The sequence below is a fragment of the Drosophila miranda genome, assembly GCF_003369915.1.
Source record: "Drosophila miranda strain MSH22 chromosome Y unlocalized genomic scaffold, D.miranda_PacBio2.1 Contig_Y2_pilon, whole genome shotgun sequence".
Taxonomy (NCBI): Eukaryota; Metazoa; Arthropoda; class Insecta; order Diptera; family Drosophilidae; genus Drosophila; species Drosophila miranda.
The window spans coordinates 37,036,521-37,107,994 of NW_022881614.1; the positions used below are offsets into that span (position 1 = coordinate 37,036,521).

General features: G+C 48.9%; 2 protein-coding genes and 1 pseudogene across 2 annotated transcripts; all 3 read right to left on the reverse strand.

Moving 5' to 3' along the window:
* Positions 1–1,354: 1,354 nt before the first annotated feature.
* Positions 1,355–2,144, reverse strand: LOC117193112 (pre-mRNA-splicing factor syf1 homolog). The gene is made up of 2 exons (XM_033397835.1): positions 2,059–2,144; positions 1,355–1,994 (listed from the first exon to the last, which is right to left on the reverse strand). Exon 2 carries the CDS (start codon positions 1,914–1,916, stop codon positions 1,416–1,418), a length of 501 nt encoding a protein of 166 aa, XP_033253726.1. The 5' UTR covers positions 1,917–1,994; positions 2,059–2,144; the 3' UTR covers positions 1,355–1,415.
* Positions 2,145–18,249: 16,105 nt separating this feature from the next.
* LOC117193178 lies at positions 18,250–42,176 on the reverse strand (annotated as a pseudogene).
* Positions 42,177–42,275: 99 nt separating this feature from the next.
* Positions 42,276–43,559, reverse strand: LOC117193988 (pre-mRNA-splicing factor syf1 homolog). Its single transcript, XM_033398629.1, has 3 exons — positions 43,390–43,559; positions 43,070–43,333; positions 42,276–43,005 (listed from the first exon to the last, which is right to left on the reverse strand). The coding sequence occupies exons 1-3, from the start codon at positions 43,557–43,559 to the stop codon at positions 42,438–42,440; spliced, it is 1,002 nt and encodes a 333-aa protein (XP_033254520.1). The 3' UTR covers positions 42,276–42,437.
* Positions 43,560–71,474: the final 27,915 nt, after the last annotated feature.

Consider the following 71,474-nt stretch of genomic DNA (forward strand, 5'->3'; position numbering starts at 1 on the left):
AAGATAGAGAGGAAAAGAAACGGGAGGATGTGGGGAAAGACAAAAGTTTAGCCGGGGACAAACCGTCCCGGACGACCGCAAAAGGCAACAGAAGGCAGTCCTCCCCTCTCCTGCCGATAGCCAGGCAGAAAAAGATGTCGACTCATTAAGCGACTGCAGAGATGCTCTAGAAGAACTTTGATTGATACCCGAAATAATATCGAATATACAGAGGCATTCATTCAAACGATGGACAGAGAATGAATGAAAGACAGGGAGAGAGGAACTGTATACCGTTTTAGGGATCAACTTCAATCAAATTGGACCCCTTTTGATGGACCTTCATTGTACAGGGTATCGCGGTGAAGCCCAACCAGCGATTTATCGCATTTCGCTGTGGTCGGCATAAGTTACGCTGAATTTTATCACAATTGCAATTCTTTCTAGTCGAGAACCCCCACCACGGCCCCTGTGCCCCGTCCCCCCTGCCAGAAAGGATTTCATTTTCATTTATTCGTATCTTTTCGCCCCCGAAATGCCGTTATGGATGGGGTAGGCTATAATTTCCGACGCTGGCCAGCTGCCCTAGCAACTGTCCGAAACTCCGAAAAATTTGAGCCTCTAATTTCCACGTTTTGGCCTTAAATAATCACAATTTGGTCTTTTGTGGCCTCCCTTGCACCGAAGCTGTAGATGATTAACGCGTCCTCCTCCGGGGCCCCTCCCTCCCTGGAAGGGAAGGGGAAGCGGGCCGCCCTTTATAGAGCTCTCACCTAAAACTTGCATTCGTTTTCAAGCCCGATTGCTCATTATCAAATTCATTTGGCTGCACTCCAACAGCCGGGGATTTGTGGTGCTGGAGGGGGGGCCATTTCCCCTTAGCCCCTGACTTATCAGTAGGAAGAGCCATTCACATTGAAGGAGTCGAGTCGAGTCGAGTCGAAGAGGCAATGCTCTTTCTGGCGCAGTCGGAGAGAGCGAGGGGCCAAGGATGATTTCCCAATTAGGAGAGAGTCTCCTCCACTTGGTTTGTTGTTGATTGAGTTTTTCACACTTGAAGTCCCAGTGGAAGGCTCCAATGGCAGAGTACTTCCGAATTGGAAAATGCAAAAATGCTTCAAAAAATTATCATTTTTCAGGGCCTAATGACTTGTGCAAAATGTCGAAAGATACTTCGACTCCCAGAAAGGGGGTGGCGTTGGGGGGCTGTTCCCTCTCTTATCTGCTACGAAAATTGAGCCATTTTTGGTTGCAAAATGTTTGCTTAATTGTCAAAAATTCAAGAGAGAAACATTGCCAACGCCTGCTGAGATTCGAGGAATTATTGAATTTTCGAACAAAACGAAGAATAGGTCTCCGAAGAATAGGTCTCAAATCGAGGGAAGTATTCCACAGACATACATTTATATTTCGCGTAATCAAAAGAAACAAAAGATTTATCCCTCATCGGAATCGGATTGATTTGTCGGCTTGAGGCTGTCAAAGACCTTGGCCGGTATGGCCTTTTGTTCTAAGCGCAGTTTCTTCATGATGAGGCCCTCGTCATCGGTTGTGGTTGTGGCCTGGCCTGCCTCGGCCTGGTCTCCACTCGGCTGTTGCGGGTCCTCCTCCTCATCGTCGTCGTCGTCCTCGCTGTCGCCAATATCAATCTCATCCGGATTGACGACTGTATTTTCCTTGCCCTTGGCCCCGCCCTGGGTCTCGCCGCACACAAACATGATATTGGAGGCAGCCTTCTCGGCGGGCTTCTGCTTGGCCTCGGCCGCCGCCTGGCGGGCCTTCTCCTCGAGCAGCCGCATGGCATCCGGTCCGGAGCCAGCACCAGCATCGGCAGCCACACCATTCCTGTTCGTGTTGACAAACTGGGCAGCCATCATGTTGACCTGAGTGTTGTAGGTGGCCTGAATGGAACGCTTGATCCGCAGCATTTCACGCATCGTATCCTCGTTGCCATGACGCACCTCGAACTCCTTCCAGGTCGGCCAGAAGTCCGCCGTGATGCGGGGATCGCACACCTGTTGGGACAAAGCAGAAGAGAGCTTAGAATATTGACGATCCAACGGTTAAATGTCGACTCACCTGTGAGCGTAGATGGCCCTGGCTCGATCCACCTAGCCCAGCTTCGTCTCCAGCTCGGCGAATTTGACGCACATGTGGCGCATATGCTGCTCCTGCAGAGCCTCGATGGCCTTCTCGTAGATCTCCCTGGTGCGTGGCAGGCCGTAGATCTCGGCGGTCTTCTTCACGAATATGTTGTACATGTCGAACATCTCCTCTTCCTTGACGGCGGACGTGGCGCGATCGTAGACGGACATGGCATGCCGGGCCAGGCCGTGCTCCTCCTCCAGCTTCGCGTAGAGCTGGTAAAAGTACTTGGATTGCTCAGCGGGTCACTGATCCAGGCACTGTTCGAAGAGGTCGCGGGCCCGCTCCAGCTTTGTGCCCCCGTAGCGCGCGAGGAACTTGCTTAGATACGAGTTCCAGATGTCGTACACATTCGGCCACTTAAACTGGGTAATGCCCTTCTCGTAGGCCCTATAGGCCTCCTCGAAGTAGTTGTGCTCTTCGAGAAACATGCCATAGTTGATGATCACCTGCGGCGTGCAGATCTTCAGGTCGATGATGCTCTCGTAGACGGCCTTGCAGGTCTTGAAGGTGCCAAAGGACTCCTCCAGATCGGCGTACATGGACCACACCTTCAGGGATCTGTGGAGGCGCGACTGCACTGTATCCGAGTCGTCGTGATACGCCAACTTCCGCTTGGGCATGGCCGTGGCACGTTGCATCAGCTTGAGGGCTGCATCGAACTGCTGCTGGCGCAGCTCCATCTTCGCCCACTCGCACCACACGTACTCCACCTCGGTGCCCCGCTCGAAGACCACGCAGGCGTCCTCCACCTGGCCATTGGACTCGTAGAACTTGGAAAGCTAAACCCAGAGGGTGTGCAGCTTTCCCACCGCCAGCTTGGGCTGGACTGTCTGCACGGCCTCGGTGTAGGTGTTGATGATGAAAGGAAGTACATATGTACACATGTATGTACATGTGGGTCCGTAAAGGACAACAGCAGGAGATAATTATAAGTGCAGGAATTTTAATTCAACCTTCAACCTCAGCCTTTGCATGGCTCTGGAGCTCGAAAGTGATTTACAAAAGAAGCACTTTAGTCGGAAACATAAACATTCATTCCGCACCTCTTCACAGCACTTGACCAGAAACAACAGCAACAACAAAAATCACAATTATAAAGGGAGTCAGGGCGAGGCATACACTGTCAAAAAACAATATTCGAGAATAAATATTTAAACCCATTTTTATATACGTTTCTCCCGATATTATTCTCTAAATTGAAAGAAAACAACAGGTATATATTTTCATTAGCTTTGAACTGAAAACCTTTTAAGATAAGCCGAAGTTGACTTTTTCGGTATTTTTCGTTATTTTTATAGTCCTGTTTGCCTTTAGTATTTTCTCCTATAAGAAAGATGATTCTTGGTAAAAGTTTGTCCCCTTATTTGCCTCCATACTAGACATAAAGCTAACAAAATGCTATCGATCTATTTTGTTTTATATCTTTTTAGTTCATCGCCTATAATCGTACAGCAAAGAAAAACATAAACAACATTTTCTTACCTTCTTCCTGGTTCTTCCACTTTTGCTGCATTCTCTCTTTCTGTTCTTTCCTTGCCGTTTCCATTCTGTCGTTATATTCACACACAAACACACACAAAAGCACTATTAAAACGAGGGGGAACGTTGTGAGTTGCTGCGGAGACCGCAACTCTACGGTTATACCCGATACTAAGTCAGTATGGCTCTCCTCCGGCAGACGCCGCTTATATTGAACGACACGACAAAGAGTGCGTGCGAAAGAGACAGAAAATCAGTCTGAGCGTGACGTCGGGAGCTGCGTAGCCACTGCAAATTGATTTCTTGCTTTTGGCTACAAAAATGATCCGATCTGATCCAGATTCAGCAATCTGATGGATATGGTCATTATCTATGATTCTGCGTTTTTAGTTTTCTCGAATATGCAATATTGTGGATGCAACAGATTTTCGTCTTTTGTGGGGGCGAAAGGAGGTGGGGCGAAATTCTAAGATATACGTTTTATAGTGAGATCTACCAGAAGTGCGGATACCAAATTTGGTGACTCTAGCGTTAATAGTCTCTGAGATTTGAGGATGCCCCAGGTTTTCGTCTTTTGCGGGGGCGGAAGGGGGTGTGGCGAAATTTGGACACGAAACGGTCAAGGTCCGATATCACAGGAGGGTGGATACCAAATTTGGTTGCTCTGGCTCTTATAGGTTCTGAGATCCTTGAACTCATATTTTGCAATTGGCAAAACAGACCATGAAACCTGTGTGTTAGAGAGAGACAGAGCGAGAAAGAATGAAATTGTTTTCTTGATTCTGGCTATAATAATTATACGATCTGGCTGAGATCTTACACTCTAGATCATATAGTCATCCTCTACGATTCTGCGTTTTTGGTTTTATCGTATATTTAAAAATGTGGATTCCACAGATTTTCGTCCTTTGTGGGGGCGGAAGTAGGCGGGGCGAAGTTTTGAAAAATGTTTGTAGAAGTGACATATCACACAAGTCTGGATCCAAAACATCGTTGCTCTAGCTCTTATATTCTTTGAGCACTAGGCGCTGAAGGGGACGGACAGACGGACGGACGGACAGACGGACAGACGGACAGACAGACAGACAGACAGGGCTCAATCGACTCGGCTATTGATGCTGATCAAGAATATATATACTTTATGGGGTCGGAAACGATTCCTTCTGGACGTTACACACATCCACTTTTACCACAAATCTAATATACCCTGTAAGCAAGTTCTCAGGCCGAGGTACAGCTTCTCAGTCTGTCCAGGGCCCGGTCCTTCCTCACAGCAAAATTTGTTGTGGAGGACCTAAGGGGAGAGCCGTTCGCAGCGAAAGCGCACCCGTGGGGTGGATCGAGGCGCGGGTGAACCCGTGCTTGGGGAGCTGCCGAGACGTGTGTTGGGTGTCATGCGAGGCGGGAGGAGGGGGTTTGGGTCAGGGGTCGTAAGGGTAGGGGAGAGGGGAGCCCAGATTGGCAGATGCCGCATGATCCACGACTCACATCTGCGTCGCCGGGTCCCCAGGGCGAGGGTGTAGGAGAGGGAACCCAGCTTTGCGGATGCCGCGTGAATCCACGACTCACATCCAGCATCGCCGGGTCCCCCCGGCGAGGGTGTAGGAGAGGGAACCCAGCTTTGCGGATGCCGCGTGAATCCACGACTCACATCTAGCATCGCCGGGTCCCCAGGGGAGACAGGTATGGGGAAGGGAAGCCCAGCTTGGGGGATGCCGCATGATCCACGACTCACATCCCCTTCGCTGGGCCCCCAGGGAATAGGGAAGAGAGGGGGTGGGGCTGAGGGACTCCTACGGGCGAAAGTTCTGAAACCGGTGGGTTGAGGTGGGTGTCTTTATTGTGGGGGGAATAAAAGACAAATATATTTTTGATCAGCATCAATAGCCGAGTCGATTGAGCCATGTCTGTCTGTCCGTCCGTCCGTCTCTCCGTCTGTCCGTCCGTCCGTCTGTCCGTCTGTCCGTGTGTCCGTCCCCTTCAGCGACTAGTGCTCAAAGACTATAAGAGCTAGAGCAACGATGTTTTGGATCCAGACTTCTGTGATATGTCACTGCTACAAAAATATTTCAAAACTTCGCCCCGCCCACTTCCGCCCCACAAAGGACGAAAATCTGTGGCATCCACATTTTTAAAGATATGATAAAACCAAAAAGCAGAATCGTAGAGGATGACTATATGTTCTAGATTGTAAAATCTCAACCAGATCGTATAATTATTATAGCCAGAATCAAGAAAACAATTTTATTCTTTCTCGCTCTGTCTCTCTCTAACACACAGGTTTCATGGTCTGTTTTGCCAATTGCAAAATATGAGTTCAAGGATCTCAGAACCTATAAGAGCCATAGCAACCAAATTTGGTATCCACACTCCTGGGATATCGGACCTTGACCGTTTCGTGTCCAAATTTCGCCACACCCCCTTCCGCCCCCGCAAAGGACGAAAATCTGGGGCATCCACAAATCTCAGAGACTATTAAGGCTAGAGTAACCAAATTTGGTATCCGCACTTCTGTTAGATCTCACTATAAAACGTTTATCTCAAAATTTCGCCCCACCCCACTCCGCTCCCACAAAGAACGAAAATCTCTTGCATCCATAATACTGCAGATTCGAGAAAACTAAAAACGCAGAATCATAGATAATGACCATATCTATCAGATTGCTGAAAATGGATCAAATCAGATCATTTTTATAGCCAAAAGGAACAAATCAATTTGCAGTGGCTACGCAGCGCCCGACGTCACGCTCAGACTGATTTTCTGTCTCTCTCGCACGCACTCTTTGTCGTGTCCTTTAATATTAGCGGCGTCTGCCGGAGGAGAGCCATACTGACTTAGTATCGGGTATAACTGTAGAGTTGCGGTGTCCGCAGCAACTCACAACGTTCCCCTCGTTTTTAAATCTATTTTGGCTTCCGCCGCACAACCGGTCTGGCTCAGCCCTCCGAGATCACTCCCGAGCCTGGCCCGCGCTGGACCGTGCGAGGCCTCTGCTTTACCTTTTGCAGCTTCTCCGCCGCTTCGTGGCTGCGCAGCTTTCGGCTGTCGGCCTCGGCTGCGTGGGCGATCGGCGGCTTCTCTGCCGCTTCGCTCTCTTTCATGCTGTTCCTTTGCCTTCGGCCGTTCTCTCTCTTGCTTTGGCTGCGTGGGCGTAAGAGCGACCGGCGAGTCTCTTCGTTTCCTTCTCTTCCATGTCGGCTCTCTTTGCTGCGTGGCCGTAGTAGGCGTCTCTCTTTCGTGTTGTCTCTTCGCTGCTAATAAGTAAAACGCCTCACTATTTTAGGGTTTTCTTAGCCTATTTCTTATTTTAATTGGGGAAACTAAGGGATTCATTGTTCGTTGTCTAAGTAATACTAATTATAATAGAAGTAATAAGAATCGGATAAAAAGTGATAATGAAATAATGAAATTAGATAACCAGCCGTCGGGGCGGTCCCTCCAGGGGATGGTGTCGTGGTTAGTGCTGTGGAGGCTTATGCCTTCACACTCCCTTCCTACTTCGGGGTGGGGCGCGGTGAAATGCGCACCAAATTCCCGCTGATGCATACGCGGAAGCGTTGGCCGTCGTGGTGTTCTAAGCTGCGGATCCGGCTGCGCCCGTGACGCGCCGCGTTTGCCTGAGCGCTGGCGCCTTCCAACAGGCTTTGCGGGATGCGGCGGTCAGGCGTGCTTACCCGCCAGGCGACTGGGGCGATTGGTCATTCCTGCTCCTCCTGCAGCGTGTTTAGCTCGGGCATCTCCTCGAACGCTGTGAGCAGTCCGCCCGCCTCTGCCTCTTCCGAACCCAGTGACAGGTCGCTGTCCTCCTTTGGTTGGCTCGCGTTTCCTGGTTCGGCCTCTCGGGCCGTGCAGCTCGTCGGTTCCGGGTTCGGGGCGTTGTGGTCTGTAGGAACTGGCGATAGCCACTTCATTGGTGCGTGGTCCAGCGGCTGCCAATCGGGATTCTCCCTTCTTTCCGGGGCTGCCGCCTCCTCCTGCGCGTCCCACTCCTGCAGTCTGGCGTGCCACCCGTCGTCCCAGCTGGTGTCTGGGATCGGGCCGTTTGGGTTCTCCTGCCCTCCCAGGATCCAGACTACCTCCTCGTCTCCGTCATCTCTGGGTATCGGGCACACGGGTCCGTCCCCCAGGCCGAGTTCCTGGAGCAGTTGGGGCAGCTCATTGCCGGTTACGTGTCTGGGTGGCTCGTGTTCATCCTGAAGGCCGAGGTTCCGGAGCCGTCGGGGATCCGCATCGCCCAGACTGCCGTCGCGGATCCGTAGCGGAGTGGTGTCGTCCTCTCCTAGGAGCTGTACCTCGTCGTCGCTTGTTGGGATGATCGCGGGGATGATCTCCCTCTCGGGCCCGGGTGGGGTGATGGGCCGTTGATGGGCGAGCAGCAGTTGCAGGGTCCTGTCGGCGTCCTTCCAGGTGGTCCAAGGTGCCACGTCAACCGCGATGTTGGCTGGAGTGTTCTTCTGGCAGTTGGCCGGCCCATCTTCGTCCTCGCTCACGTCCGAGTATGGGCCCGTCGTGGCCCGCTCGGCCTCCAGTTGGCGGTTTAGCTCTTGGACGGAGTTCTTGACCCATGGGCGGCCACCCGCTTTTCCGAAGCGTCGGTCGTGCAAGAACTCTTCATCGGTGCTTGCCTGGCAGGTCGGCTCCCAGTGCTTGTCGGCCTCCATCGTGGGGCTGGTGAACCCTTCGTCGGAGCTGCTGTCGTAGCTCGGCCGTGGGGTCAGCGGTTCTCCCATGCGGTACAGGTAATAGGGCGGTGGTGGTGGGGACCGCAGCCGCAGTTTGGGCGCGACTGGGGAGCTGCTCTGCCCCTCGGAGTTGGGGTCCAGGTTGACGTGTCCTGGCTCGACGCGTCTTCGAGTCGCGCGTGGGGTGACGGCGGTGCCTGTTCCTTGGCCTGGATGCTTGCGGCGGCGTAGGCGTCTTGGTGGCTCCTGCTGGGCCCGGCCTGCTCGGACCTCCTCGTCTGAGTCCGATGGCCGCATCGCCTCCACTGTGATGATCCCAGCCGGGTTGTTTCGTGACGTGTTCGGATGGACGACGTCGTTGAGCCATGCCCAGGTCATGGTTGTCGCCCGGCGGGGCGACGGTGGGCCTTAGGGGCGGGCCCGACGTCGGGATGGCCTAGATGGCCTGGGTGGTCGGGGTACGGCTCCTGTTGATGGTCCAGGCTGCGTGGTGTTGCCCGGTTCTGCTTGCGGGGTCGGAGAGTGGTGGCTTGCTGGTGGTTGGCTGGTCGTGTACCGTGGTTGCCTTGAGCTGGGCGGCGACGCACCCCTAGGATGCCCCTCCGTGCCATCCTTTGCCTCTAGAGGCTGTGCGTCGCTCGTCCTTGGGTTGTCCATGTCGGATCTGGTGGGGGGAAGAAACCTTGTTTGGTTAGAACCTGCCCTGTGCTACTGATGTGTCCTGTGCCCTGGGTTTCCCTGATCGGTGCGTTTTCTAGTTTCTGGCTATGTCTTACTCTAATCCCTTAAGGGGAGTTAAGCTCCCCATCTCCCCAAGCTTTCCATCTTACTTAGTGTGGACGCGGTTTCCCCTTGCGGGGCGAGGATGTTACGGCAGCGCACTACCATAAGTGGCCCTCATGAACTCGCGGTTTTCCTGGTGCTGGGGTCGTCGTCATCGTTGTCTTCGTTGTCTTCGTTGTCTTCGCTGGTGAGTGTGTGCTCGTCGTGGTAGGCCTTGAGGTCGGCTAGTCCGGCCGTTCGTCGTTGTCCTCCCGGATGCTTCTGGAGTCGTGCTATGGTGGGAGAAATAAATTTAATTACTTTGTAAGGCCCCTCATATTTGGGAGCCAGTTTGGCAGCGAAGTTGTCCGCCGCTTTGGACAGGTGGTGTTGGCGTAGCATCACCAGCGTCCCGATCGTGGGTCTCCATTCGCGTCGACGTAGGTTGTAGGTCCTGCTCTGCGTCTGTGATGCCTGCTGGGTATTTTCTTGTACGATGGCGAAGATTTCCTTGAGTCGCTTGGTCTTGTTGGTTGGGGTCTCTGTCACTTCGCCTAGTCCTGGGGTCGTCTCTTCGTACAAGGCTCCAGGCAACCGAGGTTCCCGGCCGAGTACGATGAATGCTGGGCTGAAGCCTGTGGTGTCCGATGTGCTGCTGATGATGGCTAGGCTGAGTTCGGGCAGCAGCTCGTCCCATGTCCGCTGGTCTCCATCGATGTACTGGGCGATCATGGTTTTGATCGTCCTGTTGGCTCGTTCCGTGGGGTTTTGTTGTGGCGTATAGGGCGCCGTATACTCCAATTCCATGCCTGCTAGTTTGCAGAACTTTCGGAACGAGCGACTTGTGAATTGGGTCCCGTTGTCGCATACGAACTTCCGTGGGGTTCCGAATCGGCCCAGGATCCGTTCCCGGAAAGCGGTCTCCAGTAGTGCGGTGGTGGCCTTGCGTAGTGGGACCAACTCCACCCACTTGCTGAAGGCGTCGAAGAACACCAGCAACATAGTATTGCCGTGTTTGGATCGGGGCAATGGTCCAATGAAGTCGGCGCAGACGATGTCCAGTGGTTCTTGGGCTTGGCGGGTGTTGATCTTCCCTCCTGGTTTGGTTTGACTCACCTTGTACTGCTGGCACTTGGTGCACTGCTGGATATATCGGGCGATATCTCGGTGCAGTCCGGGCCAGTAGTACCTCTGGGCTATTCGTGTCGCCGTCTTCCTGATTCCGAGGTGTCCTGCTGTCGGATGATCGTGGCACTCTTCTAGCACGCGTCGGCGGTGGGCCTTGTTGACACATAGTTTCCATTTGAAAGGGTCTTCTTCGCTGGTTCTGCTGCTGGCTCGTTTGTATATTTGGTCGCTCTCGATGATGAACTCCGGGTGTCCTTCCGGCTGTTCCTGGATCCGCTTGCGGAGCCTCTGCAGCCAGGGGCAGGGGCAAGGGTCCCGGTCTTCGTCCGCTCGCTGCAGGGTTTCTACTGGTTGTCGTGAGAGGGCGTCAGCCACAACGTTCTGGCTTCCTCGGCGGTAGTGGATGTCAAACTGATATTGCTGGAGCTCCAGGGCCCAGCGGGCGATGCGTCCCGTTGGGCTGGACCACCGTGGCGAAGTTGGGGACGAAACGTCGGTACCAGGATGCCATCCCGATGCAGCGTCGCAGTTCTTTCAGTGTGGTGGGCGGTGCTAGTTTCTGGACTGCGCTGACCTTGTCTGGGTCCGTGTGGATGCCTTGTTCGCTGATGACATGGCCGAGGTAGACTAAACTCTTCCTGAAGAAGCTACACTTGTTTCTGTTCAGTCGGAGGTTCGCCTCTCGCAGCCTCCTGAAAACCTCGCGAAGGTGGTCGATGTGTTCTTCTAGCGTGGCTCCGATGACGATGATATCGTCGAGATATGCGAACGCGTAGGGCTCCATGGTGGGTCCGATGACGCTGTCCAACGCTCGCTGGAACGTCGCTGGGGCTGAATGCAGGCCGAAAGGCATGACCTTCCACTGGAAGAGTCCTCTGCCGGGGACGGTAAATGCTGTTGCCTCTCTTTTGCCCTCGGCCACCGGGATCTGCCAGTATCCGTTTTTGAGGTCCAGCGTGGAGATGTAGCGAGCGTGGCGAAGTCTCTCGAGAATGTGGTTAATCCGTGGCAGCGGATATGCGTCCGTCACCGAGCGGGCATTTAGTTGGCGATAATCCACGCACATTCGCATTTCTCCGGTCTTCTTTCCTACCAAGACGATTGGGGCGCTGTGGGGACTGTGGGATGGCTCGATCCTTTCGTCCCGTAGCAGCTCGTCCACCTGCGCGTTGATGATCTTCTGCATGGCCGGGTTCTTCGGGAAATAGCGTTGCTTCACGGGCCTGTCGTCTCGCATTGTTATCGTGTGTTCGGCGATGTGGGAGACTCCAGCTAGTCCGTCGAATTTCGCCAGTTCTTCTTCCAGAAACTTGCCTGCCCACGGCGTGGGGGGTGGTTCGGGGTCTGGGTCTTGCTGCCACGGCGATAGGTCCTCCAGTTCCCGGGCGGTAATGGCGGCCAAGATCGCGTTCTCGTCATCCGAGTCGGCTGGGCGAAACGGGTTTCGTTCCCGGGCTATTTCGGCGTCGGCTAATGGCTCCAGTTGGTAGTCCGTCGTCGAGGTCTCTCTGATCTCGTCCCGTGGTGTCGGGGTTCGTGGCTGGCGTGATGTCTGTCGTGCTGGGTTACTTCGGGGTGACTCCCGGTTCGATGAGCTGGCCCTGGAGTGGTCCCGCGGGGCCGCAGCTATCTTTGCTGGAGTATTCTGGTGATTCCTGGGTCCTGTTGCTGACTCTCGGTTCGATGAGCTGGCCCTGGGTTGGTCTAGCGGCGCCGAAGCTATCTCTGCCGAAGTTTTCTGCTTTCTGCTGTGTCCTGTTGGTGACTCCTGGTTCGACGAGCTGGCCCTGGGCTGGTCCAGTGGAGCCGTAGCTGTCTCTGCCCAAGTCCTTTGTTTCCTTCTGTGTCCTGTTGGTGACTCCTGGTGCGACGAGCTGGCCCTGGATTGATCCAGTGGGGCCGTAGCTGTCTCTGCCAAAGTCCTTTGCTTCCTGCTGTGTCCTGTTGGTGACTCCTGGTTCGACGAGCTGGCCCTGGATTGATCCAGTGGGGCCGGAGCTGTCTCTGCCCAAGTCCCTTGCTTCCTGCTGTGTCCTGTTGGTGACTCCTGGTTCGACGAGCTGGCCCTGGATTGTTCCAGTGGAGCCGTAGCTGTCTCTGCCCAAGTCCTTTGTTTCCTGCGGTGTCCTGTTGGTGACTCCTGGCTCGACGAGCTGGTCCTGGATTGATCCAGTGGAGCCGGAGCTGTCTCTGCCCAAGTCCCTTGCTTCCTGCTGTGTCCTGTTGGTGACTCCTGGTTCGACGAGCTGGCCCTGGATTGATCCAGTGGAGCCGGAGCTGTCTCTGCCAAAGTCTTCGTTTTGTTGCGTTGTCCTGTTGGTGTCGGGGTTCGTGCTGGGGAACTGGCCATGGTTGGTTCCATCGGTGTCGCAGTTCTTTCCGTCGTAGCTTTCTTCGTGTCCTGTTGTGGTGGCGTAGTCCTGGGGTTGTTGCTTGATCTTGTCTGGTAGGGCTTTGTTGTCATTGCGGTTGGATGGTTCGTGGTTGGCTGTGGGGTGTTGGTCTGCGGCTGGTCTCGGATGGCAGTGGAGTCCGCAAACGTGACAGACCGTGGGCGTGGCTGGGCGGTGCATGATGGTATCGTCCCGGCGGGTTTCTGCTGCAACTTCAGCTGTAGATATGCCCGTCCGCAGTGGATCCTTGCGCGGATGCCACAGAGGCAGTCGAGCCCCAAGATGAAGTCGTCTAATACCGTGGGGAGTATAAGAAGAGATACCTGTGTTTCTGGCTGATCCAGGCGCACTGTGACTGCTATCGCTTGGTTGATCTCCTTCCTGGTTCCATCTGCCAGGCGGATCCTGGTCCTCACCTCTCGCCTGTTCTCGGTAGTCCCTATCTCCTTCGCCAGCCGCTCACTGATGAAGGATCGTGTGGCTCCAGTGTCGAGGGTGGCCGCAAATGCTTTCCCATTGATGTCCACCAGGTCAGCGATCCTTCCTCCGGTCATGCTTAATGGGTGGGTTTCTCCTGTTCCTGGGTGCGCGCCTCCGTCCATGTCTCAGTTTGGCGGAGAATCGATCCGTTTCCCGACGCTGGCTTCCGGCAGCAGTTGATAGTCCGGACCCCTCGGTGGCCACCTTCCCAACAGAACAGCTTCTGTCGGTTTGTGCACGCACCACTGAAATGGCCGTTTTCCCCGCAGTTCCGGCAGGCTCGTTGTACATCGATCGCCTGCTCTTGCTCCTGGCCGATTCCTCGGTTGGTGATCTTGGTTTTCCCGGGCGTCTCGTGTGTGTTGCCCCGTTGAGGGTTGGTTCCATTGCCGGTAAAGGCGGCACGGGGTCGATGGTTCTGCGTGGTCCCGATGCTGCGGAGTGCGTCTCGGTCCCGCGCGGTTTCGTAGGCCGAGACGAGCTGGGTCAATTCTGTGAGTGATCGGAAATCTTGTCTGCGCGTATACATTTGATACTCCGGAGATTTTCGTAGATCCGCTCGAGTTCCTGTTCCCGAGTATACTGGGCTCGTTGCATCATCAGACGCAACTCGATAAGGTAATCCCGGAAAGATTCCTTGGGCTTCTGTTCACGACATCGTATGGTTTTTTCCAGCCGCTGGAAGTATCTGGGGGGCAGGAAGAATTCTAGGAATTCTTTCCGAAAGTCTGTCCAATTCTGTCCCTGCATCTGAAAAGTTCGGAACCATCCTTCGGCCTTACCTGTAAGGAGACCGGAGATGGCTCGCGGCAGCTGCTCTGGGCTCCCGCCGTATGATTCCACTCGCTCCTCGAGCCTTTCGATGAACGCTAGTGGGTCCGCGTGACCGTCGAAAGTAAATCCCCATTTCCGGAGTTTGTCCGCCAGTAACGAGTACGAGATCTCACCCCTCCGGGGCGTGAGACCCGATGTCCCTGAGGAAGACCTGGATGTTCTCCTTCCGTGGTTGTCTGGTGGCTAGGCGTGGCCAGGGGTCCAGCGGTAGTGGGTACTGGCGCGTGGTTCTTGCTGGACGCCTCTGGTCTGGTTCCTTGGAGTGGTCCTTGGGCAGCTCGTTGTGGTTGCTCGTCCTGGGCGGCCGGTGTCTCGGTTGCTGACTCGCGGTATCCGTGGGTGGATCCTTGGCTCGTGCTGGGCAGCTCGGGTACAATTAATCGCAGTTTTGGTCCCTCCTTTCTGTCTTCCATCTTCGTCCGGCTCTCTGGCCCGGGTGACGTGGCTGGACTCCGGTGGTCCCTGGGGCTCGGTATGTTCCCAAAGTGCGTAGCCAATTCGTCCAGCCTTGCCTGCACGGCTTCGGGGTGCCCAGGGCGTGCGATGAATGCGGTGATCCGGCTCCGTAGGTCCTCTACAGTCCCAGTTTCTCCTAGTCCAAACTCCTTAGCTAGGCTCTGCAGCTCGTCCTTCCTGCGGGACGCTATCCAGCGGATGTTCATCCTGATCCTGGTACACTAATCGGGGCACCGGTACGAGTCCTTATCAGCAAGGTTCTGGGTCTGGGGCTTCTGTACTAGGATACGCGGCACTGGGTGGAGAGTCCTGTTCGAAGGACACGCGGCACGGTACTGGATCGGTGATCCTATACTAGGATACACGGCACTGGGGTGGGGGATCCTGTTCGAAGGGCACGCGGCACGGTACTAGATCGGTGATTCTGTACTAGGATACACAGCACTGGGTTGGATGATCCTGTCGAAGGATACGTGGCGCGGTACAGGGAAAGGTTCTGTCTGACTGCTCGGTGGTAACTGTGTGACTGCTCGGTAACAACTACCTGACTGCCCGGTAATGACTGTCTGACTGCTCGGTAACAACTGCCTGACTGCCCGGTAATGACTGTCTGACTGCTCGGTAAGAACTGTCCGACTGCTCGGTAATGACTGTCTCGACCGGTGTTCCTGCTCCGCCTTATATTGGCCGTGGCGTGGCCATGGCTTTGTGGCCGAGGGCTCCTCTGCCATGTAGCTGCCCTCTGTCCCCCGCTGCTCCGTTGGTCTACCGCTGCTTCGCTGCTTGGCTGCTCTGTCACTGCTTGGCTGCTCTGTCACTGTCTCGCTGCTCTGTCACTGCCTCGCTGCTCGGTCACTGCCTCGCTGCTCTGTCGCTGCGCCTTCTCCGCTCTGCCGCTGCCACGTTGCTCTGTCGCTGCTGCTTCTCCGCTCTGCCGCTGCCACGTTGCTCTGTCGCTGCTGCTTCTCCGCTCTGCCGCTGCCACGTTGCTCTGTCGCTGCTGCTTCTCCGCTATGCCGCTGCCTCGTTGCTCTGTCGTCGCTGCTTTCCTGCTCTGCCGCTGCGCCGCTGCTGCTGCTTTGCTACTCTGTCGTTGGTGCCGCTTTGTCGCCGTCGCGTGCCAAAGTTTTAGGCGCCGTCCGCGGCCATTTTCTCCTGGCACGCGGTGCTGTGTCTTCGGCGTCTCTCCCCGTCTCTTTCTGTCGCGTAGGTGGCTGTCTGCGTGGTTTTCCGCGTCTCTCCCCGTCTCTTTCTGGCGCGTAGGTGGCTGGCTGCGTGGTTTTTGCCGGCGCGTCTGGGACACGTGCCGCCGGCTGTTGCTTGGGGGGTATTAGAGAAACCAGCCTCAGCTGTACATAAGTCGAGGGATCAACGATTGGTGCTGGCTATTTGCCGGGACTCTGAGTTTTGGCTGCTGATCACTGGTTTTAAGTTTTCCTTCCTTTTCTCCTGCTGCTTTTCCTGATCCGTGGCTCCTAAACATTGTTTGCCGTTTTGCTTTTGTGGGTTTTGCCTTTTAATTGTTGGCTGCTGCTTGGTTCCCTTTTCACTTCTAACTGCTTTTCACTTATTCCCTATGCCCACCGACTCTCCCCTCGTGTCCCTGCTCGGGCGCCATCTGTAAGGAAGTTCTCAGGCCGAGGTACAGCTTCTCAGTCTGTCCAGTGCCCGGTCCTTCCCCACAGCAAAATTTGTTGTGTGAGGACCTAAGGGGAGAGCCGTTCGCAGCGAAAGCGCACCCGTGGGGTGGATCGAGGCGCGGGTGAACCCGTGCTTGGGGAGCTGCCGAGACGTGTGTTGGGGGTCATGCGAGGCTGGAGGAGGGGGTTTGGGTCAGGGGTCGGAAGGGTAGGGGAGAGGGGAGCCCAGCTTAGCAGATGCCACATGATCCACGACTCACATCTGCGTCGCCGAGTCCCCAGGGCGAGGGTGTAGGAGAGGGAACCCAGCTTTGCGGATGCCGCGTGAATCCACGACTCACATCCAGCATCGCCGGGTCCCCCAAGGCGAGGGTGTAGGAGAGGGAACCCAGCTTTGCGGATGCCGCATGATCCACGACTCACATCCCCTTCGCCGGGCCCCCAGGGAATAGGGAAGAGAGGGGGTGGGGCTGAGGGACTCCTACGGGCGAAAGTTCTGAAACCGGTCGGTTGAGGTGGGTGTCTTTATTGTGGGGGGAATAAATGACAAAAATTTACAACATTTTCGGGAAAACTTCTGGTTCTGTGCGTACACCCTGCCTACTGCACCGATCTATCCCCCCAGAGCTCACATACGTGAGGTGGCTCACCCTTGCTTTCCCTTCCTTGGGTCCGGCGGCCGGTCCTCGTCACGTCGGTGGCTTCCTTTGCACACCGCGGTCACAGCTGGTTTTTATTCACCGCGTCCGGCTTATTGCGTACACGGCGCGGTCACGGCTAGTTTTTAAATCTATTTTGGCTTCCGCCGCACAACCGGTCTGGCTCAGCCCTCCGAGATCACTGCCGAGCCTGGTCCGCGCTGGACCGTGCCAGGTCTCTGCTTAACCTTTTGCAGCTTCTCCGCCGCTTCGTGGCTGCGCAGCTTTCGGCTGTCGGCCTCGGCTGCGTGGGCGATCGGCGGCTTCTCTGCCGCTTCGCTCTCTTGCATGCTGTTCCTTTGCCTTCGGCCGTTCTCTCTCTTGCTTTGGCTGCGTGGGCGTAAGAGCGACCGGCGAGTCTCTTCGTTTCCTTCTCTTCCATGTCGGCTCTCTTTGCTGCGTGGCCGTAGTAGGCGTCTCTCTTTCGTGTTGTCTCTTCGCTGCTAATAAGTAAAACGCCTCACTATTTTAGGGGTTTTCTTAGCCTATTTCTTATTTTAATTGGGGAAACTAAGGATTCATTGTTCGTTGTCTAAGTAATACTAATTATAATAGAAGTAATAAGAATCGGATAAAAAGTGATAATGAAATAATGAAATTAGATAACCAGCCGTCGGGGCGGTCCCTCCAGGGGATGGTGTCGCGGTTAGTGCTGTGGAGGCTTATGCCTTCACAATACTCATTTTGAGTATCGGGTATAAAAAAAACAAACAGAAACACAAATGAATTTTATAATTTATTCATATTTTTCCACTAATCCACTAATTTTTCCCGCAAGACGCACTTAGCACCAAAGACGCTCAGCTACAACGGTACAACAAATAAAACGAGAAGGCAGCAATTTTTGGTCGAATAACAACAACAGATCACCAAAAAAAAACGGGACACGTTGACTTATATATGTATGTAAATATATGTAATTCTTTCCAGCCATTGATTGTATTTATAATCCTATTAAATTTGTGGTTTAAGTTAGTGGAAGGCGCGGCTAAGAGGCAACGGTACAGCAACTGGAATTTCCAAGCAACTCCACTCAACGAAAAGAAGGCGAGCGAAAGAGAATTAGAAGATCACGCGATGCGTCGCTCCCAATGCGAAAACCGAACGCATCGCTGTATGCGTGTGCATGTGTGTGCAGTTGCGGTTTTTGACTGTGCATGTGAGAGCTCTATGTAAAGCCTCTGTAAGCAATAGCAACGCAATAATGAGCATAAGTATAGATTCTTGAGCGTTGAGGAAAAGTAAAATAAGCGGCTAATTTCTCCACCATTTGTATTGCAAAAATGTTTTTCGAGGTTTTTAACGAGCCCGATATGTAATGACCTCACCTCGGCCAGATTTCATTATATGTCATGTATATTCTCGATTTTTGCATATTTTATGTGGTTCTTTTCATCCTTCAATCAGCATGGAAGCTCAATTGTAAACTCTGGATTAAAATTGAACAATATTAAAAATGTGTTCGTGTAACCTCTTGGGGTGTGTACCTCTTGGCAATTTGCGTGAAAATGTTGGGGGGGGTGGTGGTGGGGGTACTTCAATTAACAACAAATTTGGAACGCGGAACATGAACAAAGGAATTGTGTATTGAACATAATCAGATTACTTGCCGTCGGGGCAAGCCATCTGAAACAGAAACTGATCGATGGTGCGAGTGGGACGGCCAGTCATGCGGTCCTTCAGCAAATATGGGAGCGGATTGTAGCGCGTCAGCATGCCCACGTTGCGGATGTCCAGGTGGGCCCAGTCGACGCACGGCACCAGCTCGTGCAGAACGGCGGCAGCGATGCAGCTGGAGGCGGGGCCACGTCCACGGTTGCTGATGTCAAAGGTCTCGTTCGGCATGATCAGCTCCTTGAAGTAGCGCCACAGGGGCAGACGCCAAACGCGATCCCCCGTAAGGGCACCGGCATTCTCGAACTGCTTGTAGACGAAGTTCGAATTGCTGAAAATCCCGGCTGCTGCTCCGCCCAGCGCTGGGCAGACGGCGTAGCCCACTGTAGCAATGTCCACGACCATGCGCGGCTTGTAGATCGTCTGGGCGTAGAGCAAGGGATCGGCCATGGCCATCACACCAGCCTTGCTGACGTCCACAAAGCCGAGTTTTGCCATTGAGGAGGGACACCACGTCGCCAGGCTTGGCCGCCATTCCGGAGGGCATGTTCTCGCACAGCGGCAGCAGTGCCGTTATGTTTAGGGGCAGCGATAGGGCGGCAGCGGCTCGGATGACGCCGACGCAGGCGGCTGCACCGGACATGCAGCCGCGGTACATGGACAAGCAGTCCTTGGGACGGAGGCAGAGGCCCCCGCTGTTGAATGTGATGCCCTTGCCCAGCAGGAGGATGGGCTTGTCCTCGGGTGCGGGGCCGCGGTAGGCGATTTCCAAGATGATCGGCGGCTCGCAGCTGCCCTTGGCCACCATCAAGAAGCTCTTCAAGCTCTTGGACTCGATCCAGTCCATGCTGCGTACCTCCACGGATACCCCGCAGGGGCACAGGGCATCCACCGTTGACTGGGCGAAGATTGGGGGCGTTATCTGATTGGCCGGCGTATCGGCCAGGCGACGGGCCAGGCTCTGCGATTCGGCCTTGAACAGGCCCCGCATCCAGGCATCCGAGTCGGGAGAGTCGTACAGCTCCAGTTTGGGAATGAGTGTGCGGTCCCGACGGCGCTTGTTGGTGTTGTAGCGCCAGACGGCCAAGGCGCTCCCCTCGGCCGCCTGCTCCGCATACTCCATCGACTCCACGAATACATCTGTGCAGCCCTGCAGTTGAAGGGCACGAGCCCCCACGCCGGCAGCGACGCGAGCGTTCTCCATTCCCTCGTCGATCATCTCCAGGTCGTTGAAGCCGGCCCCCTCCTGTCCCACGCCGACCACGGCCACCGCACGGAACTCCGCATCCACGTTCATGAAGACACGGCCTTTTCCCAGCTGGCCACTCAGGCCCGTCTCGCGTATGAGATCAGTGATCTTACCCTGGACGCGATCGTCAAACTTCTCGCCGGATGGTGTCATCTGGGGCTGGCGGTCGCCCTCCTTGGCGTACACGCCCACCACAACGCCTTTGATCACCGAGTCACATTTCTCGGCGTGGTGCCGTCGCTGTTCCACATCTCTGCGTCTGGCCAGGAATTTGTGCTGGACACGCCTGCACAGGGCGTGCATCAAGCGTACAGACTTCATCGCTTAATGATAGAGACAGTCCCTCGCGACAGGTTACGAAAGTACTCTTATTTTTCAGACAGTTCCAGACAAATTTAGCTTTTTTTCCGAATTAAAAAAATGTAAATCTAAAAAATAGAGAGAAAAGATGTGCTTCCAACAGCTGATTTGAAAGGAATGAGATATCCCAAGGCTTAAACTCTGGCAGGGAAACATTGCCAACGCCTGCTGAGATTCGAGGAATTATTGAATTTCCGAACAAAACGAAGAATAGGTCTCCGAAGAATAGGTCTCAAATCGAGGGAAGTATTCCACAGACATACATTTATATTTCGCGTAATCAAAAGAAACAAAAGATTTATCCCTCATCGGAATCGGATTGATTTGTCGGCTTGAGGCTGCCAAAGACCTTGGCCGGTATGGCCTTTTGTTCGAAGCGCAGTTTCTTCATGATGAGGCCCTCGTCATCGGTTTTGGTTGTGGCCTGGCCTGCCTCGTCCTGGTCTCCACTTGGCTGCTGCGGGTCCTCCTCCTCATCGTCGTCGTCGTCCTCGCTGTCGCCAATATCAATCTCATCCGGATTGACGACTGTATTTTCCTTGCCCTTGGCCCCGCACTGGGTCTCGCCGCGCACAAACATGATATTGGAGGCAGCCTTCTCGGCGGGCTTCTGCTTGGCCTCGGCCGCCGCCTGGCGGGCCTTCTCCTCGAGCAGCCGCATGGCATCCGGTCCGGAGCCAGCACCAGCATCGGCAGCCACACCATTCGTGTTCGTGTTGACAAACTGGGCAGCCATCATGTTGACCTGAGTGTTGTAGGTGGCCTGAATGGAACGCTTGATCCGCAGCATTTCACGCATCGTATCCTCGTTGCCATGACGCACCTCGAACTCCTTCCAGGTCTGCCAGAAGTCCGCCGTGATGCGGGGATCGCACACCTGTTGGGACAAAGCAGAAGAGAGCTTAGAATATTGACGATCCAACGGTTAAATGTCGACTCACCTGTGAGCGTAGATGGCCCTGGCTCGATCCACCTCGCCCAGCTTCGTCTCCAGCTCGGCGAATTTGACGCACATGTGGCGCATATGCTGCTCGGGCAGAGCCTCGATGGCCTTCTCGTAGATCTCCCTGGTGCGTGGCAGGCCGTAGATCTCGGCGGCCTTCTTCACGAATATGTTGTACATGTCGAACATCTCCTCTTCCTTGACGGCGGACGTGGCGCGATCGTAGACGGACATGGCATGCCGGGCCAGGCCGTGCTCCTCCTCCAGCTTCGCGTAGAGCAGGTAAAAGTACTTGGCATGCTCAGCGGGACACTGATCCAGGCACTGTTCGAAGAGGTCGCGCGCCCGCTCCAGCTTTGTGCCCCCATAGCGCGCGAGGAACTTGCTTAGATACGAGTTCCAGATGTCGTACACATTCGGCCACTTAAACAGGGCAATGCCCTTCGAGGAACATGCCATAGTTGATGATCACCTGCGGCGTGCAGATCTTCAGGTCGATGATGCGCTCGTAGACGGCCTTGCAGGTCTTGAAGGTGCCAAAGGACTCCTCCAGAACGGCGTACATGGACCACACCTTCAGGGATCTGTGGAGGCGCGACTGCACTGTCTCCGAGTCGTCGTGATACGCCACCTTCCGCTTGGGCATGGCCGTGGCACGTTGCATCAGCTTGAGGGCTGCCTCGAACTGCTGCTGACGCAGCTCCATTTCCGCCCACTCGCACCACACGGCGGCCAGATCCTCAACCTTGACGTACTTCACCTCGGTGCCCCGCTCGAAGACCACGCGGGCGTCCTCCACCTGGCCATTGGACTCGTAGAACTTGGCAAACTCCACCCAGAGGGTGTGCAGCTTTCCCACCGCCAGCTTGGGCTGGACTGTCTGTACGGCCTCGGTGTAGGTGTTGATGATCTCCGTGGGCTTGTCCTCGTACAGGTTGACCCGCTTGTGCCACTCGTGAACGTTGTGCGGATTCTGGCGCAGCAGGACACAGTTCAGCAGCAGCAGACGCCTCTCCATGAGGTATTCGAAGCGCGACAGGCGCAGCTCCACATCGATGTCGTCCTCCTCGGTGGCCCCCTCGTTCTTGGCAACCTCCACCATGCGCTTGTTCAACGACAGCTCCTCGAACTGCGCAAAGCTGGCCTCGCAAAAGGGCTCTGCTGCCCCAACAAAGGCCAAAAGACCGAGGACCAGGGGGGGCAAGGAGACAATAGAAGCCAAAAGATTGACAGAGGCGAGTGAATTCCGTAAATGTATCTAAACGATATTGCGGTTCACATTTTGCACTTTCGCACAATTAACTCAACTAATTGACATTTGAAAATACATGCGGTGAAAGGAAGTACATATGTACACATGTAAAGGACAACAGCAGGAGATAATTATAAGTGCAGGAATTTTAATTCAACCTTCAACCTCAGCCTTTGCATGGCTCTGGAGCTCGAAAGTGATTTACAAAAGAAGCACTTTAGTCGGAAACATAAACATTCATTCCCCACCTCTTCACAGCACTTGACCAGAAACAACAGCAACAACAAAAATCACAATTATAAAAGGAGTCAGGGCGAGGCATACACTGTCAAAAAAACAATATACGAGAATAAATAATTAAACCCATTTTCATATACGTTTCTCCCGATATTATTCTCTAAATTGAAAGAAAACAACAGGCATATATTTTCATTAGCTTTGAACTGAAAACCTTTTAAGATAAGCCGAAGTTGACTTTTTCGGTATTTTTCGTTATTTTTATAGTCCTTGTGGAGATAATGTTTTTTATCCCCAATCGGCCGACTAATTATTTCGAATTAAATAAAACTCGGCGCAGAAATAAAATTACGATATGTTCTTTAATGCGTGACATCCAAATTGCAAGTGTGGCTTGCCTGACCTTTACATTGCCGCTCCGATCGCTAAGCGCAGCTTCTCTCGGCTGACGTCGGTAGGCAGACGCAAAGCAAAGCGAAGAGCGAGCTGGCAGAGAGCGTTTAGCAGGGCAAGCACGCGCAAAGCTTTAACAAACAAATGAGTGACATAGACATAAGTAAGAAACAAAACAAGCGGCTGAGGGCCAAGAATTAGGTGCTATTTGGCAAGCAGCTAATCAGCTGGGTTCTGCTCCGAACATTCACCCCCCGTTGGAAGGCAAAGGCTTTCAACAGATCCATCCTGAAGGGGCAGAACCGCTATTTTTCCAACGGCCCTCTTGAAAAGGCCTCTTTGAGTGCGGATGACGGCTACTCTGATGGTTCCATCTTTTCCTGGGATGACGCTCTCAATGCGGCCAAGCGGCCACCTTAATGGTGGCAGCGTTTCCTCCTTGATCATGACGAGCGCTCCTAGCTTGATGTTTGGAGACGATGACCGCCACTTGCTCCGCTCCTGAAGAATCGAAAGATACGCCGTGCTCCATTTTCTCCAAAACGCCTGCTTCATTTGACACAGCCGCTGCCATCGACTAAGTAGGTTGACCCGGAGATGCGCCACATCTGGCTCGTCGAATGCAGCTTTCGGGGCTCCATTGAGAAAGTGGTTTGGCGTGAGCACATCTAGATCATCGGGACTTGCTGTAATTGCATAAAGCGGACGGGAATTTAACAAAGCAGAGATTTCACAAGCCAAGGTCTGAATTTCATCAAGAGTAAAAATGTAGGTCCCGACGATGCGATGAAAATGATATTTAGCTGCTTTAACAGCCGCCTCCCACAAACCCCCAAAATGAGTTGAGCGAGGGGGGATGAATTTCCAATCGATTATACTAGAAACGCAGAGATGGGACACAGCCGACGTATGAGGATCGCTGAGGAACATTTGCCGAAGCTCCAAAAGCTCATTTTTTGCTCCTACAAAATTTGTAGCGTTGTCTGAACAGATGATTCGAGGTTTGGGACGTAGACTTATAAAACGCCTTAATGCTGCCAGAAAGGATTCTGTAGATAGATCCCGAACGACTTCCAAATGAGTTGCTTTGGTGCTAAAGCATACGAAGACAGCGATGTAACATTTGATAGGAGGCCTGCTTCTGACTTCCGACTTGTGATAAAAGGGTCCGCAAAAGTCAACGCCCGTTGTGTGGAATGCTGGCTGTCAATTAATGCTGGCTCAGCACTGGCTTCAAACCAAAGCATCTAACACATTTGCGAAAGATTCCCGCAACATATTTGCGTCCACCAATAGGCCAGAATTTTTGCCGAAGCAGTCCGAGCAATCCTTGAGCTCCTGCGTGGAGAAACCTTTCGTGAAAGAAGATAATAATAGAGACAGTGACAGGATGTCCCTTAGGAAGCAGGATCGGGTGCTTCGCGTCGTAGTCCAATTCGGCATTTTGGAGGCGGCCTCCAACACGCAGCAATCCAAAGCTATCCAGAAATGCATTCAGTGAGGACATCGTGCTTTTTGGGGGTAGGGCCTGTTTGCTGGCGAGGGCCCTTATCTCTTCCGAAAATTGTTGCTGCTGTTTTGCCCTTATGAGCAAATGCGTACCATTTTTGATGTCGATTACGGTAAGTTGACCCTTCGACCGCGCTATGCCTTTGTCCTTGAGAATGTAGAATCGATATATGTAAGCAAAGACGCGCTGCATGGATCCGAATGAGTTTTGAAATTTGCAATCGTACGATACATCCCTTTCGTTTGAAACAACCAATGCTGCATGACGACGTTCTGGTACATCGGTCGGCAATTGTAAGCCTGCAGGCCACTCTGAGCTCTCAAGACGCAAGAATGGTGGTCCAGAGATCCAAAGGCTGCTATCCATTAGTTCAGCGGGCGTGGATCCACGTGATATGATGTCGGCAGGATTCAACTTTGTGGGCACGTGATGCCAAGTCATTCCAGCGGTGAGCTCCTGAATCCGCTGAACTCGATTAGAAACAAATATATTAAAATTCAATGGTGATTCTCGAATCCAGGCAAGGGCTATGGACGAATCCGACCAGCAATGTATTTGGCATGGAGCTGATAATCCCTTAACTATGGTGGACACTAGTTCGGCTAATACGAGGGCAGCGGATAGCTCAAGCTTGGGGATAGTCATACTTTTCAAGGGCGCGACTCTGGATTTAGAGCATAAGAGATGACTTTGCACAATGCCAAGAGCTTCCGAACGCATGTATACACAGTCGCCATATGCTGCTTGGCTCGCATCACAAAACGCGTGCATTTCTAATCTGGCTTGCTGCCGAAGCACGTAACGTGGAAACTTAAAGTTTTTAACCATCGACAACTGCGAAGTCAGCTCAATCCAAGTCGTATGTAGATCCTGGGGCAGGCTTTCGTCCCAATTCAACTTTAGGCTTTCGTTCCATAGCGACTGCATAAATATTTTAGCTTTTGTGATGATGGGAGAGATGAGCCCTAGAGGATCGTAGAACCTAGCTAGTGTAGACAGGACCGAACGCTTCGATATTGGGCCTGCAGCGGTTCCGACTTGAGCGAAGCTAAACAGAAGATTGTCCGCGGTGGGATCCCAAACTAGACCAAGCGCCTTGGTTACTTCAGTCCAGTCATGAAAGGTAAGGAACTTTTCGCGATCCGCCTCCGATACGCCTTCCAAAGCTGCGGGTTCATTGGAACACCATTTACGTATGGGAAAACATCCTTTCGAAAGTAGCTCCTTTACCTGCTGACGAATCTTGATGACAGAATCAATGCTGTCCCCTCCAGACATGAGATCATCGACATAGAAATCTCTTCGAACAACATCAGCTCCAAGCGGAAAACGCAACTCTTCATCAGTTGCCAATTGATGCATAGCACGAATTGCTAAGAAAGCGGCAGGTTTGGGTCCGGAAGTAACAGTCTCCAACTTGAACACCTGAATCTCCACCTTCGGGTCAATGCGCCATAGGATGCACTGCACGTGCGTATCGGGATGGGAAACGCGTACACAGCGGTACATTTTGCAGATATCGCCACACGAAGCAGAGTTATCAGAATTTTAGGTTGGATGGTGGGTCCAGCCATTAGCGCATAATTCAGTGATACTCCAGACGCTGTTTTGGCAGATCCATCGAACACTACGCGTAATTTGGTGGTTGTACTATCCTGCTTGTGGACGCAATGGTGAGGCAAGAAGTACTGCGGGAGGTCTGACTGCCACGAAGCTGGCGACATGTATCCTAAATCACGATACTCCTGGAGAAACTTCATATATTTTGCTTTAAGCTGTGCATTTTTTGCTAAATTGAGAAATCTACGTAGCGCCTGCTGATACGATTCTCCTAATTCCTCTAGACTGAATTTGGTTGGCAAACGCACGGAGTAAGCTCCGGACTCTAGGCGAATGCAGTTTGTGACGAAATGCTGTTCGCAATGAACATCTTCCTCCGAAATTGATGAGGGCGAATAATCCCCATCGACTTCCCAAAACCGCCTTACAATATCGCACAAATTAGTCTCGCAAGCGCAGATGACAGGGGGATCTTTTTTAAGACTTCCTGACACTATCCAGCCAAGTTTCGTCTTCTGCAATGTTGGCAATTGGTCTGACAGTCGAATCTGTCCAACGCACATTAATTCGAAGAACAAACCAGCACCTATCAACAGATCGACACGCTGGCCAATCCTTTGCGTCTAGGCCGAAGTTAGGCTGCATTCCTGTGATTGAGGCAGTGATAATTGCAGAGAGGAAACCGCGATAACTTTCGTCTTGAGATTGCAGGACGATGTCCACAGCCTTGCTGGATGGTAGAATTGACTCTCCAATACCGGCGATTTGAACGTGAGACGGGTGAGGATCTAACTGCAGCTGATTGGCGAGTCTCGATGTTATAAAGTTAACCTGAGAAGCGGAATCTAAAATGGCACGACATGGAATAAGCGATCCAAAACGGCCCCTGACATATACGATTGCAGTAGCTAGCAGCACGTTTTGGCTAGGCAGAGATTTTGACTCGAGGGGGGAGGGATAATATATTTGCTTGCTACTAGGGCACTTGCAGGATCATGCTGGGTCGATTCCGTGCTCGGCGACGGCAACTCAGCGTCAGCGCCCGACTGCATGTGGAGCAGTGTGTGATGCTTGGCTTGGCAATTTCTACATGCCCCTGACTTGCAGCGTTGCAATGAATGGCCTTTGTTGAGGCAGTTTAGACATAAATGGCGCTTCTTCACCTCCTTGTATCGAGAAAAAACATGGAGATCTAGAAATGCCTGGCATCGGGATATGTAGTGATCGGAGGATTTGCAATACTTGCATGTTGAGCTATTACGATCGTTAATGGAGGTGATTAGGGTTCTAGGTTTACTTTCTCCCACCTGCTGGCTAGGAATTGTTACCATAGCCGATCCCAAATTTTCCAGCATCCGACATCTTGCTTCCAAGAATGAGGCCATGCTTGACCACCGAGGCAATCCTGACGTCGGCAAGTTCTCTTCCCATTTCTCCTTGGTCTTGTGGTCCAATTTCGTGCCTATGATGAAGATCAGCAACGTATAAACGTGGGAACCGAAAGCAAAGGGATTACAGCTAATGCCTTTAGCTGTGCGAGCTGTCCGATTCCGCATTGTACTCCGCTTGTGTGTATTAGTGAGTTCGCTGCACTGCGTACCGCACTGCACTGACCGAATTGTCGCGACAGAGAAATTAATAGCCAGCAATGCGTGTATGTAGGTGTATGTAAGTGTGTTTTAGCACCGAATTGTGCTTAACCGCCGAAAATTTGCTAGGGCTAACGAATGTCGATCGCGAATGATTATTAATTGACACAGCAACTAAGAGATCAAGTCGGGGTCACCAAATTTTATGAGGAGATAATGTTTTTTATCCCCAATCGGCCGACTAATTATTTCGAATTAAATAAAACTCGGCGCAGAAATAAAATTACGATATGTTCTTTAATGCGTGACATCCAAATTGCAAGTGTGGCTTGCCTGCCCTTTACATTGCCGCTCCGATCGCTAAGCGCAGCTTCGCTCGGCTGAGGTCGGTAGGCAGACGCAAAGCGGAGATAGCGAAGAGCGAGCTGGCAGAGAGCGTTTAGCAGGGCAAGCACGCGCAAAGCTTTAACAAACAAATGAGTGACATAGACATAAGTAAGAAACAAAATAAGCGGCTGAGGATCAAGAATTAGGTGCTATTTGGCAAGCAGCTAATCGGCTGGGTTCTGCTCCGAACAGTCCTGTTTGCCTTTAGTATTTTCTCCTATAAGAAAGATGATTCTTGGTAAAAGTTTATCCCCTTATGTAAAGTGCCCTGTTGCTTTGGGGGAATTCACTCGGGGAATAGGATAGCTTCTCGGCAGACCAAAATTCAGGTACATCTGTGCGTCCTAACAGCACTGGGGGGGGAAGAAAAAGAAAAATAAACGCGCCACCTATAGGTCAAGGATCGTATCTGAGGAAAGTGTAATGGAAGTTGACAGTTGAAGGGTCGAGCAGAGAAAGTAGGGTCCGAGTGTCGAGGCAGAATAGCATTCGCTTTTTTTCGTCTTGGACACTGAGCCAACTGGTAGCTTCTAGTGAAGCTCAGGAAGTAGATTCGGAAAAGTGCGCGAGCTTGCTAGAAAGAGAAAGATAAGCAGTCAGCAAAGAAATTCCACTGCTAAATTGGGGCAGATCCGCGGTCGGAACTTTTGCTAACCCTTAGGTTTGGCACACCAGCCTCAGTTAAATCTCAAGGAACACCGCTTCAACATAAATCCACCTGGCAAGAGGAAGGCACAGCAGAGGGGAACCATAAACAAGGGGAACCTAGAGCGCAGCAGAGGCGATAATAATTCGGCTAAGGCTGGCCTACCCGAATCTCAGTTTAATCTCAAGGCAAAAAGAGCACCGCTTCAATATAAATGCACCTGGCAAGGGGAATGCAAAGCAGAGGGGAACCATAAACAAGGGGAAGCTAGAGCGAAGCAGAGACGAAAATAATTCGACCAAGGCTGGCCTAACTAGCTGAAGAAAGAGACAGTTGCCGTTGGGAAGCAGAACGTCGTGTATCGCGAGCAGATCAAAAGAAAACGAAAACTAATTTTCGATCAAACTTTTTTTGTAAACGGAAGAACCCTTCGTCTCAGTGCCGCAGTGTCATAGAACTCCAGTGGTTGAACCGAAACCGAAAAGCCAGAGCGAGTTAGCGGAAAGGTAGCGGGATCGGAAAGGAGAAAAGAATAGGAAGAGGAAGTAGCGCAAATGAGTAAAATAATGAATTTATAATAAGCTAAAGATAAAAAAAAAACATACCTATTAATTCCACTGCAAAGGGGTAAGGGGGATTTCGTTGTGCTCTCCTAGGGCGAGTGTGAGTGCAAGTGCCAGTTTACACATACAGGTACAACAAAAAAATAAATAAATAAAAAACTCTTGATCCCTCACGAAGATTTATCAGCTGGCATCGAGAAAGCGCTTTCGCCGATGGACCGCAACACAACAAAAGAAACAGTGAGTAAATAAAACCATAAAGCGAAGTCATTTTAATAATCGGTTCTGCCGATGATGACAATTGGCTAAATCACACTTGTTCTATTGGGGAGAAACGAAAAAGAAATGCGGTTACTTTGTAAGTCTGTCGAGCCGTCAATCGAGCGTTTAAGTTTGAGAGAGGGGATCAGCTGCTGACGCAGCAAGGCCAATCTTTGAGTTTCGAAGAATAAAAATAAAACTAAGTTTAAGCGCAGGGGAGTTAAGTTAAGGGAAATTGAAAATATTTGGAGAGGGTAAACTAAGTGCTAGTAATGTATTTAAATTTTAGCTATTAATGAATAAACTTATAATGTCTCCTAAAGCGTTGATCTTGATTTCCGATACCCAGCCCCTGTAGTAGCGAGCCCTAAAGAAAATGGGTCATAAAGAATAGAGGAAGATGGTAGACTATGACCAAGGAAGGGTGGGCGTGGTCCTTCATTCCAGCTGAGGACTTTTGATCCGTTCGTGTCGCGTGCGTGTGCATATGTGTAAGTAAAGTCTAATGGCCAAAAGTTTTGTTTCTCTCCGGTTCTGGAATTGTACTTGTACATGTCGTTAAGTTTCTTGCACGCTCTTTTAATATAAAAACGAGGGGAACGTTGTGAGTTGCTGCGGAGACCGCAACTCTACATTTATACCCGATACTTAGTCAGTATGGCTCTCCTCCGGCAGACGCCGCTAATATTAAACGACACGACAAAGAGTGCGTGCGAGAGAGACAGAAAATCAGTCTGAGCGTGACGTCGGGCGCTGCGTAGCCACAAAAATGATCCGATCTAATCCAGATTCAGCAATCTGATAGATATGGTCATTATCTATGATTCTGCGTTTTTAGTTTTGTCGAATGTGCAATATTGTGGATGCAACAGATTTTCGTTCTTTGTGGGTGCGGAAGGGGGGGTGGCGAGATTCTGAGACATACGTTTTATAGTGAGATCTAACAGAAGGGCGGATACCAAATTTGGTTACTCTAGCCTTAATAGTCTCTGAGATTTGTGGATGCCGCAGATTTTCGTCCTTTGCGGGGGCGGAAGAGGGTGTGGCGAAATTTTGACACGAAACGGTCAAGGTCCGATATCACAGGAGTGTGGATACCAAATTTGGTTGCAATGGCTCTTATAGGTTCTGATATCCTTGAACTCATATTTTGCAATTGGCAAAACAGACCATGAAACCTGTGTAATAGAGAGAGACAGAGCGAGAAAGAATGAAATTGTTTTCTTGATTCTGGCTATAATAATTATACGATCTGGTTGAGATTTTACACCCTAGAACATATAGTCATCCTCTACGATTCCGCGTTTTTGGTTTTCTCGTATCCTTAAAAATGTGGATGCCACAGATTTTCGTCCTTTGTGGGGGCGGAAGTGGGCTAAGGCGAAGTTTTGAAATATTTTTGTAGCAGTGACATATCACAGAAGTCTGGATCCAAAGCATCGTTGCTCTAGCTCTTATAGTCATTGAGCACTAGGCGCTGAAGGGGACGGACAGACGCACAGACGCACAGACGGACGGACGGACAGACGGACAAACGGACGGACGGACAGACGGACAGACAGACAGGGCTCAATCGACTCGGCTATTGATGCTGATCAAGAATATATATACTTTATGGGGTCGGAAACGATTCCTTCTGGACGTTACACACATCCACTTTTACCACAAATCTAATATACCCCAATACTCATTTTGATTATCGGGTATAACAAATATCGTAGGTCACAGAATAGACAAATAAAAAGAACACCACCCTTTTGCCGACGAGACACTAGCCGGAATGATAGCGTGCTGGTCGACCTCTGAGGAAAACATCAGTCCTACTAACCGTTGTCCACTACAACAATGATAATAATAAACATTTTTAGACTGTAGAGTTGCGGTCTCCGCAGCAACTCACAACGTTCCCCCTCGTTATATTTGGCGCCCAACGTGGGGAATCAAGAAAACAATTTCATTCTTTCTCGCTCTGTCTCTCTCTAACACACAGGTTTCATGGTCGGTTTTGCCAAATGCAAAATATGAGTTCAAGGATCTCAGAACCTATAAAAGCCAGAGCAACCAAATTTGGTATCCACACTCCTGTGATATCGGACCTTGACCGTTTCGTGTCCAAATTTCGCCACACCCCCTTCCGCCCCCGCACAGGACGAAAATCTGGGGCATCCACAAATCTCAGAGACTATTAAGGCTAGAGTAACCAAATTTGGTATCCGCACTTCTGTTAGATCTCACTATAAAACATATATCTCAGAATTTCGCCCCACCCTTTTCCGCCCCCACAAAGGACGAAAATCTGTTGCATCCACAATATTGCACATTCGAGAAAACTAAAAACGCAGAATCATAAATAATGACCATATCTATCAGATTGCTGAATCTGTATCAGATCAGATCATTTTTATAGCCAAAAGGAACAAATCAATTTGCAGACTGATTTTCTGTCTCTCTCGCACGCACTCTTTGTCGTGTCGTTTAATATTAGCGGCGTCTGCCGGGTATAACTGTAGAGTTGCGGTCTCCGCAGCAACTCACAACGTTCCCCCTCGTTATATTTGGCGCCCAACGTGGGGCCACAACGTAGATGTACTAACGTACATTATACGAGTGTGGCTCACTTTTCATTACTGATGGCCAACTTATTTTTCTTTCATATTTCACGATCAACCTTTCAGATCAAAGAAATCAGTGACGGTTTTGTGCACTGCTTAGTGTCACCAAAGCAGAGTGGCTAAACTTATTCCTTAATTTCCTTCTTATTTCATTCCCTAATCAAGCATTGGACTCCAGGGGGAGGCCTCTTAGTGACTTCTACCTGACCATGACGGATGTGGGTTTGAATGATCTAACTATTTTCAATGAGTTTCGGCAGCTATGTGAAGTGATACGGAAAACAGCGGAATTGGCTCTAAGGAGGTGGCCACATCTATCGTAGTTAAGCTCGAACTCATTTTTCTAACTAATTGTGTAGGATTCGCCCACGGAAGTCCGATATCAAACGCATAGGAAATGCAGGCTAGTCGATTAAATTTGGTACGCCTGACCACGGGTGATGGACAAGTGAGTGAGTCTTCTAAAAGCTAGTACTGATGTGCATGGGAGGTCAAAATGAGGATGGCATGGATAACAGGCGGAGTGACTTTAGAAGTTGCCACTGTCCACTGTTCTTATGAGGCCGCCGCAGGGAGCTAAAATATCGGAAATCAGTCAATTTTATGAGCTATCTTATCGAAAAAAAATATATTTTTTGTTATCAATTATCAAATTTAAAACTATATCCTTACATCTTACATCTTTATTATAAAACGAGGGGGAACGTTGTGAGTTGCTGCGGACACCGCAACTCTACGGTTATACCCGATACTAAGTCAGTATGGCTCTCCTCCGGCAGACGCTGATAATATTAAACGACACGACAAAGAGTGCGTGCGAGAGAGACAGAAAATCAGTCTGAGCGTGACGTCGGTCGCTGCGTAGCCACTGCAAATTGACTTGTTCCTATTGGCTATTAAAATGATCTGATCTGATCCAGATTCAGCAATCTGATAGATATGGTCATTATCTATGATTCTGCGTTTTTAGTTTTCTCGAATGTGCAATATTGTGGATGCAACAGATTTTCGTCTTTTGTGGGGGCGGAAAAGGGTGGCGCGAAATTCTGAGATACATGTTTAATAGTGAGATCTAACAGAAGTGCGGATACCAAATTTGGTTACTCTAGCCTTAATAGTCTCTGAGATTTGTGGATGCCCCAGATTTTCGTCCTTTGCGGGGGCGGAAGGGGGTGTGGCGAAATTTGGACACGAAACGGTCAAGGTCCGATATCACAGGAGTGTGGATACCATATTTGGTTGCTCTGGCTCTTATAGGTTCTGAGATCCTTGAACTCATATTTTGCATTTGGCAAAACCGACCATGAAACCTGTGTGTTAGAGAGAGACAGAGCGAGAAAGAATGAAATTGTTTTCTTGATTCTGGCTATAATATATATACGATCTGGTTGAGATCTTACATTCTAAAACATATAGTCATCCTCTACGATTCTGCGTTTTTGGTTTTATCGTATCTTTAAAAATGTGGATGCCACAGATTTTCGTCCTTTGTGGTGGTGGAAGTGGGCGGGGCGAAGTTTTGAAATATTTTTGTAGCAGCGACATATCACAGAAGTCTGGATACAAACCATGGTTGCTCTAGCTCTTATAGTCTTTGAGCACTAGGCGCTGAAGGGGACGGACAGACGGTCGGACGGACAGACGGACAGACGGACAGACAGACATGGCTCAATCGACTCAGCTATTGATGCTGATCAAGAATATATATACTTTATGGGGTCGGAAACGATTCCTTCTGGACGTTACACACATCCACTTTTACCACAAACTAATATACCCCAATACTCATTTTGAGTATCGGGTATAATTACTACTATCTACTTCATTAGCCCAACATTGAGAATCGCGACGTCGGTTGTTTATCAACATGGGGTTAGATAGATCAGACGATGAAACGGAGGCTGCGCCTCCAAAGTGCACTTTATGCTTGAAGGAACTAGCTGAAGCGGATAAATATGTGACAAAGTGCAACCATGAGTTTCACAAGTCCTGTATAAAGACCCATTTTATGGCAATAAACACTTGCCCAACTTGTCAAACTCAGTGCATCGCCACAAAGTCTTTTCAACCCGTTCAGTTACCTTCAAGAACGCGTTCGGGGCAGGGAACCTCAGAAGATGGGAATGCAAGGGCACAACTCAAAGATCAACCTTCAACAAGCTCTAAGCTCGAGCAGCATGACCGCACAGATAAACGCAGCGGTTATGAAAATGCAAAACGAACTATTGTCACAGTTGACAGAGAAGATGGCAAACCTAATAACCACAAGCCTCGAATCTCACGTGGGTGCACCACAGCAACCACCGACCCCCCATCTGACTGACAACGCATCTCTGGATCACCTCTTAGGGCTCTCCGGAGCAAATGAGGATATGGGATCCCCGCAACCACGGCGATCAATAGCTAGGTCCATTGGCACAGACTTGGCTCAAAGGCCAGATAAAGTTGGTCACATTATGAATAGTTGGAAACTTCGGTTCAATGGAGCTTCTGATGGTCTAAATGTGGACAGCTTTATTTATCGAGTGGAGGCCCTGACCCATCAAACCCTTGACGGGAATTTCGCCCTGTTATGCGGAAACGCAAACACCTTGTTTGAAGGCAAAGCTTCCGACTTTTACTGGCGGTACCACAAGACCGTTGGTATGGTGCGATGGAAGGACCTTTGCATGGCTTTGAGAAAGCATTTCAGGGACCCTCGGACAGACGTTGATATTAGACAAATGATAAGAGACAGGAAACAATAAGAAAAGGAGTCGTTTGAGGTATTTCTTGAATCTATCCAGAAGCTTACTGACCGACTAGATCAGCCGCTATCGGACAAGACCTTAATAGAAATTGTTCGACGAAATCTACGGCCGGAGATCCAGAACGAAATTTTGAATATTCCGATAAATTCGATCGAAACGTTGAGGGACATCTGCAGAAAAAGACAATGTTTCTTGGTAGAGGTGCAATGTACGCACGGATATCAAAAGCTAGGACCTTTCAAAAAGCAAGTCGCGGAGCTCGTAGAGGAAGCGATCAGTCACGAGGCAACTGAATTTTCAGAGGGGGAAGCTAATGACGGAATAGGGGCAATGGCGTTAGTATGCTGGAACTGTAGGAAAGAGGGACATAGATACCAGGACTGTGCAGCGAAGCGGAAGATATTTTGCTACGGTTGTGGTATCCCGAATACTTATAAACCGTCCTGCCAAAGGTGTCAAAAAAACGGGAAGGGGAACCCATCAGACACTCGTCAGCTGACAGGTGTTCCACACCGAAAACCGACGAAGCAGGATTAGAAGCAGAGAATCGTACTGATGGACAGGGAAAGATGCCCGAATTGGCTCAGGTAGCGGAACCTTTGTACTGGCACAGAAGAATAGATAGTTTTAGAAACTTAGTTTTACCTATTAGGTCGCAGAAAATAAGAAGTGTCTCGAGAAGCACGAAGCGTCTTAAGGCATTTTGGGAAGCTTCAAAAGTCATAAACTTTTGTTAGACACGGGTGCGGGGATGAGTTGTGTGGGAGGGCAACTAGCCAAAGATTTGATATGTAGCGGAAGACCTTTCAAGAAGATAATGTCAAGCGCAAGTACAGCAGATGGAAAAAGGCAACAGATAGTAGGCAAATTAAGGACTAACATGGAATTTAAGGGAGAATCCAAGGAGATAAAACTATTTATCATTCCCTCTCTAAGTCAAGACTTATACTTGGGGATAGATTTTTGGAAAATCTTCAACCTATTACCATTGCCGTTACAGATAGCAGGAATAGAGGCATCTCAGAATAAACACATCTTGTCACCTGCCCAAGAATTCGCTTTAAAAACAATAGTGGATCAGTTTCCTTCCTTTGCTGTTTCTGGTCTCGGTAAGACATCAATTCTGAGCCACGTGATAGATACGGGAAACGCTAAGCCCATCAAACAACGGCATTTTTCGGTTTCACCTGCCATAGAGAAGCTGATCTACGCGGAAGTAGACAGGATGATCAAGCTTGGGGTAATTGAGGAGTCGGAAAGCGTATGGGCCTCGCCTGTTGTCTTAGTCCAAGAAACAAGGAAAGTGAGACTTTGCTTGGACAGTAGAAAGGTGAATGCAGTAACTGAGAAAGATGCCTATCCGCTTCCCCACATTGATGGCATTCTAAGCAGACTGCCAAGAGCAAATTTTATATCAAGCCTGGACTTAAAATACGCTTTCTGGCAAATTCCGCTAGATGTAGGCTCAAGACCCAAGACGGCGTTCCCTATACCAGGTAGACCCTTGTATCAATATAAGGTTATGCCATTCGGGCTGCGTAATGCGTCTCAAACGATGTCGAGACTGATGGATAAAGTCATTCCGTTTGCACTTCGCAACGAAGTATTCGTGTACTTGGATGATTTGCTCATAATCTCTGATAGCTTTGCCTCACACATGAAAGTGCTGGAGACGGCTTCTTCGAAAATTCGAAAGGCTGGACTGACAATAAACATCGAAAAAAGTCATTTTTGCATGCAATCGGTTAAGTATCTCGGGCATGTAATAGGTGAAGGGGGCATAAAGACCGATCCCGATAAGATTTCGGCCACTACCAACTTCCCTTTCCCAAAAACATTGAGAGCACTGAGAAGCTTTTTAGGCATGGCTGGCTGGTATAGGAAGTTTATTCTCAGTTTTGCTTCAGTTTCAGCTCCATTGACTGATCTGCTGAAACCAAAGCAGAAATTTGTCATGTCCAGTGAGGGAGAAAAAGCATTTTAGCGGCTGAAAGAATTGCTCTGCAGTGCTCCTGTTTTGCGTAGCCCAGACTTCACTAAGCCATTTTACATCCATTGCGATGCAAGCAAATCAGGAGTTGGAGGGGTGCTAGTTCAGAAGACGGACGAGGGAGAGGAATTACCCATCGCTTTTGTGTCAAAAAAATTAAATAGGGCACAGAGAAATTATACCGTTACGGAGCAGGAGTGCTTAGCTGCACTGGTCAGCATAAAGCGATTTAGGGCGTATGTCGAGGGCCACGAGTTTACGGTTATCACGGACCACGCCTCATTAAAGTGGCTAATGTCACAAAGCGACCTGCACTCAAGATTAGCTAGATGGGCACTCAAACTCCAAGGCTTTCGATTTAAGATTGACCACAGAAAAGGGAAGTACCTGACGTTTTATCGAGAGTCCATGAAGATGACATAGCGGCTATGGATATGAACCAGGGGCTATTGGTAGATACAGATTCCCCACACTTTAAATCGGCAGATTATTTAGATCTAGTAGAGCGTGTAGAAGACAATAGTTCGAAACTGCCAGATGTAAAAGCTGTTGATGATTTGATCTATCGTCGAGCAGAACACTCAACAGGGGATCTAGTGCATGATTCTTTTGCATGGAAGCTCTGGGTACCGAAAGAGATGATAAAGAAAGTGTTGGAAAGAGCACATGACCATCCCTTGGCCTCCCATGGAGGGATACATAAGACTTTGGAGCGTATCAGGCGCTATTATTATTGGCCGGGTCTGGTGAATGACGTGAAGACACACTTAAATGCCTGCAGTCAATGCAAAACAACAAAACCACCCAACACCACATTAAGACCTCCTATTGGAATACCGGCGGAATCACTGAGGTTTTTCCAAAGGCTCTACATCGACTTTCTGGGGCCATATCCAAGATCGCGAAGCGGACATGTTGGGATATTTATTGTACTAGATCACTATTCGAAGTTTGTTTTTCTAAAGCCCGTCAAGAAATTAACAGCAGAGGTGGTAATAAGGTATCTAAAGGAGGAACTGTTCCACACGTTTGGCGTACCGGAAACCATTTTCTCAGACAATGGCTTCCAGTTTAGAGCAGACGCGTTCCAACATCTATTGAGAACTCACAGAGTAAAGCATACGTTGACGGCCGTGCATGCGCCGCAAGCAAATGCATCGGAGCGAGTAAATCGCTCGGTTATCGCTTTCATTAGAGCATATGTTCGACTGGATCAGAAGGATTGGGATGAGCATCTGAGCAGCATTTGCTGCGCCTTAAGATCGGCAATCCATTCGGGGATAGGGGCTACTCCTTACTATATGGTGTTTGGGCAGCAGATGATCTCATCCGGGGAAACTTATTCGCTTTAGAGGTCGTTAAAATTGCTGGAAGACAGGGCAGCAAGTTTTACGAAAGAAGATTCGCTGGAGGTAATCCGGAAAAAGGCCAGCGAGGTCATGCAAAAGCAAAATATGCGAAATCAACGGCAGTATGATAAAAGATCTCGGGAAGTGTCGTATAAAGTTGGACAAGAGGTATTTAGGAGAAATTTTAAGCAAAGCAGTTTCCCAGCTGATTACAATGCAAAACTTAGCAAGGTATTTGTGAAGGCGAGAGTTCGGAAAAAGATAGGGAATTCTATCTATAAACTAGAAGATTTACAGGGTAAAAGTATTGGCAGGTATCATGCGAAGGACATGCGGCAGAAGTGGCACCTAAGCTACGGGTTGGATCAGCCTTGTGCTTTCGGCCGTGTGACAGCTCTGTTTCGCTACCCCAAGTCTGATTTTGGCAGGGGGGAATTTGTAAAGTGCCCTGTAGCTTTAGGGGAAATTACCTGGGGAAGAGGATAGCTTCTCGGCAGACCAAAATTCAGGTACATCTGTGCGTCCACACAAACGCGCCACCTATAGGACAAGGATCGTATCTGAGGAAAGAGTAATGGAAGTTGACAGTTGAAGGGTCGAGCAGAGAAAGTAGGCTCCGAGTGTCGAGGCAGAATAGCATTCGCTTTTTTTCGTCTTGGACACTGAGCCAAGTGGTAGCTTCTAGTGAAGCTCAGGAAGTAGATTCGGAAAAGTGCGCGAGCTTGCTAGAAAGAGAAAGAAAAGCAGTCAGCAAAGAAATTCCACTGCTAAATTGGGGCAGATCCGCGGTCGGAACTTTTGCTACCCCTTAGGTTTGGCACCCCAGCCTCAGTTAAATCTCAAGGCACACCGCTTCAACATAAATCCACCTGGCAAGGGAAGGCACAGCAGAGGGGAACCATAAACAAGGGGAACCTAGAGCGCAGCAGAGGCGATAATAATTCGGCTAAGGCTGGCCTACCCGAATCTCAGTTTAATCTCAAGGCAAAGAGCACCGCTTCAACATAAATCCACCTGGCAAGGGGATGGCACAGCAGAGGGGAACCATAAACAAGGGGAACCTAGAGCGCAGCAGAGGCGAGAATAATTCGACCAAGGCTGGCCTAACTAGCTGAAGAAAGAGACAGTTGCCGTTGGGAAGCAGCACGTCGTGTAATCCGAGCAGATCAAAAGAAAACGAAAACTAATTTTCGATCAAACTTTTTTTGTAAACGGAAGAACCCTTCGTCTCAGTGCCGCAGTGTCATAGAACTCCAGTGGTTGAACCGAACGCAGAAGGAGAGAGAGTGCGAGTGCACGGGTAAGGAGAAAAGAATAGGAAGAGGAAGTAGAGCAAATGAGTAAAATAATGAATTTATAATAAGCTAAAGATAAAAAAAAAACATACCTATTAATTCCACTGCAAAGGGGTAAGGGGGATTTCGTTGTGCTCTCCTAGGGCGAGTGTGAGTGCAAGTGACAGTTTACACATACAGGTACAACAACAAAATAAATAAATAAAAAACTCTTGATCCCTCAGGAAGATTTATCAGCTGGCATCGAGAAAGCGCTTTCGCCGATGGACCGCAACACAACAAAAGAAACAGTGAGTAAATAAAACCATAAAGGGAAGTCATTTTAATAATCGGCTCTGCCGATGATGACAATTGGCTAAATCACACTTGTTCTATTGGGGAGAAACGAAAAAGAAATGCGGTTACTTTGTAAGTCTGTCGAGCCGTCACTCGAGCGTTTAAGTTTGAGAGAGGGGATCAGCTGCTGACGCAGCAAGGCCAATCTTTGAGTTTCGAAGAATAAAAATAAAACCAAGTTTAAGCGCAGGGGAGTTAAGTTAAGGGAAATTGAAAATATTTGGAGAGGGTAAACTAAGTGCTAGTAATGTATTTAAATTTTAGATATTCATGAATAAATTTATAATGTCTCCTTAAACGTTGATCTTGATTCCGATACCCAGCCCCTGTAGTAGCGAGCCCTAAAGAAAAGGAGTCATAAAGAATAGAGGAAGAATGCAGATTATGACCAAGGAAGGGAGGGCGTGCTCCATCCTTCCAGCTGAGGACGACTTTTGATCCGTTCGTGTCGCGTGCGTGTGCATATGTGTAAGTGAAGTCTAATGGCCAAAAGTTTTGTTTCTCTCCGGTTCTGGAATTGTACTTGTACATGTCGTTAAGTATCTTGCACGCTCTTTTAATATAAAAACAAATATCGTAGGTCTCAGAATAGACAAATAAAAAGAACACCACCCTTTTGCCGACGAGACAGTAGCCGGAATGATAGCGTGCTGGTCGACCTCTGAGGAAAACCTCAGTCCTACTAACCGTTGTCCACTACACTTATTTGCTTCCATACTAAACATGAAGCTAGCAAAATGCTATCGATCTATTTTGTTTTATATCTTTTTAGTTCATCGCCTATAATCGTACAGCAAAGAAAAACAAAAACATTTTCTTACCTTCTTCTTGGTTCTTCCACTTTTGCTGCATTCTCTCTTTCTGTTCTATCCTTGCCGTTTCCATTCTGTCGTTATATTCACACACACACCCACACACAAAAGCACTATTATAAAAAAAAAAACAAACAGAAACACAAATGAATTTTATTCATTTAATTTATTCATATTTTTCTTTCCGCGATCAGCTCTTTTTGTGCGCGAATAATCCACTAATTTTTCCCGCAAGACGCACTTAGCACCAAAGACGCTCAGCTACAACGGTACAACAAATGAAACGAGAAGGCAGTAATTTTTGGTTGAATAACAAATCACCAAAAAAAAACGGGACACGTTGACATATATATGTAAATATATATATGTAAGTATATGTAATTCTTTCCGGCCATTGATTGTATTGATAATCCTATTAAATTAGTGGTTTAAGTTAGTGGAAGGCTCGGCTAAGAGGCAACGGTACAGCAACTGGAATTTCCAAGCAACTTTACTCAACGAAAAGAAGGCGAGCGGAAGAGAATTAGAAGATCACGCGATGCGTCGCTCCCAATGCGAAAACCGAACGCATCGCTGTATGCGTGTGCATGTGTGTGCAGTTGCGGTTTTTGGCTGTGCACGTGAGAGCTCTATGTAAAGCCTCTGTAAGCAATAGCAACGCAATAATGAGCATAAGTATAGATGCTTGAGCGTTGAAGTGAAATGATGAACAGCAGTGCCGTTATGTTTAGGGGCAGCGATAGGGCGGCGGCGGCTCGGATGACGCCCACGCAGGCGGCTGCACCGGACATGCAGCCGCGGTACATGGACAAGCAGTCCTTGGGACGGAGGCAGAGGCCCCCGCTGTTGAATGTGATGCCCTTGCCCAGCAGGAGGATGGGCTTGTCCTCGGGTGCGGTGCCGCAGTAGGCGACTTCCAAGATGATCGGCGGCTCGCAGCTGCCCTTGGCCACCATCAAGAAGCTGTTCAAGCTCTTGGACTCGATCCATGCTGCGTACCACCACGGATACCCCGCAGGGGCACAGGGCATCCACCGTTGACTGGGCGAAGATTGTGGGCGTCATCTGATTGGCCGGCGTATCGGCCAGGCGACGGGCCAGGTTCTGCGATTCGGCCTTGAACAGGCTCCGCATCCAGGCATCCGAGTCGGGAGAGTCGTACAGCTCCAGTTTGGGAATGAGTGTGCGGTCCCGACGGCGCTTGTTGGTGTTGTAGCGCCAGACGGCCAAGGCGCTCCCCTCGGCCGCCTGCTCCGCATACTCCATCGACTCCACGAATACATCTGTGCAGCCCTGCAGTTGAAGGGAACGAGCCCCCACGCCGGCAGCGACGCGAGCGTTCTCCATTCCCTCGTCGATCATCTCCAGGTCGTTGAAGCCGGCCCCTCCTGTCCCACGCCGACCACGGCCACCGCACGGAACTCCGCATCCACGTTCATGAAGACACGGCCTTTTCCCAGCTGGCCACTCAGGCCCGTCTCGCGTATGAGATCAGTGATCTTACCCTGGACGCGATCGTCAAACTTCTCGCCGGATGGTGTCATCTTGGGCTGGCGGTCGCCCTCCTTGGCGTACACGCCCACCACAACGCCTTTGATCACCGAGTCACATTTCTCGGCGTAGTGCCGTCGCTGTTCCACATCTCTGCGTCTGGCCAGGAATGTGTGCTGGACACGCCTGCACAGGGCGTGCATCAAGCGTACAGACTTCATCGCTTAATGATAGTGACAGTCCCTCGCGACAGGTTACGAAAGTTCTCTTTTTTTTCAGACAGTTCCAAACAAATTTTGATTTTTTTCTGAATAAAAAAAATGAAAAACTAAAAAATAGAGAGAATAGATGTGCTTCCAACAGCTGATTCGAAAGGAATGAGATATCCTAAGGCTCAAACTCTGGCAGGGAAACATTGCCAACGCCTGCTGAGATTCGAGGAATTATTGAATTTTCGAACAAAACGAAGAATAGGTCTCCGAAGAATAGGTCTCAAATCGAGGGAAGTATTCCACAGACATACATTTATATTTCGCCTAATCAAAAGAAACAAAAGATTTATCCCTCATCGGAATCGGATTGATTTGTCGGCTTGAGGCTGCCAAAGACCTTGGCCGGTATGGCCTTTTGTTCGAAGCGCAGTTTCTTCATGATGAGGCCCGCGTCATCGGTTTTGGTTGTGGCCTGGCCTGCCTCGTCCTGGTCTCCACTCGGCTGCTGCGGGTCCTCCTCCTCATCGTCGTCGTCGTCCTCGCTGTCGCCAATATCAATCTCATCCGGATTGACGACTGTATTTTCCTTGCCCTTGGCCCCGCCCTGGGTCTCGCCGCGCACAAACATGATATTGGAGGCAGCCTTCTCGGCGGGCTTCTGCTTGGCCTCGGCCGCCGCCTGGCGGGCCTCCTCCTCGAGCAGCCGCATGGCATCCGGTCCGGAGCCAGCACCAGCATCGGCAGCCACACCATTCGTGTTCGTGTTGACAAACTGGGCAGCCATCATGTTGACCTGAGTGTTGTAGGTGGCCTGAATGGAACGCTTGATCCGCAGCATTTCACGCATCGTATCCTCGTTGCCATGACGCACCTCGAACTCCTTCCAAGTCCGCTGTGATGCGGGGATCGCACACCTGTTGGGACAAAGCAGAAGAGAGCTTAGAATATTGACGATCCAACGGTTAAATGTCGACTCACCTGTGAGCGTAGATGGCCCTGGCTCGATCCACCTCGCCCAGCTTCGTCTCCAGCTCGGCGAATTTGACGCACATGTGGCGCATATGCTGCTCGGGCAGAGCCCGACATGCGGACATGGCACGCCGGGCCAGGCCGTGCTCCTCCTCCAGCTTCGCGTAGAGCAGAAGACCACGCGGGCGTCCTCCACCTGGCCATTGGACTCGTAGAACTTGGCAAACTCCCCCCAGAGGGTGTGCAGCATTCCCACCGCCAGCTTGGGCTGGACTGTCTGCACGGCCTCGGTGTAGGTGTTGATGATCTCCGTGGGCTTGTCCTCGTACAGGTTGACCCGCTTGAGCCTCTCGTGAACGTTGTGCGGATTCTGGCGCAGCAGGACACTGTTCAGCAGCAGAAGACGCCTCTCCATGAGGTATTCGAAGCGCGACAGGCGCAGCTCCACATCCATGTCGTCCTCCTCGGTGGCCTCCTCGTTCTTGGCCACCTCCTCCATGCGCTTGTTCAACGACAGCTCCTCGAACTGCGCAAAGCTGGCCTCGCAAAAGGGCTCTGCTGCCCCAACAAAGGCCAAAAGACCGTGGACCAGGGGGGGGCAAGGAGACAATAGAAGCCAAAAGATTGACAGAGGCGAGTGAATTCCGTAAATGTATATAAACGATATTGCGGTTCACATTTTGCACTTTCGATCAATTAACTCAACTAATTGACATTTGAAAATACATGCGGTGAAAGGAAGTACATATGTACACATGTATGTACATGTGGGTCCGTAAAGGACAACAGCAGGAGATAATTATAAGTGCAGGAATTTTAATTCAACCTTCAACCTCAGCCTTTGCATGACTCTGGAGCTCGAAAGTGATTTACAAAAGAAGCACTTTAGTCGGAAACATAAACATTCATTTCCCACCTCTTCACAGCACTTGACCAGAAACAACAGCAACAACAAAAATCACAATTATAAAGGGAGTCAGGGCGAGGCATACACTGTCAAAAAAACAATATACGAGAATAAATAATTAAACCCCTTTTTATATACGTTTCTCCCGATATTATTCTCTAAATTGAAAGAAAACAACAGGCATATATTTTCATTAGCTTTGAACTGAAAACCTTTTAAGATAAGCCGAAGTTGACTTTTTCGGTATTTTTCGTTATTTTTATAGTCCTGTTTGCCTTTAGTATTTTCTCCTATAAGAAAGATGATTCTTGGTAAAAGTTTATCCCCTTATTTGCCTGCATACTAAACATAAAGCTAACAAAATGCTATCGATCTATTTTGTTTTATATCTTTTTAGTTTATCGCCTATAATCGTACAGCAAAGAAAAACATAAACAACATTTTCTTACCTTCTTCCTGGTTCTTCCACTTTTGCTGCATTCTCTCTTTCTGTTCTTTCCTTGCCGTTTCCATTCTGTCGTTATATTCACACACAAAAGCACTATTAAAAAACGAGGGGGAACGTTGTGAGTTGCTGCGGACACCGCAACTCTACGGTTATACCCGATACTAAGTCAGTATAACTCTCCTCCGGCAGACGCCGCTAATATTAAACGACACGACAAAGAGTGCGTGCGAGAGAGACAGAAAATCAGTCTGAGCGTGACGTCGGGTGCAGCGTAGCCAGTGCAAATTGATTTCTTGCTTTTGGCTACAAAAATGATCCGATCTGATCCAGATTCAGCAATCTGATAGATATGGTCATTATCTATGATTCTGCGTTTTTAGTTTTCTCGAATCTGCAATATTGTGGATGCAACAGATTTTCGTCCTTTGTGTGGGCGGAAGGGGGTGGGGCGAAGTTTTGAGATACACGTTTTATAGTAAGATCTAACAGGAGTGCGGATACCAAATTTGGTTACTCTAGCCTTAATAGTCTCTGAGATTTTTGAATATCCCCAGATTTTCGTCCTTTGCGGGGCCGAAAGGGGGTGTGGCGAAATTTGGACACGAAACGGTCAAGGTCCGATATCACAGGAGTGTGGATACCAAATTTGGTTGCTCTGGCTCTTATAGGTTCTGAGATCCTTGAACTCATATTTTGCAATTGACAAAACCGACCATGAAACCTGTGTGTTAGAGAGAGACAGAGCGAGAAAGAATGAAATTGTTTTCTTGATTCTGGCTATAATCATTATACGATCTGGTTCAGATTTTGCACTATAATTCTGTGTTTTTGGTTTTATCGTATCTTTAAAAATGTGGATGCCACAGATTTTCGTCCTTTGTGGGGGCGGAAGTGGGCGGGGCGAAGTTTTGAAATATTTTTGTAGCAGTGACATATCACAGACGTCTGGATCCAAAACATCGTTGCTCTAGCTCTTATAGTCTTTGAGCACTAGGCGCTGAAGGGGACGGACGGACGGACGGGCGGACGGACGGACGGACAGACGGACAGACAGACAGGGCGCAATCGACTCGGCTATTGATGCTGATCAAGAATATATATACTTTATGGGGTCGGAAACGATTCCTTCTGGACGTTACACACATCCACTTTTACCACAAATCTTATATACCCCAATACTCATTTTGAGTATCGGGTATAAAAAAAAAAGCAGTCAGCAAAGAAATTCCACTGCTTAATTGTGGCAGATCCGCGGGTAAGTGGAGGAGAGCTTTGCAGCGCCGCAGCAGTACATGTATTCAAGCAGTCGGAACTTTTGCTACCCCTTAGTTTTGGCACCCCAGCCTCAGTTAAATCTCAAGGCAAAGAGCATCGCTTCAACATAAATCCACCTGGCAAGGGGAAGGCACAGCAGAGGGGAAACATAAACAAGGGGAACCTAGAGCGCAGCAGAGGCGATAATAATTCGGCTAAGGCTGGCCTACCCGAATCTCAGTTTAATCTCAAGGCAAAAAGAGCACCGCTTCAACATAAATGCACCTGGCAAGGGGAATGCAAAGCAGAGGGTAACCATAAACAAGGGGAACCTAGAGCGCAGCAGAGGCGAGAATAATTCGACCAAGGCTGGCCTAACTGGCTGAAGAAAGAGACAGTTGCCGTTGGGAAGCAGCACGTCGTGTATCGCGAGCAGATCAAAAGAAAACGAAAACTAATTTTCGATCAAACTTTTTTTGTAAACGGAAGAACCCTTCGTCTCAGTGCCGCAGTGTCATAGAACTCCAGTGGTTGAACCGAAACCGAAAAGCCAGAGCTAGTTAGCGGAAAGGTAGCGGGATCGGCTCAAATTTTCGGTCGAACGCAGAAGGAGAGAGAGTGCGAGTGCACGGGAAAGGAGAAAAGAATAGGAAGAGGAAGTAGATCAAATGAGTAAAATAATGAATTTATAATAAGCTAAAGATAAAAAAAAAACATACCTATTAATTCCACTGCAAAGGGGTAAGGGGGATTTCGTTGTGCTCTCCTAGGGCGAGTGTGAGTGCAAGTGCCAGTTTACACATACAGGTACAACAAAAAAATAAATAAATAAAAAACTCTAGATCCCTCACGAAGATTTATCAGCTGGCATCGAAAAAGCGCTTTCGCCGATGGACCGCAACACAACAAAAGAAACAGTGAGTAAATAAAACCATAAAGCGAAGTCATTTTAATAATCGGTTCTGCCGATGATGACAATTGGCTAAATCACACTTGTTCTATTGGGGAGAAACGAAAAAGAAATGCGGTTACTTTGTAAGTCTGTCGAGCCGTCAATCGAGCGTTTAAGTTTCAGAGAGGGGATCAGCTGCTGACGCAGCAAGGCCAATCTTTGAGTTTCGAAGAATAAAAATAAAACCAAGTTTAAGCGCAGGGGAGTTAAGTTAAGGGAAATTGAAAATATTTGGAGAGGGTAAACCAAGTGCTAGTAATGTATTTAAATTTTAGCTATTAATGAATAAACTTATAATGTCTCCTTAAACGTTGATCTTGATTCCGATACCCAGCCCCTGTAGTAGCGAGCCCTAAAGAAAAGGGGTCATAAAGAATAGAGGAAGATGGTAGACTATGACCAAGGAAGGGTGGGCGTGGTCCTTCATTCCAGCTGAGGACGACTTTTGATCCGTTCGTGTCGCGTGCGTGTGCATATGTGTAAGTGAAGTCTAATGGCCAAAAGTTTTGTTTCTCTTCGGTTCTGGAATTGTACTTGTACATGTCGTTAAGTTTCTTGCACGCTCTTTTAATATAAAAACAAATATCGTAGGTCTCAGAATAGACAAATAAAAAGAACACCACCCTTTTGCCGACGAGACAGTAGCTGGCATGATAGCGTGCTGGTCGACCTCTGAGGAAAACATCAGTCCTACTAACCGTTGTCCACTACAACAATGATAATAATAAACATTTTTATATTTGGCGCCCAACGTGGGGCCACAACGTAGATGTACTAACGTACATTATACGAGTGTGGCTCACTTTTCATTACTGATGGCCAACTAATTTCCTTTCATATTTCACGATCAACCTTTCAGATCAAAGAAATCAGTGACGGTTTTGTGCACTGCTTAGTGTCACCAAAGCAGAGTGGCTGAACTTATTCCTTAATTTCCTTCTTATTTCATTCCCTAATCAAGCATTGGACTCCAGGGGGAGGCCTCTTAGTGACTTCTACCTGACCATGACGGATGTGGGTTTGAATGATCTAACTATTTTCAATGAGTTTCGTAGTTAAGCTCGAACTCATTTTTCTAACTAATTGTGTAGGATTCGCCCACGGAAGTCCGATATCAAACGCATAGGAAATGCAGGCTAGTCGATTAAATTTGGTACGCCTGACCACGGGTGATGGACAAGTGAGTGAGTCTTCTAAAAGCTAGTACTGATGTGCTTGGGAGGTCAAAATGAGGATGGCATGGATAACAGGCGGAGTGACTTTAGAAGTTGCCACTGTCCACTGTTCTTATGAGACAGAATGCCATAGTATTTCAGTTTGTGTGCGTTTTTTTTTCTCTTTGCTTACACGTGCATGAATGTGACAGAATGGATCAAAAATTAGGCCGCCGCAGGGAGCTAAAATATCGGAAATCAGTAAATTTTATGAGCTATCTTATCGAAAAAAAAAAAAATTTTTTGGTATCAATTATCAAATTTAAAACTATATCCTTACATCTTTATTATAAAATTACTACTATCTACTTCATTAGCCCAACATTGAGAATCGCGACGGCGGTTGTTTATCAACATGGGGTTAGATAGATCAGACGATGAAACGGAGGCTGCGCCTCCAAAGTGCACTTTATGTTTGAAGGAACTAGCTGAAGCGGATAAATATGTGACAAAGTGCAACCATGAGTTTCACAAGTCCTGTATAAAGACCCATTTTATGGCAATAAACACTTGCCCAACTTGTCAAACTCAGTGCATCGCCACAAAGTCTTTTCAACCCGTTCAGTAACCTTCAAGAACGCGTTCGGGGCAGGGAACCTCAGAAGATGGGAATGCAAGGGCACAACTCAAAGATCAACCTTCAACAAGCTCTAAGCTCGAGCAGCATGACCGCACAGATAAACGCAGCGGTTATGAAAATGCAAAACGAACTATTGTCACAGTTGACAGAGAAGATGGCAAACCTAATAACCACAAGCCTCGAATCTCACGTGGGTGCACCACAGCAACCACCGACCCCCATCTGACTGACAACGCATCTCTGGATCACCTCTTAGGGCTCTCCGGAGCAAATGAGGATATGGGATCCCCGCAACCACGGCGATCAATAGCTAGGTCCATTGGCACAGACTTGGCTCAAAGGCCAGATAAAGTTGGTCACATTATGAATAATTGGAAACTTCGCTTCAATGGAGCTTCTGATGGTCTAAATGTGGACAGCTTTATTTATCGAGTGGAGGCCCTGACCCATCAAACCCTTGACGGGAATTTCGCCCTGTTATGCGGAAACGCAAACATCTTGTTTGAAGGCAAAGCTTCCGACTTTTACTGGCGGTACCACAAGACCGTTGGTGTGGTGCGATGGAAGGACCTTTGCATGGCTTTGAGAAAGTATTTCAGGGACCCTCGGACAGACGTTGATATTAGACAAATGATAAGAGGCAGGAAACAAAAAGAAAAGGAGTCGTTTGAGGTATTTCTTGAATCTATCCAGAAGCTTACTGACCGACTAGATCAGCCGCTATCGGACAAGACCTTAATAGAAATTGTTCGACGAAATCTACGGCCGGAGATCCAGCACGAAATTTTGAATATTCCGATAAATTCGATCGAAACGTTGAGGGACATCTGCAGAAAAAGAAAATGTTTCTTGGAAGAGGTGCAATGTACGCACGGATATCAAAAGCTAGGACCTTTCAAAAAGCAAGTCGCGGAGCTAGTCGAGGAAGCGAACAGTGACGAGGCAACTGAATTTTCAGAGGGGGAAGCTAATGAGGAAATAGGGGCAATGGCGTTAGTATGCTGGAACTGTAGGAAAGAGGGACATAGATACCAGGACTGTGCAGCGAAGCGGAAGATATTTTGCTACGGTTGTGGTATCCCAAATACTTATAAACCGTCCTGCCAAAGGTGTCAAAAAAACGGGAAGGGGAACCCATCAGACACTCGTCAGCTGACAGGTGTTCCACACCGAAAACCGACGAAGCAGGATTAGAAGCAGAGAATCGTACTGATGGACAGGGAAAGATGCCCGAATTGGCTCAGGTAGCGGAACCTTTGTACTGGCACAGAAGAATAGATAGTTTTAGAAACTTAGTTTTACCTATTAGGTCGCAGAAAATAAGAAGTGTCTCGAGAAGCACGAAGCGTCTTAAGGCATTTTGGGAAGCTTCAAAAGTCATAAACTCCATTAGGAAGAAAAATGGGGACCAAAGTTAGAGTGTTTGAGGAATCTAGAGTGGGTTTGTTAGACACGGGTGCGGGGATGAGTTGTGTGGGAGGGCAACTAGCCAAGGATTTGATATGTAGCGGAAGACCTTTCAAGAAGATAATGTCAAGCGCAAGTTCAGCAGATGGAAAAAGGCAACAGATAGTAGGCAAATTAAGAACTAACATGGAATTTAAAGGAGAATCCAAGGAGATAGAACTATTTATCATTCCCTCTCTAAGTCAAGACTTATACTTGGGGATAGATTTTTGGAAAATCTTCAACCTATTACCATTGCCGTTACAGATAGCAGGAATAGAGGCATCTCAGAATAAACACATCTTGTCACCTGCCCAAGAATTCGCTTTAAAAACAATAGTGGATCAGTTTCCTTCCTTTGCTGTTTCTGGTCTCGGTAAGACATCAATTCTGAGCCACGTGATAGATACGGGAAACGCTAAGCCCATCAAACAACGGCATTTTTCGGTTTCACCTGCCATAGAGAAGCTGATCTACGCGGAAGTAGACAGGATGATCAAGCTTGGGGTAATTGAGGAGTCGGAAAGCGTATGGGCCTCGCCTGTTGTCTTAGTCCAAAAAACAAGGAAAGTGAGACTTTGCTTGGACAGTAGAAAGGTGAATACAGTAACTGAGAAAGATGCCTATCCGCTTCCCCACATTGATGGCATTCTAAGCACACTGCCAAGAGCAAATTTTATATCAAGCCTGGACTTAAAAGACGTTTTCGGGCAAATTCCGCTAGATGTAGGCTCAAGACCCAAGACGGCGTTCACTATACCAGGTACACCCTTGTATCAATATAAGCTTATGCCATTCGGGCTGCGTAATGCGTCTCAAACGATGTCGAGACTGATGGATAAAGTCATTCCGTTTGCACTTCGCAACGAAGTATTCGTGTACTTGGATGATTTGCTCATAATCTCTGATAGCTTTGCCTCACACATGAAAGTGCTGGAGACGGCTTCTTCGAAAATTCGAAAGGCTGGACTGACAATAAACATCGAAAAAAGTCATTTTTGCATGCAATCGGTTAAGTATCTCGGGCATGTAATAGGTGAAGGGGGCATAAAGACCGATCCCGATAAGATTTCGGCCACTACCAACTTCCCTTTCCCAAAAACATTGAGAGCACTGAGAAGCTTTTTAGGCATGGCTGGCTGGTATAGGAAGTTTATTCTCAGTTTTGCTTCAGTTTCAGCTCCATTGACTGATCTGCTGAAACCAAAGCAGAAATTTGTCATGTCCAGTGAGGGAGAAAAAGCATTTTAGCGGCTGAAAGAATTGCTCTGCAGTGCTCCTGTTTTGCGTAGCCCAGACTTCACTAAGCCATTTTACATCCATTGCGATGCAAGCAAATCAGGAGTTGGAGGGGTGCTAGTTCAGAAGACGGACGAGGGAGAGGAATTACTTATCGCTTTTGTGTCAAAAAAATTAAATAGGGCACAGAGAAATTATACCGTTACGGAGCAGGAGTGCTTAGCTGCACTGGTCAGCATAAAGCGATTTAGGGCGTATGTCGAGGGCCACGAGTTTACGGTTATCACGGACCACGCCTCATTAAAGTGGCTAATGTCACAAAGCGACCTGCACTCAAGATTAGCTAGATGGGCACTCAAACTCCAAGGCTTTCGATTTAAGATTGACCACAGAAAAGGGAAGTACCTGACGTTTTATCGAGAGTCCATGAAGATGACATAGCGGCTATGGATATGAACCAGGGGCTATTGGTAGATACAGATTCCCCACACTTTAAATCGGCAGATTATTTAGATCTAGTAGAGCGTGTAGAAGACAATAGTTCGAAACTGCCAGATGTAAAAGCTGTTGATGATTTGATCTATCGTCGAGCAGAACACTCAACAGGGGATCTAGTGCATGATTCTTTTGCATGGAAGCTCTGGGTACCGAAAGAGATGATAAAGAAAGTGTTGGAAAGAGCACATGACCATCCCTTGGCCTCCCATGGAGGGATACATAAGACTTTGGAGCGTATCAGGCGCTATTATTATTGGCCGGGTCTGGTGAATGACGTGAAGACACACTTAAATGCCTGCAGTCAATGCAAAACAACAAAACCACCCAACACCACATTAAGACCTCCTATTGGAATACCGGCGGAATCACTGAGGTTTTTCCAAAGGCTCTACAGCGACTTTCTGGGGCCATACCCAAGATCGCGAAGCGGACATGTTGGGATATTTATTGTACTAGATCACTATTCGAAGTTTGTTTTTCTAAAGCCCGTCAAGAAATTAACAGCAGAGGTGGTAATAAGGTATCTCAAGGAGGAACTGTTCCACACGTTTGGCGTACCGGAAACCATTTTCTCAGACAATGGCTTCCAGCTTAGAGCAGACGCGTTCCAACATCTATTGAGAACTCACAGAGTAAAGCATACGTTGACGGCCCTGCATGCGCCGCAAGCAAATGCATCGGAGCGAGTAAATCGCTCGGTTATCGCTTTCATTAGAGCATATGTTCGACTGGATCAGAAGGATTGGGATGAGCATCTGAGCAGCATTTGCTGCGCCTTAAGATCGGCAATCCATTCGGGGATAGGGGCTATTCCTTACTATATGGTGTTTGGGCAGCAGATGATCACATCCGGGGAAACTTATTCGCTTCTGAGGTCGTTAAAATTGCTGGAAGACAGGGCAGCAAGTTTTACGAAAAAAGATTCGCTGGAGGTAATCCGGAAAAAGGCCAGTGAGGTCATGCAAAAGCAAAATATGCGAAATCAACGGCAGTATGATAAAAGATCTCGGGAAGTGTCGTATAAAGTTGGACAAGAGGTATTTAGGAGAAATTTTAAGCAAAGCAGTTTCCCAGCTGATTACAATGCAAAACTTAGCAAGGCATTTGTGAAGGCGAGAGTTCGGAAAAAGATAGGGAATTCTATCTATAAACTAGAAGATTTACAGGGTTAAAGTATTGGCAGGTATCATGCGAAGGACATGCGGCAGCAGTGGCACCTAAGCTACGGGTTGGATCAGCCTTGTGCTTTCGGCCGTGTGACAGCTCTGTTTCGCTACCCCAAGTCTGATTTTGGCAGGGGGAATTTGTAAAGTGCCCTGTAGCTTTAGGGGAAATTACCTGGGGAATAGGATAGCTTCTCGGCAGACCAAAATTCAGGTACATCTGTGCGTCCACACAAACGCGCCACCTATAGGACAAGGATCGTATCTGAGGAAAGAGTAATGGAAGTTGACAGTTGAAGGGTCGAGCAGAGAAAGTAGGCTCCGAGTGTCGAGGCAGAATAGCATTCGCTTTTTTTCGTCTTGGACACTGAGCCAAGTGGTAGCTTCTAGTGAAGCTCAGGAAGTAGATTCGGAAAAGTGCGCGAGCTTGCTAGAAAGAGAAAGAAAAGCAGTCAGCAAAGAAATTCCACTGCTAAATTGGGGCAGATCCGCGGTCGGAACTTTTGCTAACCCTTAGGTTTGGCACCCCAGCCTCAGTTAAATCTCAAGGCACACCGCTTCAACATAAATCCACCTGGCAAGGGGAAGGCACAGCAGAGGGGAACCATAAACAAGGGGAACCTAGAGCGCAGCAGAGGCGATAATAATTCGGCTAAGGCTGGCCTACCCGAATCTCAGTTTAATCTCAAGGCAAAGAGCACCGCTTCAACATAAATCCACCTGGCAAGGGGATGGCACAGCAGAGGGGAACCATAAACAAGGGGAACCTAGAGCGCAGCAGAGGCGAGAATAATTCGACCAAGGCTGGCCTAACTAGCTGAAGAAAGAGACAGTTGCCGTTGGGAAGCAGCACGTCGTGTAATCCGAGCAGATCAAAAGAAAACGAAAACTAATTTTCGATCAAACTTTTTTTGTAAACGGAAGAACCCTTCGTCTCAGTGCCGCAGTGTCATAGAACTCCAGTGGTTGAACCGAACGCAGAAGGAGAGAGAGTGTGAGTGCACGGGTAAGGAGAAAAGAATAGGAAGAGGAAGTAGAGCAAATGAGTAAAATAATGAATTTATAATAAGCTAAAGATAAAAAAAAAACATACCTATTAATTCCACTGCAAAGGGGTAAGGGGGATTTCGTTGTGCTCTCCTAGGGCGAGTGTGAGTGCAAGTGACAGTTTACACATACAGGTACAACAACAAAATAAATAAATAAAAAACTCTTGATCCCTCAGGAAGATTTATCAGCTGGCATCGAGAAAGCGCTTTCGCCGATGGACCGCAACACAACAAAAGAAACAGTGAGTAAATAAAACCATAAAGGGAAGTCATTTTAATAATCGGCTCTGCCGATGATGACAATTGGCTAAATCACACTTGTTCTATTGGGGAGAAACGAAAAAGAAATGCGGTTACTTTGTAAGTCTGTCGAGCCGTCACTCGAGCGTTTAAGTTTGAGAGAGGGGATCAGCTGCTGACGCAGCAAGGCCAATCTTTGAGTTTCGAAGAATAAAAATAAAACCAAGTTTAAGCGCAGGGGAGTTAAGTTAAGGGAAATTGAAAATATTTGGAGAGGGTAAACTAAGTGCTAGTAATGTATTTAAATTTTAGATATTCATGAATAAATTTATAATGTCTCCTTAAACGTTGATCTTGATTCCGATACCCAGCCCCTGTAGTAGCGAGCCCTAAAGAAAAGGAGTCATAAAGAATAGAGGAAGAATGCAGATTATGACCAAGGAAGGGTGGGCGTGGTCCTTCATTCCAGCTGAGGACGACTTTTGATCCGTTCGTGTCGCGTGCGTGTGCATATGTGTAAGTGAAGTCTAATGGCCAAAAGTTTTGTTTCTCTCCGGTTCTGGAATTGTACTTGTACATGTCGTTAAGTATCTTGCACGCTCTTTTAATATAAAAACAAATATCGTAGGTCTCAGAATAGACAAATAAAAAGAACACCACCCTTTTGCCGACGAGACAGTAGCCGGAATGATAGCGTGCTGGTCGACCTCTGAGGAAAACCTCAGTCCTACTAACCGTTGTCCACTACACTTATTTGCTTCCATACTAAACATGAAGCTAGCAAAATGCTATCGATCTATTTTTTTTTATATCTTTTTAGTTCATCGCAAACTCAACCGTAGTATTTCCTCCAGCCAAGGTAGAATGAAACGGCATGCGGCCGCTACTCTTAGCCATTTCCCTTATAATCGCCATCTTCAGCGAGCTTGCAAGTGACTCAAAAATGTCACACAACCCACTGTGAATTTCGCTTCGATCCAATTCCTCAAGCTCGCCGTGAAACATCTCAAATTTGCTGATCAACTTCTCGACTTGCTCTTGCTTTACCACGAGCATGTAGTAGTCACAGTCTGACGACTCATTCTGCCAAGCGGTAGCTAACCCTTTAATTTTCTTGCATAATTCCGTTGACTTAAGCTTCAAAAAAGACACCCTGTTTTGCTCACTGGTCATTGGAATTTCGTTAGCAGCATTAATTTCCATGGTAGCGGCAGCGTTAGCAGAAAGACCAACGTCTCTAGCGGGAAGATGATCGCAAAGAGTAACACGGGCAATAGACGACAAGAACCAAGTCCAGCAAGCGAACAGCTATGTACGAACTGTATATACAAAGGCGACCGGTGTAAGAAACGTTTCTCGCGGGAAGATGATCGCAAAGAGTAACACGAGCAATAGACGACAAGAACCGAGCCCAGCAAGCGAACAGCTACATATGTACGAACTGTATATACAAAGAACGACCGGTGTAAGAAACGTTTCTTGCGGGAAGATGACCGAAAAGAGAAGGGCAAGCCAACAGCTCCGTGCACTACCGAATATGCAGGGGAGGCCGGTGTATATATGTATGGATAACTTATGTGGTCGATGACACTGGTTGAGATGGCAATTAGTTAAGATCTTTGAATGCTATATTAGTTTGTGATTGCACTGATGGATAATTTATTGCACAATCATGTCGGGGTCATCAAATGTTAAGCTATTAAGCGTTTTTAACAACTGTTGCAATTTGAAGTTAATGAAAGTCGAGAGGCTGTTTATAATTCACAATTTATTTGCATATGTAAACCAACTTATCGCGTATGTACATATGGGGATGATTGGGGCGAACGATTTATGCGAGGATGTTAGTCTAATAGCTGCGACGATTAGCTCAAGACTGCCCATGCAAGGGCTGACGGGCCAAATTGCCGGGCCCTATGCAGCAAGCTTAGACGCGAGCGAGAGCGTATGATAGCCCGAGAGCGTTAGAGCTGCTCGGGGACGCTGTTAAGCCGAGTCCGAGAGATTGCGACATAAGGAGACGAAAGAATTCCGCTGCATGCGCATATGCGGTAGAAAATGATCTTTGCAGTGGGGGCATTGGAAACGACAACACCAAAATGCATTTCCTTTGGGCCGCACCACTGGCAATAATTTAAAATATTTAAGCTGCTTGACCCGACATACTCCCCCCGTTGGAAGCCTGACTTTCAACAGCATCTTTAAGGGGCAGCAGGCACAGCTTGTTGACGGCGCGCTTGGTGATTCCAGATGACGTCTTCAGCACAGCAACTCGGGCAACGCCATCTCGTCCAGGCAAAAGCTTGACCACTCTCGCCAGTGGCCACTTCATGGGAGGAAGATTCTCATCCTTGACAAGAACCAAATCTGCGACTGCTAAACTGGGCTTCGCAGTGCGCCACTTTGAGCGCGGCTGCAGTGACGTTATGTACTCCTCCTTCCACCGGGACCAAAAGAGCTGCTGCAGGTACGAAACGTGCTGCCAGCCGTCCAGGCGATCGAAGTTTAGCTGCGTGACGTCAGGCTCAGCGAACGAAGCAGGAGGGCCACCATTCAAGAAATGCGCTGGAGTTAGAACATCTAGATCGGCAGGGCTCTCTGAAATTGAAACTAAAGGTCTTGAATTAATCACTGCCGTGATGTGGCACAACAGCGTTCGCAGCTCGTCAAATCCAAGAACCGAGTTGCCTATCGCACGGTAGAAGTGGTACTTGGCCGTCTTCACTGCAGCCTCCCATAGACCACCAAAATGAGGGGAGCGCGGAGGAATGAAATGCCAGTCTATAGCCTCGACCAAGCAAAAATCCAGCAGCGCCTTCTGATGATCATCGCTGAGGACCAGGCGCTTTAATTCCATCAGCTCATTCTTTGCGCCGACAAAATTGGTTGCGCTGTCTGACCAAATAAGTCCTTTATAAGCTCCAGATGAACAGCCTTGGTAGCGAAACAAATGAAGACGCAGACGTAGCACTTGATTGGAGCCTTGTTGCGTGCCTCCGGTTTGTAGAAAAACGGCCTACAGAAGTCCACGCCTGTGATCTCAAAGGCATGAGAACCATCGAGCCGCTCCTTTGGAAGATCCGCCATAATATGCTCCAATACCCTGTGCTTCAGTCGAAAGCATCTTACGCACTTGTTTACTGCCTTGTTTACCGTCTTCCTCCCCCCAATAGGCCAATATTGGGATCGAATTAGTCCAAGCAAAGCTCGAGGACCAGCGTGCAGATTCCGCTCATGAAAATGGGAGATTATTGCAAGAGTCAGTGGATGGCTGCTGGGCAAGATGATGGGATGACGGCCATCAAAATCCAACGAAGAGTTTTTCAGTCGACCATCTACCCTGAGAAGTCCAAACTGATCCATGAATGGCGATAACGATGCGATTGAGATCGATGGGGAGACTGCTTGCCCTTGCCCGCAGTGACTTCATGTCCTCCCATAGCTGAGTACGCTCGACTAGTCGTAGCAATACCTGGGTTCCATGTTCAATGTCTGAGACAGTGAGTCCGGGGCGCCGAATTCGGTTGCAAAACTTGTGAATGTATCCGAAAACGCGTTGCAAAGAAGCAAATGAATTCGCATACTTGGAATCAGCAATAATGTCCATGTAGGGCGATTTGACCAGAAGAGCCTTCCGACGAAGTTCAAGGGCTGGCTTATCAGGTAGCACAGTGGCTGGCCAGTCATCTGAGGAGCCGCAAAGAAATGGAGGACCATGAGCCCAAAGAGGTGACTCATTCAGCTCAGTCGGATGAGCCCCTCGAGACAGAATGTCGGCTGGGTTTAAAGCTGTGGGAACAGAGCGCCATTCCATTTTTTCGGTCATTTCCTGAATCGTTGACACTCTATTTGCAACAAAAATATTAAATTTTGACGGCTCGTCCCGAATCCAAGAGAGCGCAACGGCAGAATCACACCAACAGTAACACCTTCCCTTGAATACATTCATTCCAGCTATCTCAGATATTAGCCTAGCCAGCAACTCCGCTCCACAAAGCTCCAACTTTGGTACTGTAAGTGTCTTCAAAGGAGCCACACGAGATTTGGCACAAAGTAAGTGACTGCTGAGATGCTGACCCTTGGACACGACATAAATGCATGCACCATAAGCCTCGATGCTGGCATCGCAAAATCCGTGAATTTCCAGCGTAGAGTCTGGAAGGAGCACAAGCCGAGGAAATTCAAGTCGACGAATCTGACCAAAACTGGTGCATATTTCCTGCCACTCGGTGTTCAGTGCGGCTGGAAGGCTTTCATCCCAGGACAACTTCTCTTGGCACAAACGCTGGAGAAAGATTTTGGATTTAGTAATTACGGGACCAGCTAGTCCGAGAGGATCGTAGAATCGCGCTATGGATGACAAAACAGAGCGCCTGCAGGAAAAGAAGATTAAAGGGCCGAGAACGAAAATAATAGTAGATCAGAAACCGGATCCCACGCAAGTCCTAAAGTTTTAGTCACATGGCTGCCATCGTCGAACTTCAAAAATGTTTCCTTGTCCTCTTCCGGAACTCCATCCAGCACAGCAGGGACGTTCGAACACCATTTCCTCAATCTGAACTGACCTCTAGACAAAATTCCAGTAGTTTGCTCCCTAATCCGGATAGCCTCCTCCTGCGAGCTGGCTCCAGATATCAAGTCATCCACGTAGAAGTCACGGCGAAGGATTTCAGCTCCAACTGGAAACGCCATCTGCTCGTCTATTGCCAACTGATGCATCGCTCGCACAGATAGATAGGAGGCAGGCTTCGTCCCATAAGTAACGGTGTCCAATTGAAACACACGCAAGTCTTCTTCCCTGGAGTTTCTCCACAGAATACACTGCAAGTTGCTATCCTCGGTCGAGACTCTTACACAACGATACATCTTACAGATATCTCCCTTAATCGCAACGGCGTATGACCGAAATCGAGCAAGAATATGAAACAGTTTGGGTTGGATTACGGGACCAGCCATTAAAACGTCGTCCAGGGAATATCCAGATGAGGTTGAAGCGGATCCATCAAAAACGACGCGAAGCTTGGTCGTAGAACTATCTTCCTTCATGACGCAAAATATCGGCAGTTGCTGATTGACTGGGTAGGAACCTGAGACATATGGCCTAAATCAAGGTACTCTTTTATAAATGCTGCATACTGAGATTTAACATCAGGGCGACGATCTAACTTTCTCTCAAGGGTCAGGAATCTACGAAGCGCTTGATTGTAAGATTCTCCAAGGAGATCCAAATTATATTTTGCTGGCAGCCGAACACAATAATCGCCTTTATGTAGTCGACGGAAATGCTGCACAAAGTGTGCTTCACAATCTAGCTCTTCTTTGGTAGACTTTATTATTGGTTCGATGCAATTTTCTACCTCCCAAAACCTCCGAAGAAGCACCTCAAGCCGATCCTCTGGACTAATATCCTCAGCAGCTACGGCCCGAGCGCGAGAGACCATCAACGAGGAACCTTTTAAACTCGAACAACTTCCAGACACGACCCATCCCAAGCGCGTTTTCTGAATTGAAGGCAATCCTGGCAGTAGCTTGACCTGACCAACACACAGGAGCTCGTAAAACAGACTTGCGCCAATTAGCAGATCGACGCGCTGCGGCTTATAAAACTCCGGATCAGCTAGTGGTATGTTAGATGGAATGTTCCAGTTTTGAGTGTCAATTCCAAAGCTTGGCTGTCGATCGGTTATGCTAGAGGCTACAATGGCAGTGATGAGAGTTGAGTAATCCGATGAGCGAGAGTGCAGGCTAACGTTGACCGAAAATCCATCCGTGACGAAGCTAGAGTCGCCTATTCCCGAGACTGCAGTCGATGATTTCATTTTTCGAAGCTGAAGCTGATTCGCGAAACGAGAAGTTATTAGATGCAACTGGGAGCCGGAATCCAGCAACGCTCGGCAGGGAACTAAAACTCCGGAACGATTTTTGACTAAGACCGTGGCCGTGGCAAGTAAAACAACACCATTCCTGAGATCTTGGGCAATAAGGGCAGACGAGGTAGCCGCTGAAGTAGAGGGCGTAGTGGTATGCTCAGACGGCGTAGACTCAGACAGTGCAGACTGAGATGGAGTATACGGCGCTGATTTCCCTTGGACTACGGTATCTTCAGGGCGACCAAAATGAAGGAGGGTATGGTGTCTACCCCCGCAGGTACGACAGTTGCTCGAGGTGCACTGAAGTAATCGATGCCCTGTTCTGAGACAATTTATACACAACGAAAGCCGCTTGGCTTTTTTATGGCGATTTGTGGGGGACAGAGCTTTAAACTTCTGGCAGTGCTGGACCTCGTGAGCACCATCGTTGCACAGCGCGCAGCATGCTACGGTTTGGTTCGTTGTAACCAATGTGGACCTAGAATTATGCTTTCTACTTCTGTCCACCTGATTGCTCAACGCATAGCTTGCCATAGAAAAATCCATCGTCTCCAATGATCTGCATCGCTGCTCCAAGAACGAGGCCATAGATTCCCACGACGGAATTAAGTTTGCGAATGCGGGGTCGTTGAATCGTTCCTCCCACTTCTCTTGGCTCGCTGGATCCAGTTTTCGGAGAATTTCCTGCACGACGATGCATCCTGCGATCTGCTCAGTGGTGCCCAAACCCTGGAGCGCGCGCATATGTGAATTGAACTTGTCTGAACTGTCCCGAAGCATGACCACTGACCCAGGTTCCACAGCCTGGAGCGCCAAGATCTCATTGATGTGTGTCTGAAAGACCAATCGCCGATTATTGAATCTGTTTTCCAACAAATCTAATGCCACAGCATAATTGCCATCTGAGATTTCCAGCGACCGAACTCCAATGCCGAATCCCGCAGACAGGAACGCAAATGCTGGAGCTTTTCTATGTTTGTTAAGTCCGGATGGCTGTCGATGATGGTGGCAAACATTGAATAAAAGTCCGTCCAGTTCGCATACCCGCCGCTAAACGTCGGCAATTGTATAGGAGGCAGGGATGGTACTTGTCTACGGTGAGGTAGAAATTGCGAGTCGGCAAACTCAACCGTAGTATTTCCTCCAGCCAAGGTAGAATGAAACGGCATGCGGCCGCTACTCTTAGCCATTTCCCTTATAATCGCCGCCTTCAGCGAGCTTGCAAGTGACTCAAAAATGTCACACAAACCACTGTGAATTTCGCTTCGATCCAATTCCTCAAGCTCGCCGTGAAACATCTCAAATTTGCTGATCAACTTCTCGACTTGCTCTTGCTTTACCACGAGCATGTAGTAGTCACAGTCTGACGACTCATTCTGCCAAGCGGTAGCTAACCCTTTCATTTTCTCGCATAATTCCGTTGACTTAAGCTTCAAAAAAGACACCCTGTTTTGCTCACTGGTCATTGGAATTTCGTTAGCAGCATTAATTTCCATGGTAGCGGCAGCGTTAGCAGAAAGACCAACGTCTCTAGCGGGAAGATGATCGCAAAGAGTAACACGGGCAATAGACGACAAGAACCAAGTCCAGCAAGCGAACAGCTATGTACGAACTGTATATACAAAGGCGACCGGTGTAAGAAACGTTTCTTGCGGGAAGATGATCGCAAAGAGTAACACGAGCAATAGACGACAAGAACCGAGCCCAGCAAGCGAACAGCTACATATGTACGAACTGTATATACAAAGAACGACCGGTGTAAGAAACGTTTCTTGCGGGAAGATGACCGAAAAGAGAAGGGCAAGCCAACAGCTCCGTGCACTACCGAATATGCAGGGGAGGCCGGTGTATATATGTATGGATAACTTATGTGGTCGATGACACTGGTTGAGATGGCAATTAGTTAAGATCTTTGAATGCTATATTAGTTTGTGATTGCACTGATGGATAATTTATTGCACAATCATGTCGGGGTCATCAAATGTTAAGCTATTAAGCGTTTTTAACAACTGTTGCAATTTGAAGTTAATGAAAGTCGAGAGGCTGTTTATAATTCACAATTTATTTGCATATGTAAACCAACTTATCGCGTATGTACATATGGGGATGATTGGGGCGAACGATTTATGCGAGGATGTTAGTCTAATAGCTGCGACGATTAGCTCAAGACTGCCCATGCAAGGGCTGACGGGCCAAATTGCCGGGCCCTATGCAGCAAGCTTAGACGCGAGCGAGAGCGTATGATAGCCCGAGAGCGTTAGAGCTGCTCGGGGACGCTGTTAAGCCGAGTCCGAGAGATTGCGACATAAGGAGACGAAAGAATTCCGCTGCATGCGCATATGCGGTAGAAAATGATCTTTGCAGTGGAAACGACAACACCAAAATGCATTTCCTTTGGGCCGCACCACTGGCAATAATTTAAAATATTTAAGCTGCTTGACCCGACATACTCCCCCCGTTGGAAGCCTGACTTTCAACAGCATCTTTAAGGGCAGCAGGCACAGCTTGTTGACGGCGCGCTTGGTGATTCCAGATGACGTCTTCAGCACAGCAACTCGGGCAACGCCATCTCGTCCAGGCAAAAGCTTGACCACTCTCGCCAGTGGCCACTTCATGGGAGGAAGATTCTCATCCTTGACAAGAACCAAATGTGCGACTGCTAAACTGGGCTTCGCAGTGCGCCACTTTGAGCGCTGCTGCAGTGACGTTATGTACTCCTCCTTCCACCGGGACCAAAAGAGCTGCTGCAGGTACGAAACGTGCTGCCAGCCGTCCAGATCGAAGTTTAGCTGCGTGACGTCAGGCTCAGCGAACGAAGCAGGAGGGCCACCATTCAAGAAATGCGCTGGAGTTAGAACATCTAGATCGGCAGGGCTCTCTGAAATTGAAACTAAAGGTCTTGAATTAATCACTGCCGTGATGTGGCACAACAGCGTTCGCAGCTCGTCAAATCCAAGAACCGAGTTGCCTATCGCACGGTAGAAGTGGTACTTGGCCGTCTTCACTGCAGCCTCCCATAGACCACCAAAATGAGGGGAGCGCGGAGGAATGAAATGCCAGTCTATAGCCTCGACCAAGCAAAAATCCAGCAGCGCCTTCTGATGGTCATCGCTGAGGACCAGGCGCTTTAATTCCATCAGCTCATTCTTAGCGCCGACAAAATTGGTTGCGTTGTCTGACCAAATTTGCCGCGGCTTCCGTCTGGTACATATGAAGCGCTTTAGTCCATGTAGAAAAGCAACTGTGGATAAGTCCTTTATAAGCTCCAGATGAACAGCCTTGGTAGCGAAACAAATGAAGACGCAGACGTAGCACTTGATTGGAGCCTTGTTGCGTGCCTCCGGTTTGTAGAAAAACGGCCTACAGAAGTCCACGCCTGTGATCTCAAAGGCATGAGAACCATCGAGCCGCTCCTTTGGAAGATCCGCCATAATATGCTCCAATACCCTGTGCTTCAGTCGAAAGCATCTTACGCACTTGTTTACTGCCTTGTTTACCGTCTTCCTCCCCCCAATAGGCCAATATTGGGATCGAATTAGTCCAAGCAAAGCTCGAGGACCAGCGTGCAGATTCCGCTCATGAAAATGGGAGATTATTGCAAGAGTCAGTGGATGGCTGCTGGGCAAGATGATGGGATGACGGCCATCAAAATCCAACGAAGAGTTTTTCAGTCGACCATCTACCCTGAGAAGTCCAAACTGATCCATGAATGGCGATAACGATGCGATTGAGATCGATGGGGAGACTGCTTGCCCTTGCCCGCAGTGACTTCATGTCCTCCCATAGCTGAGTACGCTCGACTAGTCGTAGCAATACCTGGGTTCCATGTTCAATGTCTGAGACAGTGAGTCCGGGGCGCCGAATTCGGTTGCAAAACTTGTGAATGTATCCGAAAACGCGTTGCAAAGAAGCAAATGAATTCGCATACTTGGAATCAGCAATAATGTCCATGTAGGGCGATTTGACCAGAAGAGCCTTCCGACGAAGTTCAAGGGCTGGCTTATCAGGTAGCACAGTGGCTGGCCAGTCATCTGAGGAGCCGCAAAGAAATGGAGGACCATGAGCCCAAAGAGGTGACTCATTCAGCTCAGTCGGATGAGCCCCTCGAGACAGAATGTCGGCTGGGTTTAAAGCTGTGGGAACAGAGCGCCATTCCATTTTTTCGGTCATTTCCTGAATCGTTGACACTCTATTTGCAACAAAAATATTAAATTTTGACGGCTCGTCCCGAATCCAAGAGAGCGCAACGGCAGAATCACACCAACAGTAACACCTTCCCTTGAATACATTCATTCCAGCTATCTCAGATATTAGCCTAGCCAGCAACTCCGCTCCACAAAGCTCCAACTTTGGTACTGTAAGTGTCTTCAAAGGAGCCACACGAGATTTGGCACAAAGTAAGTGACTGCTGAGATGCTGACCCTTGGACACGACATAAATGCATGCACCATAAGCCTCGATGCTGGCATCGCAAAATCCGTGAATTTCCAGCGTAGAGTCTGGAAGGAGCACAAGCCGAGGAAATTCAAGTCGACGAATCTGACCAAAACTGGTGCATATTTCCTGCCACTCGGTGTTCAGTGCGGCTGGAAGGCTTTCATCCCAGGACAACTTCTCTTGGCACAAACGCTGGAGAAAGATTTTGGATTTAGTAATTACGGGACCAGCTAGTCCGAGAGGATCGTAGAATCGCGCTATGGATGACAAAACAGAGCGCCTGCAGGAAAAGAAGATTAAAGGGCCGAGAACGAAAATAATAGTAGATCAGAAACCGGATCCCACGCAAGTCCTAAAGTTTTAGTCACATGGCTGCCATCGTCGAACTTCAAAAATGTTTCCTTGTCCTCTTCCGGAACTCCATCCAGCACAGCAGGGACGTTCGAACACCATTTCCTCAATCTGAACTGACCTCTAGACAAAATTCCAGTAGTTTGCTCCCTAATCCGGATAGCCTCCTCCTGCGAGCTGGCTCCAGATATCAAGTCATCCACGTAGAAGTCACGGCGAAGGATTTCAGCTCCAACTGGAAACGCCATCTGCTCGTCTATTGCCAACTGATAGGAGGCAGGCTTCGTCCCATAAGTAACGGTGTCCAATTGAAACACACGCAAGTCTTCTTCCCTGGAGTTTCTCCACAGAATACACTGCAAGTTGCTATCCTCGGTCGAGACTCTTACACAACGATACATCTTACAGATATCTCCCTTAATCGCAACGGCGTATGACCGAAATCGAGCAAGAATATGAAACAGTTTGGGTTGGATTACGGGACCAGCCATTAAAACGTCGTCCAGGGAATATCCAGATGAGGTTGAAGCGGATCCATCAAAAACGACGCGAAGCTTGGTCGTAGAACTATCTTCCTTCATGACGCAAAATATCGGCAGTTGCTGATTGACTGGGTAGGAACCTGAGACATATGGCCTAAATCAAGGTACTCTTTTATAAATGCTGCATACTGAGATTTAACATCAGGGCGACGATCTAACTTTCTCTCAAGGGTCAGGAATCTACGAAGCGCTTGATTGTAAGATTCTCCAAGGAGATCCAAATTATATTTTGCTGGCAGCCGAACACAATAATCGCCTTTATGTAGTCGACGGAAATGCTGCACAAAGTGTGCTTCACAATCTAGCTCTTCTTTGGTAGACTTTATTATTGGTTCGATGCAATTTTCTACCTCCCAAAACCTCCGAAGAAGCACCTCAAGCCGATCCTCTGGACTAATATCCTCAGCAGCTACGGCCCGAGCGCGAGAGACCATCAACGAGGAACCTTTTAAACTCGAACAACTTCCAGACACGACCCATCCCAAGCGCGTTTTCTGAATTGAAGGCAATCCTGGCAGTAGCTTGACCTGACCAACACACAGGAGCTCGTAAAACAGACTTGCGCCAATTAGCAGATCGACGCGCTGCGGCTTATAAAACTCCGGATCAGCTAGTGGTATGTTAGATGGAATGTTCCAGTTTTGAGTGTCAATTCCAAAGCTTCCAATACAATGGCAGTGATGAGAGTTGAGTAATCCGATGAGCGAGAGTGCAGGCTAACGTTGACCGAAAATCCATCCGTGACGAAGCTAGAGTCGCCTATTCCCGAGACTGGAGTCGATGATTTCATTTTTCGAAGCTGAAGCTGATTCGCGAAACGAGAAGTTATTAGATGCAACTGGGAGCCGGAATCCAGCAACGCTCGGCAGGGAACTAAAACTCCGGAACGATTTTTGACTAAGACCGTGGCCGTGGCAAGTAAAACAACACCATTCCTGAGATCTTGGGCAATAAGGGCAGACGAGGTAGCCGCTGAAGTAGAGGGCGCAGTGGTATGCTCAGACGGCGTAGACTCAGACAGTGCAGACTGAGATGGAGTATACGGCGCTGATTTCCCTTGGACTACGGTATCTTCAGGGCGACCAAAATGAAGGAGGGTATGGTGTCTACCCCCGCAGGTACGACAGTTGCTCGAGGTGCACTGAAGTAATCGATGCCCTGTTCTGAGACAATTTATACACAACGAAAGCCGCTTGGCTTTTTTATGGCGATTTGTGGGGGACAGAGCTTTAAACTTCTGGCAGTGCTGGACCTCGTGAGCACCATCGTTGCACAGCGCGCAGCATGCTACGGTTTGGTTCGTTGTAACCAATGTGGACCTAGAATTATGCTTTCTACTTCTGTCCACCTGATTGCTCAACGCATAGCTTGCCATAGAAAAATCCATCGTCTCCAATGATCTGCATCGCTGCTCCAAGAACGAGGCCATAGATTCCCACGACGGAATTAAGTTTGCGAATGCGGGGTCGTTGAATCGTTCCTCCCACTTCTCTTGGCTCGCTGGATCCAGTTTTCGGAGAATTTCCTGCACGACGATGCATCCTGCGATCTGCTCAGTGGTGCCCAAACCCTGGAGCGCGCGCATATGTGAATTGAACTTGTCTGAACTGTCCCGAAGCATGACCACTGACCCAGGTTCCACAGCCTGGAGCGCCAAGATCTCATTGATGTGTGTCTGAAAGACCAATCGCCGATTATTGAATCTGTTTTCCAACAAATCTAATGCCACAGCATAATTGCCATCTGAGATTTCCAGCGACCGAACTCCAATGCCGAATCCCGCAGACAGGAACGCAAATGCTGGAGCTTTTCTATGTTTGTTAAGTCCGGATGGCTGTCGATGATGGTGGCAAACATTGAATAAAAGTCCGTCCAGTTCGCATACCCGCCGCTAAACGTCGGCAATTGTATAGGAGGCAGGGATGGTACTTGTCTACGGTGAGGTAGAAATTGCGAGTCGGCAAACTCAACCGTAGTATTTCCTCCAGCCAAGGTAGAATGAAACGGCATGCGGCCGCTACTCTTAGCCATTTCCCTTATAATCGCCGCCTTCAGCGAGCTTGCAAGTGACTCAAAAATGTCACACAAACCACTGTGAATTTCGCTTCGATCCAATTCCTCAAGCTCGCCGTGAAACATCTCAAATTTGCTGATCAACTTCTCGACTTGCTCTTGCTTTACCACGAGCATGTAGTAGTCACAGTCTGACGACTCATTCTGCCAAGCGGTAGCTAACCCTTTCATTTTCTCGCATAATTCCGTTGACTTAAGCTTCAAAAAAGACACCCTGTTTTGCTCACTGGTCATTGGAATTTCGTTAGCAGCATTAATTTCCATGGTAGCGGCAGCGTTAGCAGAAAGACCAACGTCTCTAGCGGGAAGATGATCGCAAAGAGTAACACGGGCAATAGACGACAAGAACCAAGTCCAGCAAGCGAACAGCTATGTACGAACTGTATATACAAAGGCGACCGGTGTAAGAAACGTTTCTTGCGGGAAGATGATCGCAAAGAGTAACACGAGCAATAGACGACAAGAACCGAGCCCAGCAAGCGAACAGCTACATATGTACGAACTGTATATACAAAGAACGACCGGTGTAAGAAACGTTTCTTGCGGGAAGATGACCGAAAAGAGAAGGGCAAGCCAACAGCTCCGTGCACTACCGAATATGCAGGGGAGGCCGGTGTATATATGTATGGATAACTTATGTGGTCGATGACACTGGTTGAGATGGCAATTAGTTAAGATCTTTGAATGCTATATTAGTTTGTGATTGCACTGATGGATAATTTATTGCACAATCATGTCGGGGTCATCAAATGTTAAGCTATTAAGCGTTTTTAACAACTGTTGCAATTTGAAGTTAATGAAAGTCGAGAGGCTGTTTATAATTCACAATTTATTTGCATATGTAAACCAACTTATCGCGTATGTACATATGGGGATGATTGGGGCGAACGATTTATGCGAGGATGTTAGTCTAATAGCTGCGACGATTAGCTCAAGACTGCCCATGCAAGGGCTGACGGGCCAAATTGCCGGGCCCTATGCAGCAAGCTTAGACGCGAGCGAGAGCGTATGATAGCCCGAGAGCGTTAGAGCTGCTCGGGGACGCTGTTAAGCCGAGTCCGAGAGATTGCGACATAAGGAGACGAAAGAATTCCGCTGCATGCGCATATGCGGTAGAAAATGATCTTTGCAGTGGGGGCATTGGAAACGACAACACCAAAATGCATTTCCTTTGGGCCGCACCACTGGCAATAATTTAAAATATTTAAGCTGCTTGACCCGACATACTCCCCCCGTTGGAAGCCTGACTTTCAACAGCATCTTTAAGGGGCAGCAGGCACAGCTTGTTGACGGCGCGCTTGGTGATTCCAGATGACGTCTTCAGCACAGCAACTCGGGCAACGCCATCTCGTCCAGGCAAAAGCTTGACCACTCTCGCCAGTGGCCACTTCATGGGAGGAAGATTCTCATCCTTGACAAGAACCAAATCTGCGACTGCTAAACTGGGCTTCGCAGTGCGCCACTTTGAGCGCTGCTGCAGTGACGTTATGTACTCCTCCTTCCACCGGGACCAAAAGAGCTGCTGCAGGTACGAAACGTGCTGCCAGCCGTCCAGGCGATCGAAGTTTAGCTGCGTGACGTCAGGCTCAGCGAACGAAGCAGGAGGGCCACCATTCAAGAAATGCGCTGGAGTTAGAACATCTAGATCGGCAGGGCTCTCTGAAATTGAAACTAAAGGTCTTGAATTAATCACTGCCGTGATGTGGCACAACAGCGTTCGCAGCTCGTCAAATCCAAGAACCGAGTTGCCTATCGCACGGTAGAAGTGGTACTTGGCCGTCTTCACTGCAGCCTCCCATAGACCACCAAAATGAGGGGAGCGCGGAGGAATGAAATGCCAGTCTATAGCCTCGACCAAGCAAAAATCTAGCAGCGCCTTCTGATGGTCATCGCTGAGGACCAGGCGCTTTAATTCCATCAGATCATTCTTAGCGCCGACAAAATTGGTTGCGTTGTCTGACCAAATTTGCCGCGGCTTCCGTCTGGTACATATGAAGCGCTTTAGTCCATGTAGAAAAGCAACTGTGGATAAGTCCTTTATAAGCTCCAGATGAACAGCCTTGGTAGCGAAACAAATGAAGACGCAGACGTAGCACTTGATTGGAGCCTTGTTGCGTGCCTCCGGTTTGTAGAAAAACGGCCTACAGAAGTCCACGCCTGTGATCTCAAAGGCATGAGAACCATCGAGCCGCTCCTTTGGAAGATCCGCCATAATATGCTCCAATACCCTGTGCTTCAGTCGAAAGCATCTTACGCACTTGTTTACTGCCTTGTTTACCGTCTTCCTCCCCCCAATAGGCCAATATTGGGATCGAATTAGTCCAAGCAAAGCTCGAGGACCAGCGTGCAGATTCCGCTCATGAAAATGGGAGATTATTGCAAGAGTCAGTGGATGGCTGCTGGGCAAGATGATGGGATGACGGCCATCAAAATCCAACGAAGAGTTTTTCAGTCGACCAACTACCCTGAGAAGTCCAAACTGATCCATGAATGGCGATAACGATGCGATTGAGATCGATGGGGAGACTGCTTGCCCTTGCCCGCAGTGACTTCATGTCCTCCCATAGCTGAGTACGCTGGACTAGTCGTAGCAATACCTGGGTTCCATGTTCAATGTCTGAGACAGTGAGTCCGGGGCGCCGAATTCGGTTGCAAAACTTGTGAATGTATCCGAAAACGCGTTGCAAAGAAGCAAATGAATTCGCATACTTGGAATCAGCAATAATGTCCATGTAGGGCGATTTGACCAGAAGAGCCTTCCGACGAAGTTCAAGGGCTGGCTTATCAGGTAGCACAGTGGCTGGCCAGTCATCTGAGGAGCCGCAAAGAAATGGAGGACCATGAGCCCAAAGAGGTGACTCATTCAGCTCAGTCGGATGAGCCCCTCGAGACAGAATGTCGGCTGGGTTTAAAGCTGTGGGAACAGAGCGCCATTCCATTTTTTCGGTCATTTCCTGAATCGTTGACACTCTATTTGCAACAAAAATATTAAATCTTGACGGCTCGTCCCGAATCCTAGAGAGCGCAACGGCAGAATCACACCAACAGTAACACCTTCCCTTGAATACATTCATTCCAGCTATCTCAGATATTAGCCTAGCCAGCAACTCCGCTCCACAAAGCTCCAACTTTGGTACTGTAAGTGTCTTCAAAGGAGCCACACGAGATTTGGCCCAAAGTAAGTGACTGCTGAGATGCTGACCCTTGGACACGACATAAATGCATGCACCATAAGCCTCGATGCTGGCATCGCAAAATCCGTGAATTTCCAGCGTAGAGTCTGGAAGGAGCACAAGCCGAGGAAATTCAAGTCGACGAATCTGACCAAAACTGGTGCATATTTCCTGCCACTGGGTGTTCAGTGCGGCTGGAAGGCTTTCATCCCAGGACAACTTCTCTTGGCACAAACGCTGGAGAAAGAATTTGGATTTAGTAATTACGGGACCAGCTAGTCCGAGAGGATCGTAGAATCGCGCTATGGATGACAAAACAGAGCGCCTGCAGGAAAAGAAGATTGAAGGGCCGAGAACGAAAATAATAGTAGATCAGAAACCGGATCCCACGCAAGTCCTAAAGTTTTGGTCACATGGCTGCCATCGTCGAACTTCAAAAATGTTTCCTTGTCCTCTTCCGGAACTCCATCCAGCACAGCAGGGACGTTCGAACACCATTTCCTCAATCTGAACTGACCTCTAGACAAAATTCCAGTAGTTTGCTCCCTAATCCGGATAGCCTCCTCCTGCGAGCTGGCTCCAGATATCAAGTCATCCACGTAGAAGTCACGGCGAAGGATTTCAGCTCCAACTGGAAACGCCATCTGCTCGTCTATTGCCAACTGATGCATCGCTCGCACAGATAGATAGGAGGCAGGCTTCGTCCCATAAGTAACGGTGTCCAATTGAAACACACGCAAGTCTTCTTCCCTGGAGTTTCTCCACAGAATACACTGCAAGTTGCTATCCTCGGTCGAGACTCTTACACAACGATACATCTTACAGATATCTCCCTTAATCGCAACGGCGTATGACCGAAATCGAGCAAGAATATGAAACAGTTTGGGTTGGATTACGGGACCAGCCATTAAAACGTCGTCCAGGGAATATCCAGATGAGGTTGAAGCGGATCCATCAAAAACGACGCGAAGCTTGGTC

What these genes read in the sequence shown, in the direction of transcription:
- LOC117193112 (XM_033397835.1), bottom strand. Translation starts at nt 1,916, where the DNA reads ATGCGTGAAATGCTGCGGATCAAGCGTTCCATTCAGGCCACCTACAAC.
- LOC117193988 (XM_033398629.1), bottom strand. Translation starts at nt 43,559, where the DNA reads ATGGAGGAGGTGGCCAAGAACGAGGAGGCCACCGAGGAGGACGACATG. An exon ending in AGGCTCAAGCGGGTCAACCT is followed by an intron (nt 43,334 to 43,389) that starts GTACGAGGACAA and finishes CCGTGCAGACAG; the next exon opens with TCCAGCCCAAGCTGGCGGTG. An exon ending in AGGGCCATCTACGCTCACAG is followed by an intron (nt 43,006 to 43,069) that starts GTGAGTCGACAT and finishes TTGTCCCAACAG; the next exon opens with GTGTGCGATCCCCGCATCAC.